Source organism: Solanum verrucosum, unplaced genomic scaffold, assembly GCF_900185275.1.
Source record: "Solanum verrucosum unplaced genomic scaffold, falcon-dt-bn FXZP01000235.1, whole genome shotgun sequence".
Taxonomy (NCBI): domain Eukaryota; kingdom Viridiplantae; phylum Streptophyta; class Magnoliopsida; order Solanales; family Solanaceae; genus Solanum; species Solanum verrucosum.
Window position 1 is genome coordinate 2,291,471 of NW_026019948.1, and position 72,089 is coordinate 2,363,559.

At 31.6% G+C, this 72,089-nt stretch overlaps 5 protein-coding genes across 5 annotated transcripts; 2 read left to right on the plus strand and 3 right to left on the minus strand.

The window, feature by feature from the left end:
* Nucleotides 1-11,221: 11,221 nt before the first annotated feature.
* On the plus strand, nt 11,222-12,870 carry LOC125810956 (premnaspirodiene oxygenase-like). The gene is made up of 2 exons (XM_049490459.1): nt 11,222-12,118; nt 12,253-12,870. The coding sequence occupies exons 1-2, from the start codon at nt 11,222-11,224 to the stop codon at nt 12,868-12,870; spliced, it is 1,515 nt and encodes a 504-aa protein (XP_049346416.1).
* Nucleotides 12,871-21,268: 8,398 nt separating this feature from the next.
* Nucleotides 21,269-21,945, minus strand: LOC125811146 (ethylene-response factor C3). Its single transcript, XM_049490654.1, has one exon. The coding sequence runs from the start codon at nt 21,928-21,930 to the stop codon at nt 21,340-21,342; it is 591 nt and encodes a 196-aa protein (XP_049346611.1). The 5' UTR covers nt 21,931-21,945; the 3' UTR covers nt 21,269-21,339.
* Nucleotides 21,946-31,187: 9,242 nt separating this feature from the next.
* On the plus strand, nt 31,188-31,665 carry LOC125811158 (ethylene-responsive transcription factor ERF098-like). The gene has a single exon (XM_049490679.1). The coding sequence runs from the start codon at nt 31,198-31,200 to the stop codon at nt 31,663-31,665; it is 468 nt and encodes a 155-aa protein (XP_049346636.1). The 5' UTR covers nt 31,188-31,197.
* A 35,956-nt stretch (nt 31,666-67,621) lies between these two features.
* Nucleotides 67,622-68,064, minus strand: LOC125811192 (ethylene-responsive transcription factor ERF096-like). The gene has a single exon (XM_049490722.1). The coding sequence runs from the start codon at nt 68,045-68,047 to the stop codon at nt 67,622-67,624; it is 426 nt and encodes a 141-aa protein (XP_049346679.1). The 5' UTR covers nt 68,048-68,064.
* Nucleotides 68,065-69,040: 976 nt separating this feature from the next.
* Nucleotides 69,041-70,448, minus strand: LOC125813622 (hyoscyamine 6-dioxygenase-like). Its single transcript, XM_049493095.1, has 5 exons — nt 70,239-70,448; nt 69,891-70,135; nt 69,509-69,671; nt 69,366-69,461; nt 69,041-69,283 (listed from the first exon to the last, which is right to left on the minus strand). Exons 1-5 carry the CDS (start codon nt 70,446-70,448, stop codon nt 69,041-69,043), a joined length of 957 nt encoding a protein of 318 aa, XP_049349052.1.
* Nucleotides 70,449-72,089: the final 1,641 nt, after the last annotated feature.

Consider the following 72,089-nt stretch of genomic DNA (forward strand, 5'->3'; position numbering starts at 1 on the left):
TGGGTCCATTGTTCCTGAAGGATGTTTGGGTCAGGTTCAATGGTTTTATTTACCTTAAGCATTCCAATCAACCAGGACAGATTTTCCTTGGGAGCCTCCATTTCACTTGCAGTAGGGCTACCTGGAATATCTTGGTAAAATACTTTAGGTATGTTACTTGAAAAGTCTACTCCTGTGACTTTACCTTTACTGTTGTCAGCAACAGAAATGATCTCATCATCATCTGCTTCTGCTTCCTCCTAGGTTTTTGAATCATCACTGGCTGTCTAAACTTTTTCACTTGGAAAATTCGTGGTCACATTGTATATTGACAAAGGTGTGGTTATTTAAATCTAGCTTCTCTAACTTTATTTCGTTTGTTAATGTTTCTCCTTCTAAATCCGATGAGTCTTGTCTTTCTCCTTCTTAGGCATTTATGCTTATTACTGAATATATACTTTCGTTATCTGACATATATTCTTCTACATTTATCAGGGTTTCTTGGAAATCTTCTATAAGCTGGGCATTTCTTGTCCTATTGTTGTTTCTTCCTGGACAAGTATTAGCCAGATGTTCTTCACTTCCGCATGTGGAACAAGCTAGTCTATTTTTATAAATCTTGTTATTACTATGTTTCTTACATGTCTGTCTTTATTTAGATAGGGTTTTCTTGCAGTTGATTTCCTTAAATAGTATTTTCTCTTAGGTTTGTATTCATGTTTACTTTGATATGGCTTTTTATACTTTCTTTGTGGTTTACTTTGATTGTAATTTTGCGTTGTATATATATTTTTACAGAAATCAGTCTCACTTTGTTTCAATTGTTTTTGTATTTGTATGTTTGTACATTTTTCTTGTAGTATCTCCATTACATGTTGTACTTTATGTCCTATGGACCAATTTGCTGTTGGATTTTGTATTACTCCTTCTCTTTTATTCCATCTTTCTTCTATTTCTCTTCCTAGGGCTCCAGGGAGCTTATTAAAAAGTTTCTTTCCTAAACTTTGGTCAAACGTGTTACCACTTATGCCGCAATAATAGAAGAAGTCTTTTAGGAAGTTCTTTATATGGCACCAATTATTTATGCTAAGTTGTTCTAGTTTTATTAACGCATTCTTTTGTAATACTATTAATCCACTATTTGGGTCTTCTCCTATTACTAGGCTGTATATTTTACTAGTAAAGTTGTACGGGTTTGGTCCCATGTTTACCAATTCTTGGAACTTTTGAGGGTAAGCTACTTTATATGCTTCACAGACTCCTTTAATTGATTCTCCTGAAAAGGTCTCCATATACCTATGCATGATTTATGCATCTGTTTCACTATAATGATGTATGTAGTCTGCTACCACTATACCTTTCCATATGTCTATTACTGAATTCCATAATTGGAGGTCATGTGCTGCTATATTTAGTATTTTTCCTCTATCTCCCCCTTCTTGAAGTTTGATAGGAGCTTCTATTGGCATTTTTATTCCTATTGGTTTAACCATTTTTGGTTCCGTAGCTAGGTCTTGTCTAAAGACTCTATGCCGTGGTAAGTTACTTATGGTATATTCTACCGGTGGTACATGTGTGGTTTTTTGGAAGGGACTTGAACTAGTCGAGGCAGTTTCCATAAATTCTTTTAAACTATGTGTTGTCTCGTCATCACTTTCTTCTTGTGTGTCTTCCTCCAGTCTATACCCGTAGTTTAGTCTAAAGAAATTTTAGTAAGAACTGATTGCGAAGCTATTGTAAAATTTCATCAAAAGATAGATGGAAAAGGTAGTAGTAAAAGAAGATGGTTAAATTTTTTTGATGTCACATCAATATATAATATATCCCTGGAACATATCAAAGGGAAAAATAATTCGTTAGCAAATCAGCTTAGCAGACTCATGAAGACTAGCTGTTTATTTTCAGCATGAGTACAGGGAAAGACAAAGCCAGGGCCTCCAGCTCAAGCAGCACTACAGATGAAATAGACAAAGACTTATATCTACAGACTTTACTAAAGAATACCTTGGTCAAACCACAGACAAAATTAAATGAAGCAAGATTGAACACCCCAAGCATTGAAAGACTGCATTTCGGAAGACAAAATTTAATATTTTACCCCCATCCAACTTACGTTTCAGAATAAAGCCAGAATCAAAGATAGATAGACCACAGAGATGTTTGATAGACAATCTATGGATAGCATATAACAAAGTGCCACGAGACAATAGTTACTTCATTTCGGTAATGAATTCGCTAAGCCATTATTTTACAGAAAAAAATGAAGACAAAAAATTCAAGTTTTATGTGGTAGTCCAAGGAAGACTGGCCGGAATTTTTCAGACATGGACGGAAGTAATAGACTCAATAAAAGACTTCCCCACTCCCTTCTTCAAAGGATTCAATGACCTAAACGAAGCTTTAGATTACGCATGAGGAACTCTTGGACCAAATTATTTTCTAAGTCCAACCTTAAGACAAATCACAAATCCTTTCCCACAATATAATAACCAGAAAGACACAGACAAAATAATATTTTGCGACCACTGCTCTTTAATGACAGAAGGCTTCAAAAGACAAACCAGACCATCGAGAGGCTCAAAAAAGAAAAAGAAAAAGAAAAAATGACGCAACACATCTACCTTTTACAAGAAAGAATCAAAATTTTACATTTCGAAATCAATCAGACCCAACCATTACAAACATAAGATCATCCAAAAGAACAAGGAGTTCTCCATCTCGATCTAAAATGGATAAGAAGGGTGTACATTCCCCCAAATAATGTAGAATAAGCAATTGTACCAGCTAAAGGTACAACTAGTCCCGTTCAAACGGAAGCGGGTAAAGACTTATCAAATCCGTTGATGGCTGACACTTTGCCAAAAAGTGTAAGAATATTACCAGCTAGTTTTAATACAACAAGGACTACAGAATAGGGAAAAAAGACTAAAGGATTCTTGTTAGTTTATCTAGAATCAGAATTACTTCTTCTAGATCCTTTTGATTTTTTATTACTCCTATGTGTTGTAATCCCTTTTTTAAAGTTGTAAAGCTCTGTATTTATTTATTAAGGTGATATTCTTCTCTACATCGTCTGTATATGAAACGTTGAGTTCTAATAGTTCAATTTCTTCTTTTTCATATGTAATATGTATCTTGGTACAAGTGCACTCTTCTCCTTTGTCACATTTTTGTGAGTATTTGGGCTAAGTTCACCGGTGTCTGTAAGATATCTAGATTTTGTTGGAATAGATTCGGTTGCTATTGTGGTTTGAGTAGTGTTTTTTGAGAATATTATTCCATCTCTGGTAAGGAGACAACTTCCATTATTATGTAGTAAGAAATTTAATCCTAAAACAAAGTCTACCCTAATATTTAGATCTCTTACCCAGATTTTTTCTAACTTATAGGTAGGTTTATAAAAGTCTGCACAAGTGTTTAAAAAACTTATTTTTGCATTACTAACGTAATGCTCATATATATTAGAGGATCCATCCATTTGCATGGCATTTTGTGGCTCTGGGAAATCTTTTATTACTTCTGGGGGAAAGATGCATCTATTTATTATACTCTTCGTACATCTTGAATCTACTTGAGTGAGGGTTTCTATCTCATAGTCTTGAATTTTTATTCTAGTCAAGATTTTTATGGTATTAATCTTTTTGTCTTCGTTACAAATTAATCCTTCAAATGACGTGGCCTCTTCCTTTTTATTTAAGAGAAAATAAAATTCCTGAAGAAAAAATAAAACAGGATAAAAATATACAAGACCTGATAGAACAACTAAAGAAAATAGAATAATGCCCCAAAAGGATAGACCTAAGGTCACAAAAAAGGACAAGGCATGGACCTTTTTTCAAACAGGAGTAGAGCCCCCAAGAAAGACAAAGGGTCAGTTTCTCTCAAGATAGATTAGGAAATAATATGTTAGCCAGGATAATGAACTCGTCCAGACCTAGAGCAGTAACAATCAGATGAAATAATATATATAGACAAAGATATAGAAATTTTCCAGCAAAATAGATTAATCACCACCTTATTATCGCAAACTTTTTTTCTTAATTCCAATTTTCTTCAACAAAGAAAGTCGATTTCTGATATAATAATCAATAGGAAAAAAGTAACTCATGAAGAAGATGACTTACAGTTAGTTAACAAGTGAAACCAACTTGTAATTTTCTTACGCCTGTTTAGTATCTTCAATTTCCTGATTCAATTATAATTAAAATTGAAAGCAGATTTCATCCAGAAGAAAAAAACAAACAATATGGGGTAATAATTTTCAGATTCGGATTCCAACAAATATATATTTCCGAGTTTATGTAATAGGTGAAATTAGAAAAAAGTTCATGGAAATGAAATAGATGAAGGTTTAAATGTTGAAAGAAAAAGGAAGAATCTCTATCTCTAGTAATCTAACTAGAGTTGAATTGGAGTAGTAAGTTGCTTTAGGTGGTAGCTGTAAAGTGGCTCAATAATACAACTATGTTATTTGCTTTTTTTCTTTTGGAAAATACACTCATAAAATCACTTAAACTTATATCTGATTTGCTAGTTTTATACTTGACTATATTCTTCTTTGACACTTGCTTAGCATATAAAGGAATTTTACGATGGGACATGATGTTTTTGGTTAAAATGGATTGACATCTCAAATGACCTTATTCCCTTATTTTTTCAATAGTTCAACAACCGTTTAAACGATGAAGTTTTTATTCAATCTAACTATTCATTTAACGTATAGAGCTCGATCCATTTTGCTGATCTTTCATTATTATTGCAGAGAAAAGGAGAAAGCAGAGAGCACTAAGGGAAAAGGTGAAAACACACTATCAACTTTACCAATACACTTTTTTTTTACCTCAAGTCTTTTCCATGGGCCCGACCGATGTCTGATTAAATTAGAATATAGAAAGATATTCAAAAAATTTAAGACACATGTAAATCTAGTAAAGAATGCGAAGATGTCATTGCTAAGACGAAGGGAACAATAGGTTTGGAGTTGATAGTCAAAAACACATATGTATATTTGGTAGCGCAAAGGATAAGTGTGAACATCTGTTATGTTTTTTTTAACGGCTCTTGAAATTTGGATCGTAACACAATCTAGTCTCCTACTGTCAAGCAAATGAAAGAAGAAAAAGGACAATACGCGGGGCAGTAGTGAAAAAGAATACTTCAATAGCTGCCATAAAATACAATAATTCAACGATAACAAACCTCAAAATTTTAAGTGCATGGTGAAGTATTATATATGTCGATGAGCTTAAATCTAAGACTATCGAAACTACTTTCAAATGGCCTTAGTTTTCTATGCTGCAAAAAATTGTAAATTTGTTGGTTGGTGATCGGGAGGTGTACTTATATTCAACAAGAAAAAACTTTTGTAGTTGTGTTAATTTTGCAACTCTAACTTGTCATGTCAAAGAGACAGCCTCAGTTATGAGACAACGACTAATGAAAGCAATAATAACGAAAAGAAAAGAGTCAATTTCAATGATCTTCAGGTTTCCTTTGAGTTTTTCCTGACCATTTGGGTTAACGTAGGCCCGTAATACAAACTAAAGGGGCCGGGTCTTTCTTAGTATTCTAAAAGAGTTCAAGAAAATAACTAACAACAGAAAATCAAGACATGGAAGTGAAGGAATTGCCAAAGATAGTGTGTTAATCCATTGACAAAGAAGACAAATGTTTCATTGTGCTGGATGATGTGTGGACGCCAACCGTTGTTGGAAAACAGAGTTTTTGGCAGTAACATCCAAAGGTATCCTGAAGAGTTAGTAGCACTGGCACATGGATAGAGGCGTATCCAGGATTTTGACATGATGAGTGCACTATTATGATATATATATTTCGCGTTGGAGGCATTGAGATCGATTGAACCATTGATTGTATGTTATATCATCCCGTATTTCTAGTTTTAATATGCACATTCGGTTTAATTATATAAATAAATTACAGTGCTAAAAAAAATTAGGAATTTTCAATGTTGACAAACTTGAAAATTTTGAATTATTAAAACTATATATATAAAGTGCTATCAATCACCACGTAGAGAGGTGTTACCTAATTTTAGAAAGAAAAATACAACAAGATAGATGCAAGATTCAAATTTCTAAACTCACCCAGAAAGGTGCACCAAATCATCATTGCATTATTTCATACGTCTAGTGTGGGTTCACACATTTATATTTAAATATTTTAAAAAAAATATAACACTACTATTACTATATATGATTTCACGTGAACCCCTCCTGCATACGCCTGTGATGGGAACACACAAGACAAAGCGAGTGGAAAATTGACTATGGAACTTGAAAGAGCTCGAGTTTTATGCCTCTGTTGAGGTTGTCAAAGGTAAGAGACAAGTGCACATGTCGTCAACTTGGATAAAATTCAGGGACTCCGCCATTGTCCTCCTGGGAAGCTGATTATGAGTTTGAGAGATGGTATCTATCTAGCTTCCTATGATGCTCAAACTCCCCAAATATATTGATCCACTCATGTCAGAACTTCCAAAAATGCACTATGTGAAATCCAACACGGAAGGGACAACATTTTTGAAGAGTTCGAACAACATAGATGGCTTTTATACATATCAGCGAATACTCATCTTTCAATATTCTAATTGATTGATGATAAGGAGGTATACTTGTATTCAACCAGCTTTCAATTGTATCCTTAGTTGAATTTTGCAAGTGCTGCAGCATATATAGAAGGTGTAAGATGAAGGGAAACAACTACTAAATTACGAAAAAACAAACAAGAAACAATGTTGTAAAATACTAAAGCTGCATAACAAAGGCATGATTTTACAACAAGAAATCACAGTGAAAGACCATCTGATATATATTGGTCATCAATCACCTAAAACATACAGAAAAAGGACAGGCAATCCGGCTCTAGGCGCACAATATACTTGAGCATGAGCATGAGCATGGTTGCAACAATTAGCTAAGAAAGAATTCCATTCTCTTTGTCTGTGCTTTTGCTGGCAAGCATCAAATTAGAAAAAGGAACAAGAAGATTATACATATTTTTATCAAGTTAGATACTCAATCAGCACAGAGGAGATTGTTTCTACTTACTTAGATAGTGATGAGGTCTATACGGTTGTTTTCTTCATTCTCTTCGACTTCTTGCTTAAACCCTCCAGAGATTTGTTCTCGCACCTAATCAACTTAATCTGTTTCAGTGTTGGAATATCTGCAAAGCTAAGGGGATCTCCTCGAGCATGTCACACCATTTTATAACAAGTGTATCAAGCAGGGGAAAGGATTCCTCTGGGGCATCCCACCTTGAGATACCTAAGCGCCTCACTTAAGTTTATGGAACGTGATATGTCCAAGGCACCACTCTTCTGATTGAGGAAAATACAGATCTTGTAATTGAAGATACTCTAGCTAGGCTTGATAGTCCCGCAATGAAGGAAATCAAGTTTTCTATGTATTGTAACCCAGATACAATGTGGGGCCCCTGCTTATCCTCGTCAAAATCAAATTCAGCTTCAATGATCTCAACATGCCTTAATTATTCCATTTCCCAAAAAGATGCTTGTAACAATACTATATTTGTCCCATCATATTCACTATTAATGATAATTATAAGGGTAATATATATTGTTCATGTAAAATGACTATCTTATACTATAGACATATATATAATTCTCATGTACCACATACCATATGCATATTTTGTTATATCCTATTTACACCTTACTTTGTATACAATGTATACCTCTTCATTCAATAAATAATTTTGACACCTTTTTTAATCTCACTTCATTAAATAACTTTCTTTTTTCACCTTTCAAGTAAAATAGAAATTGATAAACCCTCGTCTTGTTAATTGTCAAGAAACTAGCTTCCAATAGATTCTAAGGGATCAGATCTCTAACACCCTTTTTTTTTAGAATAAGTAAAATCCTTACCTAGAATCTCATCACCGATTTTCTAATATAACATTAGATTTATACTACTCTTTCTATTGTTATATGTTAGCCTACTTTCATTTATAATTTGAACTAAACTTAGGAAATAATATATATACAGTAAAACCTCTATAAATTAATACTCGGTAATTAATAATCTCTCTAAAATAATATTTTCCTCCGGTCTCGACTTGGGCTGAAAGAAAATATCATCAATTTCGATAAGATAATATTTTTTCAGAAGACCACTATATAAATATATGGTCTCATTAATATCATAAATTAATAATTCTTTAAAAGTACAAATATATCTAAGACAATTTAGTGAAATATGATTCTATTGTGTTCTATTTTTTCTTAAAATTTAAATCTAGTTGAAGCTCATTTCTAACTTTTCTTATTGCATCCAAGAGCTCCGGTGTTGTCTTTTCGAATTGCATCATAAATATTGAGAAGAGTTCTAGATGCGATAAGTGCTTCCTTATGTGTAATTGGTTCCAAAGGTATAGTATCATCTTCAACTTCATCGTCAACATTGCTTTTTCCGATGGACATCTGAACATGCATCACTTTCACCAGGATAATCCAACAGGTTATTGGCATCCATTTTATTGTGGTAACCGAGATCATTAATCATGACCTCAAGTTCATGAATGACGTTTTCACAAGTGGGTTCATTCAAATTCTTTGAGATTGCATCCCCCGAACGAATTTTACAGTGTCGAAAACAATTTGCTATTGTCTCTTGCTGAACATTTGTTGTCCAAGCAGGGATTGCAAAATTGACAGCATCCAAAACATTAATCTTTGCTTGATCAGTTTGTCCGACTTCATAGCTTTCTAATATCCTATGATAAAATCTGTTACGATAATACATCTTGAAAGCTCTTATTATCCCAGCATCACAAGGTTGAACTTTGGATGTCATGTTCGGTGGCAAGAAAAACAATTCAACATTTTGTAGTCCTTCAATATTTCTATTATGGGCTGGACAATTATCTACCATAAGCAAAACTCGTCTACCATGCATTTTGTGGTCAAACCAACGAATATATTCATCAAAAAGCACACTTGTCATCCATGCTCTTTTGTTTGAATGATAGTGACAATTCAATAAATATGATACATAAATTAGAAAGATACAATGATTTTGATATAGTAAAAATTAACCTTCATTAAACCTCAAACCATTCTTTAAATTAATAAATATTAATTTATTGATTAAATAATATATTTATAAAATAATAAAATTTCACGGTTTCACCTATATTAATTTATAGAGATTTTAGTATATATATATATATATATATGGGACACATTGCAAACGCATCCGTTAGAAGAATTTTTTTTATACTAATATATAAAGCCGTAATGAGAATATTACATTGCTTAAACTCTCTTTTATTACGTGCAAAAATATAAGTCTTCAACTTCATTTTTTCTAGTAGAGTCCTGAACGGTCTGCTACTACTTTGAATGAAAACCTTTTATGAAATGTATTATTTAAACTGATTAATGTTTGGGCTCAATCCGATTTAAAAAAGTTCCATTTAGAGTAAAGTGCACTAAATATAATTTAATATACAAAATTAGAAAGTGTACATAATTGACCCTATGTTTTCTCTCCACCACAAATTGGAATTTCTCGTTTTATTTGACGTTATAGCATAAATAGTCAATTAAAAATCACAATTAATTTCATTTTATCATTCAACCTCGTGGGTATTTTTTTTTCTTTGGATCAATTTTACCGATGGAAAAATACAAATCGACAGTGTGAGGGAAGCTATCTTTGTTTTTTTTGGAAAAAAGAAGAAGAAGAAAGATAGCGTACTGGACAATAGATAGTTCTGATCAGTGGTACATTCAGAATTTTCAATAACAAAGTTCAAAATATTAAAATATAGTTCATGGAATTTTAACTTGGAACCTCAAGGTGAATTTTGAACTCTTAAATCACTAAGTGTTTGCCTCTAGTCCTGTATTCAAGTGATTCAAAATCTATTAAAAAATTATCTTATATTTGCCGAATGCTCACTCTCACATATTTCAAAACACTATGATAATCTATCTTGCTAAGACAATTAATACGTTGTTTGCAAATATGTGATATGTATTCACAATATATAACTATACTTTAAAAAAATTATGATTGATAATTTTTGTTAGGATTTTATAGCAAAATTTGCTCTCCTTTTTCGCTTCTCTCTCCGTCTTCTCTTGCTTGCCCCTCTCTCTCTCTAATTGACAGAATACAATTGTATTATATGTGTATTTATTTAGAGTATATAAATACAGATCATGTGGCAATGATATAAATACAAATGTTAGAATCAAGGATATCAATATAAATGGTTGTTTTTTTTAAGGCAATAGATGGTATATAGCATATACAAATATAAATACAAACACACAAAGTAAGAAATACACATGGTAACACATAAATATAAATACACAAAACAATAGACGAATACAAATGCACAATGAATTTAAATATACTTTGTTAAGAAATACCACATTGAGTATACGATGATATACAAGTTATATTCGTTAATACAATTGAACTTGATACAAATTAAATTCGTTAATACAATTGAACTTGATACAAATTGTATTAGTTGATACAAATTATATTCGTTAATACACTTGTACAATGATTTGTATCAACAAATACGATAGTTTTTTTTATACAATTGTATTCATGATACATCAATGAATACAACATGTATTCAACCTTTCTCTCACCTCTCACCTCTCACCTCTCCCCCAGATCTCATTCGCCTCTCTCTTACCTCTCACCTCTCTCCCAGATCTCATTCGCCTCTCTCTTACCTCTCAATTTCGCCCGCCTCTCTCTTCCTTCTAGCAAATAATTATGAGTCATAATCAAGTAAACTATACTTATAAATCTCTAAGTAAGCCCAAACTATAATCATTTTCGAAATTTCCTCTTTATATCTACTATAATCACGTCCACTTAGCTATATTATTTCCAACAAAAAATTTGATAAATACTTTTTGTACTCAAATAATTAGCATGCCTTAATTCCCTAGAGAAACTTCCCTTTTGTTTTGGTCGGTTATTCAATTTACTTGTTAGACTCCCTTTTGTGAGTTAGAGTAATCAAGTTCCTTAGTGAAGCCTAAAATTCCACGTGAGGCTGGCCGCATACAAGGTTCGACATGAGGGCCTCTTAAATTATTAAAAAAAAAAAAACTTAATTCATACACAATGATTTAATTCAATTGTATAAATAGGTGACCAATTCTTTTTTATATACAATAAACATAGCCAATTTCAGCTAAGATTAATTTTTTCACTACACAATAGAAATGGAGCTAACTATTCTTCTTTGTGCTCTATTTCTAGTTTTGCCTTTACTTGTTACTAAATGGTACAAAGAGTGTAATAGTAATAAAAAATTACCTCCAGGCCCTTGGAAACTCCCATTCATTGGAAACTTACACCATCTTGTTGATTGGCAATCATCTGAGTTACTACCTCATCGCACTCTTGCTAAATTAGCCTCAAAATATGGAGATTTAATGCACATGAAACTCGGCGAACGCGAAGCCATTGTTGTGTCCTCGCCTCAAATGGTTAGAGAAGTGATGAGAAAACATGATCTCAACTTCTCTAATCGACCAACGCTTTTGGTTGGAACAGAGATGCTTTATGACCATGCGGATATAGGATTTTGTAACTACGGTGATTTCTGGAAACAAATGCGTAAAATTTGTATTCAGGAATTACTTAGTCATAAAAATATTCAGTCATTTTATCCCAATATGCTCAATGAGATAACTAATCTTGTTACCTCAATTAAAAGTTCTGCTTCTGAGGGTAGTACTAGTAGTCCAATAAACATGACGGAAACGTTGTCTTTGTACACGAATTCGATCATTTGCAAAGCAAGTGTAGGCAGGGCTTGTAAAAATCAGGGGTCTTTGATTGAAATCATAAGAACAGTGGCTGCTTCAGCTGGAGTGTTTGATCTCGCGGATCTTTTTCCATCGATGAAGATGATTCATTTCATTAGTGGATTAAAATACAAATTACGGAAAATGCATGATGAGGTTGATGTTCTTTTAGAAGAAATTATCAATGAACATGAATTCCAAAATAGTGAGACCTCAGAAGAAGATATAGTTGATGTTCTATTAAGGCTTCAAAAGAGCCAAGATTTTTCAATTCCTATCACAAGGGATAATATCAAGGCTATAATCATTGTAAGTTGAATGACGCAACTTACATACACCTCGATTATTTCACTAGATACTTGTTATATCCAACCAACACATGATTTTCCTCTTTCTTGAGAAATAATTTTGCGCGGTACTAATTAGTTTTGTTGGATATGCAGGACTTGTTTGTAGGAGGATCTACAACTTCAGCATCAACAATGGAATGGGCTTTCTCAGAACTAATGAAAAATCCCGAAATAATGAAGAAAGCACAGGATGAAGTTAGAGAAGTATTCAAAGGAAAGGAAACTACAATCAATCAAGCCGATGTTCAGAAACTCAAATACATAAAAATGGTTGTTAAGGAGACAGTAAGGTTTCACCCTTTAGCTCCATTATTAGCTCCAAGAGAATCCAGGGAAGAGTGTGAGATTAATGGCTATGTTATACCTAAAGGCACAATGGCTCTTGTCAATTTTTGGGCAATTTCAAGGGATCCAAACTATTGGCAAAATCCTGAAATATTTGATCCAGAGAGATTTAATGATAGTCACCTTGATTTTATTGGAGCACATTTCGAGTTTACGCCTTTTGGCACAGGAAGGAGAATTTGTCCAGGGTTATCATTTTCAATGGCTACTGTTGAGCTTAGTATAGCTCTATTACTATACCATTTTGATTGGAAACTTCCAAATGGAATGAACCCTCATGAACTAGACATGACTGAGAAATTTGGCAATACTCTTGAAAGGAAAAACAACTTGTTCTTGATTCCTTCGCCCTATGTTCGCGCCTAATGCAGACACAAGATTCCTACATATATATATATATATATATAATCTTACTCATAAGAATAAAGTTGTATCAAGATTCCCTTTTGTCTTTACATTATACTGTAAAAGATACGTATTTCTATCGTTTTAGTATATGCTACAAGAACATCTTACAGTAGAAATTCAAGTCCCATATCTTCTTAATTTTCTTTTATTTCAAAGTTTGATTCACTATTTATGCTCCTTGAGTTTATTTTGTCATGAACTAACTAGAAGATTGATAAAACCTATGTAGCTCAGACTCTTCAAAAACGCCACAAGGTGTGTGTCAGATGCTCCAAAAGTAATGCATTTTTGGAGTATACAACATGGGTGAGACTTCATTTTTGGATAGTCCGAGCAACAGGATAAAACTGTTAAAGAGAAATATGAAAGCAACAGTACATACCTAGTCCATAACCAAAAAGGAGTCTTTTGTCTTTCATAGATTTTTCAAACAGGACATAGCCATCTAAGTGTCAATTTTTTGTGCAAAACATCAACTAAAGGCTAAAAAAAGAACAAAAATCAACAAGACACAAGAAAGACAACACAAAACATGAGCAAGATAAGCAAATCCTTCAGCTGAGCCACTTGACTATACTCAACCATGGTGCTTCCTCCACTGCAAAAGAAGCCGATACGCTGGACCATAACATTGAATTTGAGCATCAAGTAGAAGAAATAAGCAGCCATCATGACAATCAACCAGCCATAACCTTTAACTTCATTTGCCTCTCCTACTCGGTATGCTATTACTGCACAATTCACCATCATAATAATCGAATCAACTCCGTTAATCGTCAACCTCGCCCACTCATTCCTGTTTACACATACACACGCAAAAACTAATAAGTACCATAAATTTTAAATAACTTAGAAGAAGAAAAAAAAACAGAACAAGCTAAACCATACATTGGTGGTATAGTATTTTCAAGATCATCTTCCACTTCTGGCCATGCCAATAGATTTGGTGAAGGAATCAATGTGAAATTTTCTTTCTCAACCACAATCATGGAGTTCTTATTCTCCTCCATTACTCTACGAAAACCCGAACTTTCAACACGCAGCCAAGGACCAAACTTTCCATTCCCAGGTGGGAATTTACATGTGTTTTGATGATTTCCAATACGACCACATTTGTAACAAAACAATCCCAAATTTTCATATTTGAAAGGAATCCAAATATTGGGCATCACCCAAAATCCAGTAACCAGTGAATTTTTAATATCCAATCTGACCCGAATCCTCATAAACTTACCCCAAACAGTTTTGTCAACACACAAATACTCTCCTAAAAAATGACCAATCATGAATGCATTTTGTTGGGTGAAAGAGAAATTTGGTAATCCATGGACTTGAACCCAAAAATGTAAGTAAAAGGGTAACTCTTTTCTTGCTAGCTCCATAGTGTTGAGAAAATGCAAGAATTGTTAGTATATTGATTTCTTGGAAACCAACATATATATATTCAAAATTCTTTTTGTTTGTCATTTTAAAAGTTCTGGGGAATGTGGCAGTGCTGCAGGTCCTTTTTTGTCTGTCTGAGTTAGCAGGTATTGCTGTATTGGTGAAAGATGTATGTACAAATTTGTCTTGCTTTCTGAACAGAGCACACAGCAAGCCGCCATATTTGTACACTCCTTATAAAAAAAAAATTATGGTTCTTAGGCTGAGTTTTTGGTTTTTTCGTGTTGTCAACGAGTTAAATAATGATTTTTTCCGATTTGATCGTAAATTTTTCATATATCTTTTAAACATTTTGAATTATCAATTTTGTAACTTATATTACTTTTTATGTAGTTTACAAATATATAAATTTCATTTCAAAAAATTGAAGATTCCATATGCAAATTTCCCGTCAAACTCAAGTTGTTTGACTCTTGAAAAAACGAAAAATGTCACCTAAATTGAAACAAAGAAAGTAATAAACAATATAGAAACCCAAATAGGTCCATGAAAGTCCAGCCTACTCTACCAGCATAAATGAACAAAACAAAGACATAACATTGAGTTTTTTTAGATATAATCAACGATTTTCCATGTAATGTATTTGTGAAGTATATAAAAATGTGAGTGTGAAAGGTATTTCCCAATAGTCAAAGAGATCACAATTCATACTATTTTGATGAAAAAAAAAAAAGATTTAGTTCTAACCCTAGTGGCCTTCTGAAATTAGACCTTCCTCATTAAGAAAAAGAAACAGAGGGTTACTTACTAGGGGACAAAAGCTTACTACTAGTTCCTCAGTTCTAATTTATGTATATGTTGATCAAAAAAAAATAAAATTATGTATATTGATTGAATGGAAGTTTTAAAATGAACTTCTTTTCTTTGAAATTCATAATTTAAAATAAGTTAAAGATATTTATATAAATATAATTTTTTTTGGGAAATTCCAGGATAATAAAGTGCGTATTGGGTAATAGTCTGCGAACCACCAGAGAATGTAAATTGCACTTGGTAAGCCTTATGCAACAAGTTCGACTCAGAAGGCATTGAGAGAGGATCGATCCCGCATCGTCCACATAGATGACCACCCTCTAAATCAACTGAGTCATCCCGAAGGACTATTATTCAATAGTACTACTCTTTTAATGTCAACCTAGATTGAACTTTGACCTCTAGGAGAACTGCTATTGGAACTAGAGGAATTTTAAGAAATTATTTTTCAACTTTTCATGTTTGGTCGGTGAAATTGTTTTGAAAAATATAATTTCTAGAAAAATAAAGAAAATGATTTTCATAATGAAAGAAAGTAAATCAGGTTCCATATGAATATTTCAAATTCATTATCTCTTCTCAGTCCACCCTAACTCTATCGCCAGGGGCGGAGCTATAGTGTCTTGAGTACACCTAAGTAAAATCTTGTTCAAAATTGTTAAATTTAATACTTTGAACACCCTTGTCATAATAAGCTACGGTGGCTCAGCGATTGGAGTGTTGTGCCGTAATTTAACTATTTCTAGAAAAATTACTTTTTTTTGAAATGTTCTAAGTATAAAACAATTCGAGAAAAATACTTAGAAAGAGTCGCCACTTAATTTTTAAAGAAATTAAGAAAACTTTAATTTTCAAAGATTTAAACAGAAAAAATCATTTGAAAATACCAAAGAAGGTTCGGGGTTCAATTTACACTTCGAGAAGGGTTTAAGCATTCGAAGTGCCCGCTAACATGCGGTTGACCTGCGACTTGACTAAAATATACTTTGACTATTAATAATGATTTTACATAAAAATAATACCTTACGATATTAACTTTGAGAAAATGATTAAATAAATGACACATCTTATTTTATTTTATTTTTTATTTTTTAGAAAGGAACCTTAAAACGAAACATTTGGATTAAAATGCAAGTGAATAAAATTTTACAAAGAAGCTAGATTGACTAGAATTTATTTAATTCATTTTGAAATAATATGAGAATCATTTTAAATTAATTGACTAACCTTTTTGAGAAATTGACTAAGTAAGTAAATTTTATTTATTTACACTATTAGATTAACTTTGAGAAAATAGTTAAACAAATAGCAAATTTTTATTTTTTAAGAAAAATGGGACCTTAATTGAAATATTTGAATTAGAGACAAGTAATAAGAATTTTAACGAAAACTTAAATTAGTTGGTTTTTTATTTGAGTCAGTTTTTGGTTTATGAAAAAAACTATTTTAAACTAATAATTTTTTTTTTTTTTTTTTTTTTGACTAAAGATTACAAATGAAAATACAAAAGTTGATAAAATAAGTTTTGTTAGAAACAAAACAACTCAGATGAATAGTTTGTCTTTTGGGGAATTCAACTAAGTTAATTAAAAATTCTAAAGTTAGAGTTAAACAACAAATAATAAGTAATCGCAATTAAATAATTAAAGCGTAAGGGAGAAATTGAATTTGGGCCTTTCTTGGGGCAAATTCGCTACTCTTTTTGGGGTTTAAACAAAACCCGTTTTTGGTATACAGCTCATGTATATTAGTGTATATAAGCGTGTGCATAGGCTCTTTTCATGTATCTCTTCCTTCCGAACACTTATATTTCACCTTAGCCCTGTATTTTTGCGTTTTTGACCTGTATATAAGTGTATACAGCTGCATATAGCGTATATTGAATGTATATTGTCCATCTTAGGACTTTTGGAGGCTTGTATCTGGGTTTCCAGTCCTTTGAGGCTGCTGCAATTTAGCATTGTGTGACTTGGGTTTTAACCCAAATATTTGCTTCCCTTTTAACGACTTGATGAAGATTGACTCGAAGATGAAGGAAAGGGTGAAGACGGAGTCCATTGGACTCGTTCAAAGGGAGTTCATGCATAAGAGAAGTAAGAAATTAGTGGCGAGAATGAACTAACAAAACAAGATAAAATAAATGTTTTCCTCATATACAATAAAATCAACAGTCACTTCTAAACAAAATAGTGGATACATCACTGTGATAAATGCATCAGTAATGATTTAATCATATTAAAATACTAAGGATAATAACACTAATCCCTTAAGGCTATCTAAACAAAGTCAGTGCCATATGGAGATTTCAAAACAGTAGGAGAACACAGAGGAAGTACATAAATATTTTAGGATCTTTAAGCTAAAAATAAAAATACATCTCAATAAATAACCTTTACCATTCTTAAAGTCTTTTAGGGGGTCAAATGGTGACTAAGAAGTCTAACCCAACACTCTACAATCACGGATCATGGTCTATATATCTCTGTAGAATAGAGCTAATGGTGCAAAGCGAGCTAGTAACGATATATTTTTGACAATTTAGGGATCATTAAGGATGGATCACAAAGAAGACATGCATTAGATAATTATTAGACATACTTGAAAGATCCATGGTAATGTTAAAGTCCTAATCACACAGATTTGAATAGCTACTGGATTCTTTAAATCAATTAACAAGCTAGTCAACCACACCTATAAAGAGATTCTACAATATCATGAAGTATTTAAATAGGAAATCTAAACTACTGTTTTGGAAATAAACAACTAATGAAGTACATGGTTAATAATGAAAGACATGACACTTCAGTTCGATCCTAGAAATAACCCGAGGACATACCAATTAATTTTAGATCAGTTTATTTATTGGTGACGTAGAATAGTGAGAAGCTCTAGGCAAAATGTTATAGGCAGTAGCTAAATACAGACCAAGATAAAACCAAGATTGTGGAAGAAAACCAATGGAAATAACTTGAATTCACTACCAAAATCAGCAGATTCAGAGATATAAACAGGAGTTAACCCGTCGGCAGTAGGAGAACAGATTTTAAGCAAAAAGTCTTAAGATTCCTACTAGTTTTACTTCTTAAAATTGAAACCAAAGTCGTCCATTGGAAAACAAAGAGATGTTTTATGTTTGGACATGAAAACAACCTCTAAACAGTGCCTGATTAACATTTTCAAATATATTCGAGTTGGAATGAAAATCAACTAATGGTAAGAAACAAACGTTTAAATTCTCTCAATTATGTGGAAAATAAAGCCAGCAAAACTTCAAAATTAAGCTAATTTCTTCCATGATACCAATATTTAAATGTATACAACTATATGACATGTACCCATTAATCTACATATTAAGCAGTGACTAAATCAAAACAACTAAAATACTTAAACAAACACAATGCAAAATCGGGAATTTAAAGAGATAGCAGAAGCAGATTACCTGGTTATGGGCAACGAACTTGAGACGACGAGTTGAAACGAACTATTTCACCACCACGTGAAAAAGAACTCCGACGAAAGCTTCCAATGACAAAGAACAAAGAGCTTTAAGACGAAAACCCGAGATTCGAAATTCTTAATTTATCAACTAATGAAATCAAAATTTCTTCTTATGAATCTATATCACTGTGATTTTCCTCCTCTTTCCATGTATCTTTAAATGGCACTATTTATAGCAAAAAAAAAGAGATTTGAATTCAAAATAGCCGTTTTTTCGGGAGATGAGAGATTGATTGGAGATAATGGAAGGGAAAACCAGCAAGAGGAGAACATACCCCTGAAAATCTGGGTTCGATGTGATATTTCTTGATCCACATCAGATTTAGGTGAGATTTCTCTCAGCCAAAGTCAATAAATCTTGTTCCGAGGTCTGTAGCCTTTGAAAATAAGGAGAGGAACTGACAAGGTGATGGGCGGATGAAGAAATTAGGGCTTTTACTATTGACCTTTGCGATTTTGGGAAGAAGAAAGGGATGGGAGGCGTCTGAAAAAAGGAGAAAGAGATCGTGAAAGCGTGGATATGTGTACCGGTTTTAAGACAAAAGGATGACCCCTTTTTTATTTAAAATTTGGCCACTTTAATTGTTGTTCTAATCATATGAATTTAGATGTAGCCAAATTGAGTCAGATAACCAATTCGGCAAAAAATTAAAATAAGATGAATAACTATCGATTAATTATTTGAGCTTCTTAATTTAAACAAGACAAAATAATTATCAAAACTTATTTATTGCTTTGAAATATAGAACTAATTATTCAAAATTATAAAATTCACTAATTCAAAGAAATAAATGTGTAATTACGTTAAACATTATTTTAGGCTATTTATTAAATATTTATATAAAAGATGAGACTTATATAAACCAACATGTAAAATTATATAATTTATTTCTGAAAAATAGTAACCAAAACTAATTAGAAAGAGATTTTTTTTTAAAATATATATATATATTTTTTAGGATTTTTTTCAAAGACAATTATTTCAAATTGTTTGAAATTGAAGAATCTCGATAATTAATTCGAATTGCATAGGGTCAAAATTGGGTGTCAACATGGAGGCTCTCTTGTAGAGCTTTGACACACAGGTTTGAATCCCTGCAGTAACTTATCTTTTATAGTCATTTTTTAAAGAGCTCATATTTCATTATTCCTTTAATTGTCTAAGGTAATAGTTAGTAAATTTCTTATAAATCTATAATTTAAAAATCTAATAAAGCTTATTGAATTTTCAATGAAGTTGACTTTTTATTTCTTTTCATTAAAATTTGAAATAAAATTCTAATATTTGTATAACGCTGTTAAAAGCAAGTCATTTTTTTAAAGAGCTCATATTTTATTATTCCTTTAATTGTCTAAGAGTTAGTAAATTTCTTATAAATCTTTAACTTAAAAATCTAATAAAGCTAATTGAATTTTCAATGAATTTGATTTTTTATTTCTTTTCATTAAAGTTTGAAATAAAATTCTAATATTTGTACAACAATGTTAAAAGCAAACAAAAGAAGGCCTCATTTGTTTCTACTTCCATTTTTCGTGTCTCGATATTGTTGTTGTCACTAGAGATTAGTGTAAGTTTGAAACTTAAAAATGATTAAGCTACATATCATGCGATTTGATTTTTAAAATTTTAGAACATTTATTCATAAAAAAATATTAATAGTACATAGTTCGATTTTGAATTTTTTAGTGCATCCATTTATCAAAAAAAAAAATTTGCTTATATAATTCTTGGACATCTTTCATGAAATTTCTAGCTACGCCACTGCCTATCGCCCCCAACTCCCAACCCTAGCCACCCTTGAATTCACACTTTCCACTGCTTTCCCATTTTTTTCTAGATTACATATAAATGTAGATGTTCGAAGTAATTTCTTTTATCTATTTAACAAATATTAGAAAATAAGTAAAAATAACCATATATTTTCCAAAGAAACATTTTGATGAAAAATAGCACTCCTAGCTCTTTTGCTGATCTGATCATGTCTCAATTTTTTTATGGACTGTAACATTGTGCAGACACACAACTTTTTGTACGGTCTTCGCCAGAAATCCATCAGATCTCAGTGCTTTTCGTGTCTGGTAATAGGCTGCAATATTACTTAATTTGCAAGTTTTCTTCTTCTCCTGTTGCCAAACAATATCAAATTTTGCTAAAATTGAGCTTATGCTAATTAATGATCAAGATTTAATGATAGAACATTTAAGATAGATTTGTATATGTCACGTTGGACTATGAATATGTGTTACTTGTTCAATTTTATACAAATTTATATGCCCGAATAATTAAGAATTTAACATCTTCTACCTTAATCACATAAATTAAAACTTTTAAAGACATCCTCTGTTTTCAATTTTAATCCTCCTCTTCTCCTTTATTTGCATTTTGGATATAGTAAAATTAAATCAATTGAAAGTCGATTATTATACTTTGTTTTTTTTTTAATTATTAATATGGAGACCATGTCAAATGCTAGCACAGATTCAACATTTCTGGTGAAATAAACATTCTTCATCATGTCTTTACATTTAGATTTTATCAAAAACATAATTAGTCATAAATTAATAAAGTCATCAATGAATTCACAAAATGCAGTTGAAAAGCGGAATCTGAACTTTCACGTTGTTGGTGAGAGACGTTCCCCATTTTCCCTCTCTTAAAAAAAACAATCAAACAAATGAAGTCCTAATTCAATATTATATAAACAGAGCAAGCTGAGAAACAGGGGAAAGAAATCACCAATTTGTGATACTTTCTGAAGAAATCAACAATTCCTCTAAATACTCAGCACCCAAATCTTCAAAAACCACAACATCTTTTCTTGCTCTGTTTCTTCTACTCACACTCTTTCTCCTCATTGAATATCTCTTCTTCAATTCAATCACCGGCGAACAATTCTCATCAAATCTACACTTCATTTCACTTAATGACTCCTTAACTATCTCCACAGGAAAATTAAGTATAGCCATCGAACCTCTCATAGCAAATGCAGCTTGATCATACGCTAACGCAGCTTCTTCAGCATTATCAAATGTACCTAGCCATACACGAACACCATTCCTCGTAGAATCACGAATTTCAGCAGCAAATTTCCCCCATGGCCTCTTTCTAACACCTCTGTAATTCTTTTCCTTTTCACGTTCTGTTTCTTCTTCATATGAGGTCACTTCCTCTTCCTTTATTCCATAGCTAGACGACGAGTTCACTGTTTCTTGCGATGATCCTTCAGCAACAAGATTAAAAAGGAACATGTCTTCTGTATCGTTAACGTTAAATGGAAGTGAATTATACTGAAAAAGAAGATCATCCCATGATGAATAATCCATTTGTTCAGAATTTGAATGGAGTTATATGATTTTTTATTATTGTTGGACTATTCTTATTTGGAAGTTTGAAGCTTAATTGATGACTAAAAGCCTTATATATACGTGAGATTGAGGAAACTTCTTACTTAATAGGGGATGATATTTTATTATTAGTGATATAGATTATTTAAATTAATCCAAAATGATGAATTTAAATAAGTAATAATTAGGAAGGGAATTTGGGGAAAAGGGAGTGTTCAAGCACGTGAGTCAAATATAACAAGGCGGCATTTTTTTTTCTATTTTCTGTTCATCAATATCAGCTTGATGTGAATGCGACTTGTTTTAGGGTTCACTAATACTTTGTTGCTATTTTATATGATAGTAACCTCTTCATGAGGTAGTAGGAAGTAGAAATTAGTATTTTCTATGTCTCGATTTATATGACATAATTTGAATTTCGCATCGAAAGTAATTTTAGGCTTGCGTCTCCTATTCCACATTAAAGTGTAATTTCATGGAAAATGTTACGTCTTCATGTTCATGTAGAACATTTTCTGTCTTTACTACGACACATTTTGAACAATTTCATCGTTTTTAAGTTGAAATAATAAGTCTAATAAGGGGTTTTCAGTGCAAGTTTGTGAATGCTTATATATACAAACAATCCACTAGTTTCATATTTATCTGCAAGTTTAAATTACATCAATTTTTATAACTTGATTATTATAAGTGCAATAATGTTGTGTCGTCTAATTTAATTTGTTCCTTCTCATGAATCACATGGATTATATCAAATGTGCAATGAACACAATCAAGTTTTCTAATTCCTAGACTTATGTAATACTGTTCCTGGATGAGTTGCAACCTGCATAAGATGTCCAATCATGTTGCAAAAATTAGTGCTAACATTATATATTGTTTGGATTGCTACATGCTTTAGTAATAGGTCTAAAATTGGAATTGAAGTAACATAAATTTATTTTAGTTCATCAGGTAGTATTGAGTAGCCCATCGATTCGTTAGCTGGTATTTGTTTTAATCATTCAAATAATGATTGATATTTTTTCAGCTATATATTACACACCTCATGTCTTTCCCATGCCTCTTATATAACACCAAATTTATGCAGGAAACTTTTGTTGCTCTTTCCAACACGACATTCTATCTAATTTTTGGTTAATAAGGGTGATGAATGACGATGGTTGTTAGCAGTATATAATATTGACAGATAGTGGTAATTATCGATAGTGATTAATGGATGTAATAAAATAATGATTGGTGATGGTGATTGCAAATGATGACTAATGGTGATAACGACTGATTTTAGTGATTGACGGTAGTGGTGATTGTGGATGGTAGGTGGTGGTGATTGACGGTGGTGATAGTTGTGGCCTGTGGGTGGTAAGTGAATAAAAATAGATGGAGTAGCAGTGACCTGTCATCTTTGTGTAAATTCTTTAATAGACATCTTAATATGATATTAAGACTTTATAATAGATCTTAATCATTCAAACATATTCTAACTCATAAAGTGATTGTAAAATAAAAATAAAAAAACGCACTTAATGATTAAGATTCAAAATTTAAAACAAATAAATTTAATGATTAAGATCTAAATAATTAAGATTAAAACTTTCATAGAGGCAAAAAAAAAAAAAAGAGAGGCTTTAGTGGCCTTATCTTTAATTTGAACCGACCTGAATTAAATCTTTTAAAATGGAATGAAGAAATAATGTCTATACTACTTAAATTTCTAATTCAATCAAACTAAGACACTTAAATTATCGGACAAGAGTAACATTTACCTTAAAACAAAAATAGTTCACTCTTGTGCTCATTGTCATGGTGGCTGGCTTTTATGGTCTACATACAAAAAGCCAAAAGTCATCCCATGAACTTTAAAGAATCAATAGGGTATTGTATAACAGTTTACATTCTTGAAAACTCTTTGACAATTTTCATATTTTCTACACTTCTAGACATATAGTGCATAGTACTTTTTCATTTTTCTTGTTATTTTAGTATAGTTGTACATTTTAAATTGAGCACATGTACTTATTCACAATGACTGCCCTCTAATTTGAACAAGGAATTCATATTTGATAGATTATATATATATAGTCTAAAAGCATAGGTATTCACTTGGTTTTGCCACTTGAGTACATTGTTTCTGAATTTTTGCACATTAGTTTTATTATATACTTGTGTAATTTGTTGATAATAAACCACGATATTCTTATGGGAAGCTTGAGGTTGCATTATTGGGGAATAAATGGAGTAGTGTAAAATACTCAATAATACTTTCTCTGTTTAATTTATATGACTCACTTTTTTTTTTAATCAGTTTTAAAAATAATGACACATTTATAATGTCAATTTTACCCTTACTAAAACACTATATAACTGCACAAATATCTATGACTTATTTTATATAATATATTTTAAGAGTTTTTCTTTCTTATTTAAATTTCGTATCAAATCAAATAACATTAGATACCGTTTGAATCTAATTTTATTACTCCCTCTGTCCCAATTTATATGACTCACTTTCCTTTTTAGTCAATCCCAAAAAGAATGACACATTTCTATATAAAGTAACAATTTAACTATAAAATATTTATTTTACTCTTAATGAAATGATTTACAGCCACACAAATTTCTATCATTTATTTTGGATCACAAGTTTTAAAAGTCTTCCTTTCTTTCTTAAATTCTGTGCCGAGTCAAAGTACCTCATATAAAATGGGACGGAGGGAGTAGTAGGTTAGGGACCATTCTAAGAGGATAAAGAAATGAAATGACTAGATTCAGGCCTTCAATCCTGTGTATGTTTGTTTGTACCAGTCAAATCCAAGTCCCATATATAAAATTCTCTAATCAAAAAGATATATAATCTTGAATAGAGTATAAAGCATAGACAAAGACAACTCGTCCATTTTGGCCAAATATGTTGACATTTTGATTTCTTGTTGTAATGTATCAATCTCTAAATACCACACATCCTAAATACATTCCTAATAAATTTGTGAGGAATAACTTATCAATCTAAGTAGGAAAAATTTAATAATTCAGTTAATTGATTATCTGAATTTTTATCTTGTTAGTGAAGGGTTTGATTCTCCTACTGTGTAATCTTCTCGCCCGACCCATTTCTGATTTCCCCTTTCTCTACCCCATTCTTTTATTAAAAAAAAAAAGAATAAATCAATCAACTATGTTTTTGTTAAAATAAAAATAAAAATAGAAGAAGTTGATTTAGTATTTAACCTCTCCCCATGAGCTTTAACTTTTTTGCGTAATTAGTGATTCGAATAGAAATCCTTAAAGTTAGAGGTGGGGAGTACTTATCATCCACACCCAATTTCAAATTTGTGGAAATAGTTTTATATTTATCAATCAATACCTTTACTTTTGGTCGAAGAAACATGAATATTTTATTGATAAACAACTTGAATACAATTCTGTTCCTACCTTGATTCTTCTCTTTAATTTTTTTTTTCCTGTGATTCGAAAGCTCTTAGTAGCATATTTCTTGACAGTCTTGAAATTTATATAATCTCCACGTTAGGAGGATTACTTCAATTTCTTAGTTGAAATCAGTCATATAATTCCTCTATCAAAAAGGGTAGATGAATAATATTTTGGATTAATTAGTTAGTTAATTTGACATACTCAAAAAATTTACTTCTACCTTTTTAACCTCACTTTGTCTTATTCACAAGAAATATGTCTTGGTCCTCCATATTGACCTGTACCAAATTTAGTCTTAAATAATAAAATTCAAATTTAGTGCTTTCTATACATTAGAGAACAAACAAATTGAACAATGGATAGGGGCATAGGCCATAGGACCATATTCTAAAAAAAAATAAAAATGAGTAAATAGGCAGTTGCCTCGTGTGCAAAATCCAAGTAGGCTACTATTATTATTGTATTTAATCAGTTACTTATCTAGAATGATATATTATTGGCCATTTCATTGACCTTACTATGAATTGCATTAATCACTAAGAAAGTCATTAGGTTCATGGTATTTGGTCACACAATGTAATTAAGTTTACTAATTCCTTAGATTAAATTTAAACACTACTTGATTATTCTATTTATTACAATTTTGTATAACTAATTTTACTTCACTCTATTAGGGCCTACTCCAATGGATAAAAACATAAGTTCTTGCTCCTACGTATCACCATTTGCCGCCGAATAATTCTATAGCTTAGCCCTCGTATATTACGATCATCGTCTCAATTTATATGACATCATTTAGTTAGATATACAAAAAATATTCTAAAGCTTAGCCCACATATATAACGATCTTCGTCTCAATTTATATGACATCATTTAATTAGATATAAATTTACAAAAGAAAGAAGAATTTTAGAAATTATAATTTAAAACAAACCTTAGAATCGTCATTTAATTAATAGGACTATAGATTAGTCTTGTTGGTATACTTGTGTCATTTAATTGGACTATATATTAGTCAAGTTGGTATACTTAAATATTTCATCTCATGTTGGTATACTTGCACTATTCTTTAATTTTATTTATATGATATGAGGTTCATGTTAACCGGTGATAAAAATTAATTTATTTTTCCATGACAAAATAAATTAATGGTAAATTTAGTGAGTGATTTTGAAAGATAAAAGTAAGTGATTTTATTGATACAAAATAAAATTTAATAACTTTGCTACATAAATTTGGATAGTTAAGTAATCTTTTGAGATATTAGCTTCATTAAGGGGGGAATTTAATCGTGAAAATTGTGAGTGTTTGAATTTTTTTTAATACAAAGTAAGAAATGATATGTGAAAAAGAAAAAGGCCATTCCTTCCCGAAATATGTGAAAAAGAAGTAGGGGTCAGATAAACTAAAATAATGAAAGTACTTTGGGATTTGAAATTTGAAATTGTGATTTAATATTTTCTAAATATAAAACATGACCCACAATTTTTTATTTTTTATTTTTTTAAAACACCATATTCTAAACTTTTTGCACACATCATAGAAATAGTTATTAATTTTTTTCTGTATCTCCCTTTAAACATTTTACTTTAACTAATATTTTACTAATTGAATAATAAGAACAGAAAGAAGTAACTCTAATGACTCTTTATTGTTCAAGACATCAAATATTTTGAACAAAATTAATTTGTCAAAACAATTAATATTTGAAATCAATCATAATATACTATATTGCTCACCCTATATGACCAAAGAGGAAAGAAAACAAATAATGAAGGTCCTCAATTATGTATATATGGTCCACAAATTTAATTTACGTTATAATGATAATGATAATAATAATAACTGAAAAGAAGTGAAATGAAAAGTGAATAGAGGGCCATAGATGGTGAAATGAAATTGGATATGGTGCATGAACCACTACAATCATTTTCCTCAAAATTCATATGACAAATATTCTGATTATTTGTATGTAAAACATGTTAAATAAATCTAGAAGCGTTAACGAAACTTAACTAAGGGCTTCTTAGCAAAGGTGTCATCGTCTTAAAATCGAAAAACTAATATGAGCCAAACTATTAATGAAAAATATTGATGTATCATTTTGCATGATTAGTGTCTACTTGAACCTTTTTCAATCAACAATAAATTTTGGAAAAATTACTTAAATACACAATACTTCTTTACCTATTCTCAATATTTCCCTACTCTTTTACTAAAACACAAAAATCCCTTATTTTCCCCCAATTCAACTTAATCGGATACTTTATTAGTTTAAGTATCCGCCCATTATTAATTAAAGTATCCGCGCTGCTATATTATGCATCCGCCCGTTAATTAAGTATCCGTGCTGCTAACAACTTAATAATTTAAGTATCCACCCGTTATTAATTAAAGTATCCGCGCTGCTATATTATGTATCCGAAAAAACTAAAAAAAGGGATTTTTGGTAATTAATGAAAGAGTAGGAAAAGGAAGTAATTTCTTTCTTACACTATGTCATTTGCCTAATTTTTACATAAATTTTAGCTGCATCTTGCTCAACTCAATTAAGGGCTTTTTAGGAAGGGTGTCATCTGGGCCGAACAGGCCCATTAAGATGTGGCCCTGGACCACACTAGTTTTGGGCTAATGTTAGGTCTGGACGGGGATGGGCTTGGGTAAGGGAAAGGATGTTCGGCCCAACCTCCTACTCGGTTTAAGATGTTTAGTTTTTAATCGGATCGTACCAGGTTGGTGGGGCGGTTTTTGACTTTAAAAAAATAAATATATATATAAAAAGATAATCTAATAATACAATTAATATATGCATTTAATAGATTCGATCGTTGGAAAATTTTAAAATTAGTCATTGCCAAATTTATCGTTTTTAATAACTAGTCATTTCCAATTTAAAAAACTAGTCATTGCGAACTTTATTTTAACCTCTATATTTATTAAATTAGATTTTGGCCATGTATTAAAATTATAAATATCACTTCATTCTTTTTCGATTTTCACACAATTCGCTCTATCTATTTTGCTACTTTGCTATTCTACGTCAAAGTTTCAAGTTTCATGGATAATCCTCCTCCTTCTCGTCCTTAAAGATCAAGTGTGGTGTGGACATATTTTGAGCGATAGACAAAGAACATGTTAAATTTCAATTATGTGGTACAATTTCAATAGGTAAGCATAAGTCCAACTCTGAGTTAGGACCCTTGTACAATATGTAAGCATAAGTCCAACTCTGGTTTTAAAATATTGTGTTTCAGTGAGTTTAAGAGTTCAGTAGGAAAAGTTGTAAGTACAAGGGTCCAACTTACAAACGGAGTCAAGTATAAGGGTCTCCCAGGTCATTCCGTCATAATTTATGAATTAGGCACTTGGTGAAAAGGTACAAAGTCAAGAAGTTGAACTTTGAAGTTCAAAGTTTATATTTTGATTTGCAATGTACTAGTCATTTAAGTTTGTATCTTTCAAATTTGTAATGTTATCAATTTAAATTTGAAATTTTATGTTAATTATTTATATAACACTGTATCACTCTATGGATTTTTTAGAAATATATTTTTTAGGTTAGGTTTGTGGCATTTTCATTCCAAACTTCCAACAAGATATAAACAAATATAGAAATAGACACACAGATCTGAATATCAAGATGTTGCATTAAGATTTGAATACTAAATAGTTTAGACTATTTGTTTTCTCAACATCTAGTTGTATATATAAAAAAAAATAAAAAAAAATACTAAATTGATCTAATATATATTAATAAAATATTATAAAATATTATAAGACAATAGTGGTTGATAGTAGTGATTAATCGTAATTGTTGTTGGTGACAATTGATAATTAATAGTGAAATGATAATGATAACTAAAGACGGCGCTTAATGATGATGGCGGTTAGCGGTATATAGTGTTGACTAATGATGGTAAATTGGTAATTATCAATAGTGATTAGTGGATGTAATAATGATTAGTGGTGATAAATACAAATGTGGCTAATGGTGATGACAATTGATTTTGGTGATTGACGGTATTGGTGGTTGTGGTTGGGCAGATGATGGTGATTGTGGAAAGTAGGTGGTGGTGACTGATGATGGTGATAATTGGGGTTGAAATGGTGATTGTAGATGGTGGATGAAAGTAGATACAGTAGCAATGAAATGACATCTTTATACAAATTTTTAATCATTCGGGCATATTCAGATTTATTAGTGATTGTAAAACAAGAAAAACAAATGCACTTAATTACGATTCTGACCTCGAAAATAAACATATTTAATGACTAAGATTTGAATAATTAAAACAGGTATATTGTTGGTTCTTGGAAGCTTCATATATTCTTCAAAATAATTTGTTATTGGAACACTAATTGGCTTCAATCTCTGAAAAGAATATTAGGCCAATCATCCCACTGGGCGGACTACCAAATTGGACCTTGACAATCATCAAACTTGGAACTTTCATTTATTATTATTATCAATAACGAAAAATTAGTTATAATTTACTTTGTAAATATTAAATTCAATGAAACCATTATCCCATAAGGTTTCCCTTTGTCCATGTAGAAATCTATTCATTTTTAATTAAATATTTTTTTTTATACAAAGTTTATCAAGTTAGAAAGTGCTCAACTTCTAAGAGTTGAAGCTCTCAATATATGATATGTTTTTTTGTCTTTATTATAATGTTATTGAACTGGATAAGTATAATTGTGTAAAATGACGTTTATATTATATATTTCACATAAAACAAATTGTTGTCAGATGTTTATATCGAGACATGGAAAGATTCGAGAATAAAAATGAAAATTTGACTTTTTTTTTTTTTTAATTTGATTTGATTTGATAACAGAGAATTCAAATCAACCCGGTACATGTATATCCGTATAAGTGAGAGAGAACCTTATGAATGAATAACTAAATATTAAATCCTTCTTTTATTGAGACGTTTAAGCAACATCGACTAATCTATAGGCCATTATTGAATTTACCATAATACATATATTAATTGGTATATAATCTCAATGAACTTGAGGAAATGATTATTTAATGTTAAAAGTGAACATAACTTTTTTTTTTTTTAATCTTTATCTTAAAATGTGCTAAAGTAGATAAATAAAAATAAAAAATTATTTATAATATAATAGATAAATAAAAGTAAATAGAGAAAAGTAATTAAATTTGCAGTACAAATTCTAAACATTTTCCCTTCAACTTTAATGTTTATGGGGTAATTGATCTCAAGTATTAGAGTTGACAATTGGTGGGTTTGGTCAAATTTGATCGGATCAAAATGGATCAAAGTTCAATCCAATCTAATTAAAATTTGCTTGGATCAAAACTGGTCATAATTCAATCCATTCATATTTTACAAAATTTTAATTGCTTTATTTATTTTTTCGTAAATTTCCAATACCTAATTTTTTAAAAAAAATTATGATTAATATCGTGTGAGTCACTTTTGAACTACATATCAATCTAATTTTAAATAAGTTAAAATAAATTAAACGAATCAATAACTTATCGAAACTTAAACGAATTAGATTTGATTTTGCCACCCCAAAATATAAACCCGATTTATGACCAGTCAAATCTTTGATGTAAATTTAGGAAAGCCACCATCAGCCTCGTTGCCACCCATGACTCTAACCCCAACCTTTATGCGGAAGAAGTCAAAATTGGTCAATGGTCAAATATGACTACGACATCTATCTATTTATTGAAAATAAATAATAGTCATATCCATGCATATATACTTAAACACTTTAGCACGTTATATTATATCCCCTAGATATTAACAAAAACTTAGAAGGGTGACCAAGGTGATGGAGAACGAAGATCAAAGAGGAAGAAGAGAGAACAAATATCGAGGCATACGACGAAGACCATGGGGAAAATATGCAGCGGAGATACGTGATCCTAATAGGAATGGTGCACGTCTATGGTTAGGTACTTTTGAAACAGCTGAAGAAGCGGCTAGAGCTTATGATAGAGCTGCCTTTTCTTTAAGGGGCCATCAAGCCATTCTCAACTTCCCTAATGATGGACATTATCATATCAATAATAATACTAATGTACCTCTAGGTCTTGGATCGAGCTATAACGTTCCATCTACAATGGTGAACAATATGAACATGTCCTCTTCTTCTGCTTCTGCTTCGGCTTCGGCTTCTTCTAATCATCGACTTGATCATGGAGAGAAGGTTGAATTTGAGTATTTGGATAACAATCTTCTGGACGAGCTTCTTGCTTCACAAGTTCATCGCCATGATAATAAACGTCCTAAGTTTTAGATTGCTTCCAAATGCTTCAAATGTTCTTATTAATTTGTTATTTACTATTTTATTGTCTTGCTATTTCCAATTTATTTAATTTTTTCCACTAAAGTTTATGTCCAACTTGCTAGTATATCTCATGTTATTATTTTCGTCATCATCATTTCTTTAATTTGTTTCTATGTAATCACAAGTTAAGAGGATAACCCCTAACTAATAATTCCTCTTTTTATTGTTCTGATCTTCTCATAATTTAAAAGGAGGTCTACATTTCTCTGTGTCCAAATTAAATAAATGTATTGGCAAGAACAAGATATTAAAATGACAGATTTGTATATGACACTTTAATTTATTAGCCCAAATACTAAATTCTTACATTAGTTCTGCACAATTATAAGCATTTAACCATCTCCAATGAAGTTAATTTGTATAGGTCGCAAGTGAACATTTAAATTAGGAGTTTGAATATAACAAGAAATAACTTATATTTCTAAAACATGGTACATAGATCAGTGACATTACTTTATGTGGCTGTTTTGAAAGTGGGGATTGATATCCAAATCATTTTCAAGGGATGAAGTTTCAAGTATCTGATGAATAATTTAAGAAAATTAAGAGATTGACGAGGAAGTTATAGATAATATTAGAGCGGGGAGACTGAAATAGAATCTTGCATTCAGTATATTGTAAGATGAGAATGTGCCATCAAGCATAAGTTTTATAAAGTGATGGTCAATCATCTATGTTGTATTGGACGGAGTGTTGAGCAGTCAAGAAATCACACGTATGTCCAGAAGATGAAACTAACGAAAATGAGGATGTACTTGTGATGAATGTGTGGTATATTAATTAGGAGAGATATGATTAGAAATGAAGATATCTTTGACAAGGTAAGAGTGACTTCCGTGGTGAGCAAAAGGAGGGAGATGAGATTGTGATATGGTTCGAACATGTGAAAAGAAGATGCATAGACGCACCATTGAGGAAGTATGAGATATTAGTTGGTATGAGGAGAGGTAGAAGTAGACCGAAAAAGTACCAAATAGAGGTGGTTATACCACACATGAGACATCTACAATTTAGTGACGACATATTAGTTTCCTCATCAATATTAGTTTTATGAGTACTCTTTTACTATCTTATTCCTCAATTTTATTGTCTTCGTGACTTCAGTTATCATATTATTTGTTGTTGCTACTGTTCTTTTCTCCATCGATATAAATTTCTTACTGCTATGTTTGCTTTACATACTTGATTTTTTTATATGTTTTATTTGAGCCAATGACCTATCAAAAATCACCTTTCTATCTTTTCAAAATAAGAATAAAACTTTGTATACATCATACTCTCCCAAAGTTCACTCGTAAGGTTACACCGAATATTTATTTTCGTAAGGTGAAGAGATCACGAGCCGTTGTTCGAATCTTTTATTAATTCGGATTATTCCTGTTGAAGCTAGAATTGGGTGCAATTGTAAATTTGATATAAGTAAAAATTAAAAGAAACAAACGAAAGAATTGATTTACAAAGAGTGGCACATATGTTTATGCATGTCCTTATTCCTTAATTATTGTTAGGGACATACGAAGAATATAAAAATAATAATAAACAAACATAAAAATAATAGAAAAATAATACACATCACTACATCAGTGTAGAACTTCAAATAGGAACCCAACAAGTGAGATTAGCTCTAGTAGTTGAGCATCTAATTGATCAGTGGATTAAAGATTTGAGTCACTCTAAAGAGCAATGTGTATTGGTTCTCCTTTGAAAGAAAAGAAAAGTAGGAAATTTTCTTCTTTGGAAGATAATTTCCTTTTTGGGACACCCTATAAAATGCAGCTAACAAATATATATGTTTTGTATATTAAATATGAATAATATATAAATAATATACATATAGTATACAGTAATATACATAATATATATAATAATCATTGCATATTTTGTAAATCTTAGTAGGTGCCCGTAAGTAGTTTCTTTTTATGGGTCAAAAAAGAAAAAGGTAAAAAACCCTTAAATAATTGATCAAATAGATATTGAGCGTCTTGTTAGATTTAACTTTCTAATTGGACTTCAATAATTAAAGAGTTTATAATTCGAATAAAAAATTACATGTAGCATGAGCAATTTTACATAACCAAAGGTTTGTTGTAAAAATTGTTGGAATAATCCAGAACACAAAATTCTTCGAAGCTTGAGGTATATCAAAAGTCTGGAATCAAAACATTCTCAATCGATGTGGGAGGAATAATTGAGTACGAATCGCAACAAGGGATGTCTATATCAACCACAACAGCTAACACAATCTAATAAGAATACAAGTAACTTGACCACAATAATTAGTCATATGGGATAATCTTAATCAACAAATAAGAATAAAAATCACTATGATAATTCGATAATCGATACGGATAGAAAAAGGGAGAGTGTTAAAGATAATGATCAAATATGGTAGTTACTCTACATAGTTATAGCATACTAGGAGTGCACAAGCTATGCATAAGTAGAGTTCTGTTGTACCTAGAATTACTTTAACAAAAAACTATAGCCACGTGTTTTTTTTTAATCCTTTTCAGAGTTTCAACCCATATTTTAGCTTTAAATATCTATTTTAAATCTAATTTTTATTTCATTTTTAGTAAATTTTACTTGAAAAAATTGAAAACCACAAAAATAGTCTTTAGATAATACTTTTATTTTCGATTTTTAAGTAAAAGGAAAAATTAGAAAAAAATATTTTTCTTTGATTTTTTCTTATATTTAATATTTCAAGTAGGATTTTTATTGTTGGTTATTTTCAAAATGAAAATAAAAATTGAACTCAATGCCATGTTGTCACGCGGTAAATTTCATCCTAATTTTTATCAAAAACATAACTTCATAGAAGAAAAGAATATTCTATTCTTTCTCCCTAAACTTTTTGATCTTATCCAAAATTCATAAGGATATATTAGGACGATTAGACTCCAAAATATAGACACCAAACCCACTATAAATAAAAACCTATAGAACCTAGAAACTCTCTACTACTCCATGAAAAACCATTCAAAATTTCAATTTTTCTCTAATATAGAACCACCTTAAAACATTGTTATTGCAATTTTAAAATTAGTTGACTCCACCATGTAAACTTCATCTTCTTCTCCATAGTTTTCGTTTTTTTAGGGTTTCGATTCAAGGTTCTTTTTTATTCTTTGGAGTTTCGAAAGATGTCGTCTTGACATGAAAACTCAATTTTTTTTACTTTGTTTGTTGATTAATTGGTCTTTATGTTGTGTAATTATCTGAAGTATGAATACAATTTTATTTTAAATGGTTAAATTGATGAAGTCTGATTATCACATTTATCCTAAGCATGAAAAAATTGGCTGCTAAGCAAGTTAAATAAGAACTTGACTCACTAAACTATCAATTCTTACATGCTTCCTAGGCAGTGGCGAATTCAGGATTTAGAGTTCGTGGGTGTCAAATAGACTTATCGATTAAATTAATTTTATATTTGATTGAATTATTCGTCTTTTCGATATATATCATAAATCAATCAATAAAATATAAATAATAAGATATTACACTTTTATTAAGTATTTAATCAAATAAAAGAAAAGTCAAAAGAGTAATAATGTAATTAATTTAATTTAAGTCAATAACAATTATAAAAAAAATAAAAAATTGTGCCAGCTGTTTTTCCTTAAAAAAACGTGCTTGGAGCTTTTTCTTTTCTTAAAAAATGTATGCAGCAAATTTCTCAAAAAAATAGGTACAAATGGGATTCAAACCCGCAGCATCAGCCTTCTAAAGTTGCCCTCCTACCGTGGCACCACAAGCCAATTTTGTTCTATGAATGACACGCTTTATATTTATATAAATATTATATGTATATACCTATGTATATATAGAGTTTCCGTCGAAGTTCGGGGGTGACATGGCACCCCCACAATCCTTCATAGATCCGCCACTGTTCCTAGGATATATGTGATAATCAAGCTCATTGTGGTAACATAAAAAATAAAATTTCATCCATACTTCAAAAAATTACAATGTAGAAGACAAATTAATAAATAAACAAAGTCAAAATTGTACCTTTATGTTAAGACGATGTGTTTTGAAACACCAAATATAAAAAAAAATTGAACTCTCGACGAATAAAAAATCATGGGGAAGAAGATAGAGTTTACAAGGTAGAGTCAACTGATTTTAGAGCTACAACAACAATGTTTTAAGGTGGTTCTCTTTTTTATTTTGGTGTCACGACTCATCCCTTTTTTTCTAGGTTTTATAGGTTTCTATTTATAGTTTCTACTAGATGTAGGGTTTAGTGTCGATATTTTGGAGTCTAATTTTCCTAATATGTCTTTATGAATTTTGGATAAGATCAAAAAGCTTGTTAAGGAAGAATGAAATATTCTCCTCTCCTATGAAATATGCTTTTGATAAAAATTGAAATGAAATTTACAACGTGACAAGATGTCATTGAGTTCAATCATTTTTATTTTTATTTTTTTGAAAATAACTAACAATAAAAATACTACTTGAATATTAAATATAAGGAAAAAAAATCAAAGAAACATATTTTTAGTAATTTTTAAAAATCGAAATCAAAAGTATTGTTTAAAAAGACTATTTTGAGGTTTTTAAGTTTCTCGAGTAAAATATACTAAAAATGAAATACAAATTAAATATTTAATGTTAAAGAATGGGTTGAAACTCGAAAAGGGTAAAAAATCAAGTGTCTACAAAGACTACTTGTGTACTTGTGTGTATATATACTAGTTACGGTAGCCCGTGCTTTGCACATGCTCAATAACATTAACTTTTATAGCAATTAGTTATATATTTTATAATATGTGGGTAATATTCATATTTGAATACATTGATATTTTAAAAGTGAGCGAGAAAACAAGTTATAAGTTATTTTTCAAAATTGAAATATAATGTAAAATTAAATTTTAAATTTTCACGATCAAACACATATTTTTTTAATTAAAATAAAATCTATTATAAACATAACAGGTGAATCATAATTTTATAACCAGAAGTATAACTTGAATGAAACATCTTTTTCTATTATATGGACCAAGTGAAATGAAAATGAAGTATAGTTTAAAAAATTGTTGAGAAGAAAAATAAGTGTTAGAAAATGTAAAATGAAATGAAGGGCCCAAGTTGCAAGAATTGTGGAGTGATCAATGATGTACCTAAAATACCTTAAAATACAATTGATTAATTCATGGAAAAATTAGAGCAAATGAAAAGTACTAAGGGACAAAGTAAGTAAAGTTGATATACTTAATTAAGAAGTAAAGTCTGGAACTTAGGAAAAATACCACTTGATATACAAATCATTACATCAATAAAATACATTAAATGACCTCCGGATGAAGCAAACATGTTGTGTTAGATCCAAACTCCAAACATGGAAAGTAATATATTATTTTATGGGGAAAAGAAGTGTTGATTACTAGTATTCTACGGAATTTTTGTCAAATTCTTTAGGAGCAATAAAGTTTTAGGAAAGAGTAAACACTGGGATGCTTGAAATAAGATGTGTTTACCTAAACATGAGGGAGGTCTTGAGTTTAGGTCTATATTTAATATGTCTCAACTCAAACATTGTGTTATAAACTTTGGTGAAAGTTTAGAACTCATAATTCATTATGAGCAAACTTCATGTGAAATAAAAATTGCAAAGAATAAATTTCTAATATGGTCCAACGGACTGGAGGATCTCAACTATAGAAAAATATGTTGATGAATAGAAAAACTTGGGAACAGGGAACCTAGAATTGACACATCTTCAATTTGATTTGATAATTGAACGAATTTGATTCCTTTACTTTTAAAGTCAACAGATATTCATACTTGTCACAATCTGACAGACATTAGCAATTTTATGCAAATTCCACAATATGTACGTGGTGGAACATGTGATCAGGGATAATATGAATCAGATTGGACGATCTGATATCACTAACAATTTTTTTTTACAATTTTTACAATAGAGGAAACTAATTATTTTTACAATTTTTTTTTGAATACAAGGTATTCCTTTTAAAATCTGTTTCTTAGCATGAAAAGTGTGGGAAAATATGATTCTAGTTGCTCAGTTAATGACAGTTTGAAATCTCAATATTTCTCCTATATGTGAATGTTGTGAGACATTACTGGTGCTAAAGGAGTAAGAATCCATAACACATCTAATGTAGTGGCTGAAGCTAGAGTTTTGATAATGGAATCAAATTCTTTGTCTATGGTTAATATTTTAAATGAAGTATCTTGAAATGTAACCTTAGAGGTCAAGGCATTTAGCAGGATGAAGACCTTGGTGACAACAAGAGTACACACTCCTTAAGGGAGGGAACTACTCTTGCAGATTATTGTACTAACGTTTTTTTTTATTATGTAGGTATTATTGAATATAAGCAGCTAAAATCAGTCTTTACTAAGTGATAGACTTATAGAATCGACTGAATTAGATTCGTTTGGTTAAGTATCATGCACTTGTTGAGAGTTTAAGGTGTTATAATAAATCAGGGCGAGTGAATTTTTATTTATCTCTGTAACATCTAGATTTTATTACATATCGAAAAGTTCTTAAAAGTAAAGAATGATACCTGATTGCCAGATATACAAGTCCGTAGTTGATGGAGTTCAAGCGTTGAAGTGCAAAGAGACAACCTGAAAAAACAATTGATTAGTGCTGAAACTGTAAAGCAGAGGAACAAAAACACACCTAAAATGGTGGATACTACTGAACCTCCATTAATGGAGCAAGAGAAATCTAGAGAGAATTGAGAGGAGAAAGCTTCTATGATATTATTGACAAAATGCAAAGTGGTTCTGATTACAATGAACAAACAACTATTTATACAACTAATCAACTAAGTGATTCTAACTGATTAACAATATACAACTGCAATCTATGAGCTAAACTAACTAACTGAAATCCTAATTAACTTGATGCTGACGTGTACAATAAATATCTCAATACCCCCCCTCAAGTTGGAGGTGCGACTAGGACATCCAAGTTGTCTAGGACTGCAGCATGTTTGACTCCAGTGAGTGCTTTGGTGAGAATGTCATCAAGTTGATCACCAGTGCCAATATGATGTAATGAAATCAACCCTTCTTGAAGCTTGGCTCGCACAAAGTGACAGTCAATTTCAATATTCTTGGTTCTTTCGTGGAATACAGGATTTTTGGCAATTTGTAAGGCTGACTGGCTATCACAGTATACAGGAAAAGGACCATCACATGGTATAGTCAGTTCTTCAAATAATCTACTTAACCACACCAACTCTCCAACCACTTCCTAATAGACATGTACTCAGCCTCAGCTGAAGAAAGGGAAATAGTTTCTTGTTTCTTCGACTTCCAACTTATAGGACTTGATCCCAATAACACAATATAACCAGTAACAGACTTCCTTGAATCAGGACATGATGCCCAGTCTAAGTCACAAAAAGCTTGGACTTTGTAATCATTAGTAGAGGACATAAGCAAACCCAGGGTTGGATCCTTTTTAAGGTACCGAAGCAAGTGATATGCTGCCTGCATATGAGGTTCTCTAGGATCCTGCATAAACTGACTGAGATGTTGTACCCCATATGCAATATCTATTCTGGTGTTGGTGAGAAAATTTAACTTTCCAATCAACTTTCTGTATGAGCTGGGATCTGCTATAGGTTTCCCTTCATGAGCTTTGAGTTTGATTGACGAATCAAGGGGTGAAGCAAGACTAGAGTACTCTGTACAGTGATATTCTTTGAGAAGATCAAGTACAAACTTCCTCTGTGATATAAACATCCTAGTTTCTGTATAGAGGATTTCCAAACCTAAGAAATAGTGCAGCTTCCCTAGGTCTTTGATTTTGAACTGGTTATGAAGAAAAGCCTTTAGTTGACCAATCTCTTCAAGATCAGTTCCAGTTAGTAGAATATTATCTACATAGACAACTATAAACACAGTAGAAAGACCCTGTTTTCTATAGAACAAAGAATAATCATTTAGGGAATGACTGTAGCCTCTGGACTTTAAGGCATCATATAGTTTGGCATACCATTGCCTGCTTGCCTGCTTTAGGCCATAAAAGGATTTCTTGAGTTTACAGACCATACGTTTGGTGTGAATATCCAACCCTTGTGGAATGTCCATATATACTTCTTCATGTAACTCTACATGAAGGAAGGCATTGTTTACATCCAATTGATATATATTCCAGCACTTCTTCACAGCAGTAGCTATTAAAGCTCTCACAGTTGTCATTTTGATGACTGAAGAAAAAGTTTTTGTATAATCTATCCCATAGTGTTGAGTGTAACCTTTCACAACTAGCCTTGCTTTGTACCTCTCTATGCTCCCATCAGCCTTATGTTTTATCTTATTAACCCATTTACACCCAATGGCCTTCTTACCAACAGGAAGATACATAAGATCCCAAGTGTCATTATCATGAAGGGTAGTCAACTCTTGTGCCATTGCAGCTTGCCAAGCAGGATTCATTGCTGCCTCATTAAATGATGATGGTTCACAATCATGTGACACACTCAATATGAGTGACTGACTATCAGGATACAATGATGCAAAAGCTATGTGATGGTGATTAGAAAATGAGGCATGTAAAGAAGTCTGTGTAGGTTGGTGTCCAGTATAGAGATAATCTTTAAGATAAACAGGAGGTTTATGGGTTCTAGTAGATTTCCTGATGGGAGGAGTAGGTTCAGAGGGCAAAAAGCTTGGTAAGGGAGGTGAAGTTAAGGTGGAAGAATATACAGGATCACACTGTCCAGTTTCTGAAGAAACATAATCAAAATTATCATTATCAAAAACATCAGTATCAAATGTAGAACTGGAAGAAGGATTGTTGACGGAAAAATTAGAGATATTGGAAAAAGGAAATACTGATTCATGAAACACAACATCCCTAGAAATGTGTATTTTCTTGCTACTCAGACTTAGCACGTTGTAGCCTTTGATACCATAGGGATGTCCTATGAATACATGGGGTGTAGCTCTTGGTTCAAATTTGGTTCTGTGATGTTTAGGTGTAGTGGGAAAGCAAAGACATCCAAAACTTCTCATGTGAGAATATTGGGGTGCTTGATTATATAATATGGTGAATGGACATTTATTTTGAAGTAGGGCAGAAGGAAGTCTATTTATGATGTATGTAGCTGTAAGTATGCACTCTCCTCAATATTTGGTTGGTAATTTGGAATGGAAAAGAAGGGCTCTGGCTGTTTCTAGGAGGTACTTATGCTTTCTTTCTACCACACCATTTTGTTGTGGTGTATAAGGACATGATTTTTGGTGCAGTATTCCTTTGGACTGAAAGTAAATAATAGATTCTTGGTTTACAAATTCAAGGCCATTGTCTGATCTTATGATTTGGACTTTGATTTTAAACTGGTTTTCTACCATGTTGACAAATGACTTTATGATATGTAAAGCATTGCTTTTGCAGCTCAATAAATGTGTCCATGTAGTTCTGCTAAAGTTATCAACTAGGGTGATGAAATACTTGAAGTTGTCATGGGTGGGTATATGGTAAGGTCCCCATAAGTCAACATGAAGTAGTTCAAATATTTTTGATGTGGTGTGAGTTTTAGGTGGAAAAGGGAGTCTGGTTTGCCTTGTCATAGGACATATGTTGCAAGTAAAAGGTTGTTTGGGGGAAAAGGTTACAGGAATGGATGAAATTCCTTTCATTCTTACAAAGGGTGCATGGCCAAGTCTATAGTGCCACAACAAGTCATTACTAGATTCATGATGTAAACGAGGCATAAAATCAGAAAGTACATTATTTGCATTACTAGGAATGATGTTCATTGAAACTTCTTACATTGAGTGAAGGATTACAGGAATGAGAAATGGAACTACAAGAATGAGAAAAACATTGACATTGAGAGACTATCTTATTGTTATGGAAAAGACACTCTATTGAAGATGAACTGTGTGACTGAGTTGAACTTTGTTGTGAGATGAATGGACTGCTCTTTTTCAGGCAATCTGAGCAAAGGAAATATAACCCATCTTGTTCTCTACCAATCTCCAGAGGCCTCTTCATTGAAGGGCCCTGCAGGACACAAGATGAGTTAGAAAATGAGGCAATGCAATTGAGATGTAGAGCCAAGAAACTGATAGAGATTAAGTTGTACTTGAAGGAAGGAATGAAAAGAACTCTAAACAGTGTGATCATGTCATTAAGCCTGATATTTCCAACTTTAGTCACCTTAACTTTGTATCCATTTGGTAACTTAACTAAGAGAGGATATGGCAGGTTAGTAATGTTTGAGAGGTGATTGATGTTAAAAGTCATGTGGTGTGTAGCTCCTGAATCCAGTATCCATAAGTTATTTTTTTATTTGAGACAGCCACATGAAAGTTTATCAAAATCAATAGATGAGTTAAAAGCTATGATACCTGCAAAGTTTGCAGCTCCACAAAATATCTGCTCCTCAGAATTAGCATCTCCTGATTTTCCCAATTGGAAGTGCTGCAACAGATTAATAAGTTGGCTATATTATTCACTGGTCAGGTTAGCATTGCAAGTTGGATGAGGTTCATCAGTATCTCCCATGTTTGGATCTGCAAAAACATTAGTTGCCACCCCTTTACCTTTAGCATACCTATGATTTGCATTATAATTGGCTGGTGCCCTCTGGTTCTGAGCATTGTTGCATCTTTGCTGATTGAAATTCTGTCCATTAGAAGTGTTCCTTTGGTTGGGATAACCATGTATCTTATAACACTTGTCAACAGTGTGCCCTAGTCTCATGCAATGTTCACAAAAAGGTCTAGACCTATTATTTGCAGGGTAATTGTTAGATGAATAGTTTGTCCTGAACATCCTTCCTCCTAAACTCGATGAGCCAGTATTGGTAGAAGCCAACCTTCCACCTGATGAACTTGATGAACCAACATTCATAGAAGAATTCATTGAACTACCTTCAACAAACATCTGCCTGTGTGGCTTAAATTCCCTTTGTTTCTCTTCCTGAACAAGTAATGCAAAGGCCTGGGCCATGGAAGGCAATGGATTCATCATCAGAATGCTACCTCTAATAATAGTATAAACCTCATTAAGACCCATTAGAAATTGAATTAGTCTCTTATCTTCTACCTTATGCATAGTTTCTTTTCCCCCACAACGACAAACACAATTGCACTGGTTCTTAATAATCAAATTACTCAATTCTTCCCAGAGTTTCTTCATCCTAGTGTAATACAAAGTAACATCAAGTACTCCTTGACTTAGATCATTAATATCCTTTTGGATTTGAAACAATTTAGCACCATTCGTTTGATCATATCGATCTTCTAACTCTTTCCACAATTCTACAGCATCAGAAACGTATTCTACACTATCTGCAATATCTTTGCTAAGAGAGTTAAGAATCCATGATGTGACCATGTTATCACACCTCTCCCATTGGCGATAGTGAGGTGAGGTTAAAGAAGGTCGTCTAAGCTCTCCAGTGATAAATCCTAACTTGTTTTTCACAGATAATGACCTCATTACACCTTGTCGCCATGATCGATAACCGACTCCTTCAAAATTGACTGGAACCAAAATCAAACTTGGATTATCAGATGGATGGATGTAAAGAGGATTACTTACATCAATTGTGTTTTCTCCTGTTGCAGTGGAGCTCTGGCATGTGATTTCGACCATGATGAACTCGATTCACGAATACGATGGTAGGAAATGAAGAACAAGAAGAACTGGGACGAACACTGGAATTCGACGACGAGAAGAACAACGATCTACACTAGCTCTGATACCATGTTGAAACTGTAAAGCAGAGGAACAAAAACACACCTAAAAATGGTGGATACTACTGAACCTCCATTAATGGAGCAAGAGAAATCTAGAGAGAATTGAGAGGAGAAAGCTTCTCTGATATTATTGACAGAATGCAAAGTGGTTCTGATTACAATGAACAAACAACTATTTATACAACTAAGCAACTAAATGATTCTAACTGATTAACAATATACAGTTGCAATCTATGAGTTAAACTAACTAACTGAAATCCTAACTAACTTGATGCTGACATGTACAATAAATATCTCAATAATTAGGGATATGAATTTAGATCTAGATCTAGATTGTGGTATTATTCCCCTTTATGGATTTCAATTCATCAGATTTAGATTCAAGAAAAAGAAAGCTAACATTACCTAGGTTGTTTGAACAATGATCCAAATTAAATCCGTTGTTTCCATTTAAATGGTTTCATCATCTGATCTAATAAGAAGGTTAGCTCGTTGTTCCCTCAGAGATCCTAGCAATTGACCTTATCATCAATCATGGTTAAAAGCAAAATCAGCTAGATGAAAGAAGAACATAGGCGTAGCTAGATGATTTATACAGTTCTTCAACGAAGAGTGAGAATGAATCATGAAGAGCTTTTATAGGGCAAAATAAGTGGAAATGAAAATATTAGGTCAACTTTCTCTGAGAAGCTTCAAGATTAATTTGGAATTTGTCTAATGCTGGCCAGATCATATCCTTTTCATAGTTTATTATTACTTTATTTTAATTATGTTGATATCACGACCTCGACCGTCGTGATTGACACCCACACTAACCCTCCAGTGGGAGAACCATTACTACAACTCAACCAAAAACTAAAGCATTTAAAGATACGGAAGCAGGTTTAAATGCCGAAATAATAGAGTTCTCTTAAACTCCAAAGTTTTAAATAAACTAGCCAAACTAATACGGAAGAACAACCCCTAGAACGTGAAAGTCAATGTACCAAAACTCTACTAACGACAAGTCTAAGAACAAGGGGTACAACCCCGAAACTAAACAAACACCTTAAACAAATAGTCTGAGTCCGAAAAGAGTGAACTTAAACAAGAAAGATCCATGACAGCCTGAAAGAACTAGCTCACTCTTGAATCCGATCACGCTCAATAGTCACCTAGCTGAGGTCTATCAATAGCCGCCTGAAGATGCCCTGTACTCAACAAAGAACAAGCAAGTGCAGTATCAGTACACAACCACAGTGTACTGATAGGGATCACACGACTATCCCAATAAGTGAAACACATGCAAGTAACCACAACATTATAAAACAGACATATACCAAACATATACAATATATATTAGTCATCTTTTCAGGATCAACGTAGCATTTCATGTTCTCAATAATACATATTGGTTATCATTGTTGACACCCAATTTTGGCCCTCCACAATATGAATTAATCATCGAGCTTCTTAAATTCCAAACGATTTGAAATAATTGACTTTATAAAATTCAAAAAAAAAAATTCATTTATTATCTTAAATAGTTTAGTCAGTTTTTATACTTTTTAAATAATATATATGCTTACATAATTATGTGTCTAATTAGTGTATTTTATGAATGTTCGAAAATTGTCTCAAAAGGATTTTAGTTTTATTTAAATATTTGATCATTTAGTTTAAATTAATTAATAGCTTATATTTTGAGTTAATTATTTTAGAATTAAGTTAATTATTATATAATTATGCATTTAATTAGTGTATTTTATGAATGTTCGAAAATTGTCTCAAAAGGATTTTAGCTTTATTTAAATATTTGGTTATTTAGTCGTTTATATTGTTAAATTAATTAGTTTATAATTAAGTTAATTATTTTATCTCGTTAAGATTAAGAAGTTCGTTAATTAATTAATATCAATTTGTCTCATTTAATTACTAGTCGAATCTATTGTAACTAAATCGAATTAACTAAGTTTTTCTAATTCTCTTTCAACCGACCCACCATTTCTATAATTAGAAAATCCAACCCAAAAACATTTTCAGTGGCCCCTGGCAATGCCACATTTTAGCTCACCAATTTTCCAGCTCATTATTCCCTCAATTCTTTTTTCTGATTCAGCCGAAACCGATCCAACACTTTATTTGACCCAGCCCACTCCTTTACTTCCTAACCCGGCCCAATCCCTTCATCAACAAAGAAAGAATCCAGAATATTACACTCCCAACGATACAACAGCAACACAGCATACCCGACCCTTGTACGTCGTTCTCCTTTTTCCTCATCGCGACTCGAACAGAACGAAACCCAGCATCGACCCGAATCCAGCAGCTCACGTGAACCAGACAGTAGTAGTACGCATTTTCTTGGGATAGTGTATTAAAAGTGACAAAGTAGTTTGTTAATTAGGTAGGAGTCTTCCAAGTTTTAAATATTAGGTAGAAGTGACAAATATATAATTAATATTAATGAAATTAAAAAATCTTTCCTCAACAGCCCCAAACTTTTAACTTTTACACTATATTTTTTACCTCAAAATACCTAAAATTTCGGGATAGTGTATTAAAAGTGACAAAGTAGTTTGTTAATTAGGTAGGAGTCCTCCAAGTTTTAAATATTAGGTAGAAGTGACAAATATATAATTAATATTAATGAAATTAAAAAATCTTTCCTCAACATCCCCAAACTTTTAACTTTTACCCTATATTTTTTACCTCAAAATACCTAAAATTTCACTAAAATATATGAGAAGAAAAAAGGCGGTACTTTTTTCTCACCTGCAGCGTCTTCAACAACGAGCCTGAAGGACAACTACCAAGTCTTCAATGAGGCTGAAGTATGCTTCTCAATTCCCTTCTTCTTCTCTTTCTTCATCCTCATCATTCTTAAGTTGTAAGCATATATGTGGTTTACGAGAAGATTTATTAAGAAAATTTTGTGAAAATGGATACCAAAATTTTTTGAACTTTTTGCATTGCATTGGTTCCGTTTGATCTTGAAATTAACTCAAAAGAGCATTATTGATAAATATAAAAATTACTTTTTGTGTCCATTCTTCAGCTGGGTTTAATAATCTAATTTGATTATTTCAACCAACAACTTTCGTAGTTGTGTGGACAACTGCTGAAGTTGTTTGTAGAAATAAATAAACATCTCTGTCAGATATTAAAATTGTCTAACAACAGTCTGTAGCTATCAGACGATTATAGAAGTTGTCCAACAACTGTCTGTAGTTATCGGACGATTATAGAAGTTGTCCCAACAACTACTGCAGTTGTTTGACAGTTGTGTTCAGTTGTTGGTCAACATATTAGTTTTTAGGACAAGTTATATAATTGTGGGCAAAGTATTAATTGTTGAAATAAATAATTGAAGAATTATAGCAGTATCCAAAGCTACTAAACTTTTATGCCAATTGTTGATAGTTGTGAGGTAACTAAATAGATGTAAAACAAATAATCAATGTTCTTTTGCAATTTTACAGTTCTTTGATGAATGTCTTACTTGTGATATATCCAGGTATTGTTTCCCTCTATGGAAGACCATATAATAATAGGAGTTGATTTACATGGTGAATGGGTGGAGAATCCTATTCGTTATACTTGGCGTTCGAAGGGCCGAGAGACAGTACCGACAAAGATAAGCGAGAATGTTACGTACGATGAATTGGTTGACATCATTTTTTCTAGGTTTGAATTAGATTGTGATAAAAATGATCTCTCTATTAGTTACATCCTTGTCTTTATTGAAAAGCAAAAAGGAGCTCCTTCTAGGATAAGAAACAATCTTGATTTGCGATTTTTTTGGATAATCAAAGTAGGCCAATTTTAAGGATATCTGTGGTTGAGAAGATTATAGAGACTACAAATTCAGTTGTAAATGATGAAGAGCATCATGTTACAATGGATATTCCTATAAATGAGGAAGCTTCACTACATCCGATATCAACACAAGGTAGCCGCTACACAGATGATGACGGCACACATTTTTATAAGGGTAAAATTTTCAAGGACAAGCAAGAATTAACTAAATTGTTGAAGCTTGCTTCTGTGAAGAAAGATCAAAGATTCAAATCTGTGAAGAGTTCTAAAGATGTGTATTATGCTCGATGTGTAGATCAGAATTGTGATTGGTGTTTGCGAGCTACAAAACTTAAAAGTTGTAATAGATTTGAAATTACAAAGTATCGCAACATTCACTCATGTGGGGCACAACACCTTACAAGTCATCATCCACATGCCTCAGCAGATTCCATTGCAGAATGCATATAACCTAATTACTTGAATGGAAAAGGACCCTCCACAAAAGACATAAAAAATATAGTGCAAGCAGATTTGGACTGCAAGATTAGTTACTGGAAGTGTTGGAAAAGCAGTGAGATAGCAAAGGCTATGATAAGAGGGACACCGGAGCACGGATATGCAGTTCTAGATGGTTATCGTCATATGCTTATGACTATAAATGAAGGAAGCAAGACATCGTTAAAGCTTGATGACAAGGGAAGGTTCAAATATTTTTTTGCATCTTATGGAGCTTGGATTAGGGGTTTGTGCATATGAGAAAAGTTTTAGCCGTTGATGGAACATTCTTAAGAGGTCGTTACGATAGAGTTTTGTTGTTTGCTATCGCACAGGATACAGAAAATCATGTTTTTCCTATTGCATTTTGTGTAGTAGATAAGGAATGTGATGCCGCATATGAGTACTTTTTTGAGAAATTGTTGGACATAGTCCCTTATACTTCAGAGTTGTGCATTATTTCTGATAGGCATCCAAGCATAGAAAAAACACTATCAAAATTTTACTCTGAAGCATACCATTGATGTTGCACGAGGCATCTTGGTGAAAATGCCCGTAAAATTTTTCATTGTGGAGCTTTTCTTGGACATTATTACCATGCAACAAAAGCATATCGGAGAGATGTGTTCCATGACCATTTTGAACAAATTCGAATTATCAATGCTGAGGTTGCGGATTATCTTGAGAATGTTGGGTTTCACAAATGGAGTAGAGCATATTTTTCAGGAAACAAGTAAATTTTCTTACTAGTTCCAACATAAATATTGCAGGTCTCTAACAATTGTTGTAGTTGTTGGAATAATTATTATAGTCGTTCGAACAATTATTGTAGTTGTTGGGGCAATTATTATAATCGTTGGAACAATTATTATAGTTGTTGGACAACTTTCATAGTTGTTTCAACAGCTGCAGAAGTTGTGGGACATTAAAAACAGTTGTTTTCAAAACTACAATAGTTATTAAAAATCTGCAATAGTTTGTATTTTAATTTTTGATATTTTTGAATTTTTATATTTCAGATATGATGTATTGACCTTAAATATTGTTGAGTCTGTTAATGCAATGTTCAATGAAGCAAGAGAATTTCCCATTATTGCCTTGTTCAATGATATAAGCAAGAGATGGTCAAAAAAATTTCATGAGAAGAATGGCATACGCCAAGTTAAAAACCACCTTCGTTCCTTCAGCTGAAACTAAAATAATGGCTAATAAGAATCTGGGAAATAAATTATTGGTCCATCAAATTGATGAAGACACCTTCAGCGTCACCGCGAACAATGGAATCGCAATGGTCCATCTTCGAAGTAAAATATGTTCGTGTCGAGAGTTTGACTTGGATAAAATACCCTGTCAACATGCTATGGCTGCGCTCAGACACAAATTTGGAGATGAATATGGCAAGATGATTTATGAGTACTCTTCTCCGTATTATAAGGTAGAGTCACATATACTTGCATATGCAGATCCAATCTATCCAGTGCCAACTGAAGAATTTTGGAATCTTTCTCTGAAATTTTAGAGAGAGTAATACCTCCACCTGAAAAGAAAACTAAACTGGGAAGGAAGCGGTTGAAATGAGTACCTACTATAGGAGAAGTGGTTTCAAATAAAAAGAAATAAATACTCTCTATGTAAAAGATTTGGCCACAAAAAAAATTCATGTCCTACGAGATCGAATGAAGTTGCAGGAACAAGTAATGGTGTAGTTTCATGAGTTATTATCGTATGCATAACATGTATTTACAGATGCTATGATTAGTTCAAACAATTATGTAGTTAAGATTTTTATTAGATGTATACCAACAACTTCAAAAGTTGTTGGACAACGGATACAGTTGAAGGGGTCAAGCTTTTCAATTAACTGCACATTATTAAATAACTGCTTTAGTTTTTCCAACAACTTTTTAATTGTCCAACGTCTTGTCACAGTTGTCCAACAACTTCGCATAGTTGTCTAACAACTCTAATAGTTGTTAGGACAATTTTTATAATTATTAAGATTACTTCGCATTGATATTGAAGATCAATAGAGTTATTTTGTAAATTATTAAGTATAAACTAAGTCGTTTAACAATAATTGAAGATCGATCGAGTTATTTTGTGAATTATTAGTATAAACTAAGTCGTTTAGTAAAAATTAGAGATCAATCAAGTTATTTTGTGAATTATTAAGTATAAACTAAGTAATTTAACAATAATTGAAGATCGATCGAGTTATTTTGTGAATTATTAAGTATAAACTAAGTCGTTTAACAATAATTGAAGATCGATTGAGTTATTTTGTGAATTATTAGTATAAACTAAGTCGTTTAGTAAAAATTAAAGATCAATCGAGTTATTTTGTAAATTCTTAAGTATAAACTAAGTTGTTTAGTAAAAATAAATGATTGATCGAGTTATTTTGTGGATTATTAAGTATAAACTAAGTCGTTTAGTAAAAATTAAAGATCGATCGAGTTATTTTGTGGATTATTAAGTATAAACTAAGTCGTTTAGTAAAAATTAAAGATCGATCGAGTTATTTTGTGGATTATTAAGTATAAACTAAGTCATTTAGTAAAAATTAAAGATCGATCGAGTTATTTTGTGAATTATTAAATATAAACTACGTAATTTTGTGCAAAACAACTAAAGAATTGGAGGAACAACTAAACCAGATGCAGGAACAACTAAACTAATTGTAGAAACAATTGAACCAGTTGTACGAACAACTGAAGTAATTGTAGGAACAATTGAACCAGTTGTACGAACAACTGAAGCACTTACAGGAATGATTGAAGCAGTTGTAGAGACAATTAAAGTAGTTGATAAGAAAAACACATACTGAAATAATTACATCAAAAACTAACACAACAATTTCATTGATCCAAATGTTTTGTCAATGAAGTACAAAAATCAACTTTGTACACAACTACTCTCTCAAGGAATTAATTCCTTCTCAGCACAACAACAACATATTTCATCTTAAAATCATCCACCTCATTGTCATTAAGGCATCTCATATCTGTCCCAGTAAGCAAGTGATCAATAAAAACACAGGCATATGTTCCACATGCCGCACGAGAATTGTTACTTGGCACTTTCTTTAGACGCTCATATGACCATGCATCATTCAAAAAAATTTCATACAAATGATTGAACATCCCGCTCTGCTTGAGTAGTTTGAGCCACAATTCGAGAATGGGCTGAATCAATGTAAGAAAAGTTGGCTCATCACACATATGAATATTGCAATCATAAACTTGAATCAAACCCTTCTCCATCAAAAATTCAAGTGCAATAAAGTGTGTATTCTTTATGTTCATCACGGTGTAAATTCTTTTTGCTCCATTCTACTTTCGGCCATATGGATAGGGCATTTCACCCTTACAGTACTTGAGTATGTCACCATCCATCTCAAACGATGTGAGTGCCTCATGTATTGGTGGAGCACCATCCACTAAACTCTTCTCTCTCAAGTTGTTGTACTGATCATACAAGGTGTTGTAGAAATTTAGATCTAAAATAAGATTTGTTTGGTCATAGTGCTTGGGATACCAAATCTGTCTCTTGCGCATATAGGACAAAATCTCATCAACATGCTGCCAAAATAAAGTTGAGAGTCAATTCAATATCAATAAATTATTGTATAAATTAAAAATATAGTAGTATTTACCTTGCATTCGGGAAAAAAATATGGATCAGTCATGCTCACCAAGTCCTGATAATTAAATCTACCATTCAAATACATTTTTCTTTCTTCTTCCTTTTTGCTAATGAAGACACTAAAGATCTCTCTTTTCTCCACATCAAGAGGTTTGTACAAATTCACTTCCAATCTACTCTTCATGGCATTTTTGGCTTTGGAATTCATGGCCAACCTTCTTTTTAAAGCAGGAGTATAAGGAGATTTTTTTGCATAGCTCGGATATATAGTCCTCTTTGATTGCTGCCCATCTAACTTTATTGACAAAGATTTTACTTCATTCAAAAGAGTTTCATACTTATCACAACATGTTTCACATTTACAGCAACAATCAATATTGAAGGCATTCATGTTGTTTTTATCACACCAGGGGTATCTTCTCCCCTACCAAGATCAGCTAAATATAATTCATCTCTTCCTACTCCACCAAAAGATCTACAAGTATCTAAAGCAATCTGGCCATCACCGTCTCTCTCAACTCCATAATTTCTCGCAACACTATTCTTTCCACCAGTTATCTCAAGACCTTCTTCAACAACAGTTATATTCAATTTTATAGTTGTTACAAGTGCCAACTCTTCTTTTAAAGCATCAATTTTTGGATCCGAACTATCTTCATATGACTCAATATCTTGAACATAATTTTGTTCCTTCTCTATGTTTGTTGGAAAAAGAAAAGGGTGAACAACCTGATTTTGCATCTGCATATAAAAAAAAAGTTATTCATAATTTAAAAATAAATGAATCAATTGTCCAATTACAACTTTAGTAATATGTGGTTGTGGAAATCACTTTTATTGTTGTTGGACAACTAAAGTAGTTGTGGAAACAAGTTTAGTTGTCTTATAGTTACAGTAGTATTTCAATATTGCATAACACAATTAATAATATGTAGATATATAATATTTTTGAAATAACTAATTTAGTTGTACAATAACAGCTAAGTTGTATGTTTACAACTTTTACTGTTGTTGGACAACTTGAATAGTTGACGGAACAACAAGTTAGTTGTCCAATAATTACACTACTTGTTTAACTTTTGCATAACACAACTACTAATATTATGTAGATATAATCTTACTTGTTCTTTTGTCTGATAAATAGGATCAATATTTGTCTTGTAAGCAGGTGTTCCAGTCATCCATTTAATCATTCTTGGAATTGTTTTTTCAGGTGAAAAATCCTTGGCCAATCGTTGACGTATCGGAATAGCTTCAAACGCCCAAGCCTACAATATAATATTAAAAATAGCTTAGTATAGATAATAAAGTCAAATAATAATTTAACCAAAAATTATAAAATAAAAACAACAATTTAATTACTTACGGCGAACGCCCACGGACATCCATGAAGATTATACTGAGATTTGGTTGAATCTAGCTCTTTCAAAAGATAGCTAATGGTAAGATCAAAACTAATGTTTTATTTAAAAATATATGTACAAGGAAAAATGACTTAGTTTTCGAAAAATCGATTAAACTTATAGTTTAAGAGAAATCGAATTTTCAAAAGAACAGAGTCGCCACTTAATTTTTTAATAAAAATCAAGAAAAAATACTTGCGATTTTCAAAAAGATTTAAATAGATAAAATCAATTGAAAACGGGTTCGAAGTTCAATGTACATTCCGAGAAGGTGTTAGGCCCTCGAAATGCCCGCTAACTTGCGGTTGACCGGCGATTTGACTAAAAGTGATTTCTGACTAACTTTGAAATTTCAACTAAGTAAATGAATTCCTAATGACTTTGACTAATTTTAAAATTTTAACTAAGTAAAGAACTCAATTTATTTTAACTAATCTTTGAAAATTTTTAACTAAATAAAAGAACTTATTTATTTTAACTTATTTTGGAAATTTTAACTAAGTAAAAACTCATTTTATTTTAAGCTACTTATTTATTACTATTATTATTTTTTATAATTTTATTTATCTAAAGGGAAATGAACTAGAGGGAAATGATTGAGTGTTGATTAGACTAATATTAAAATAAAACTAAGTAATAAAATATATATCTTTAATTCGAAAATAAAATGAAATGACCATTCTTGGAAAATTTAATTAAATTAAATCATAAGATAATCAAAACGTTAGTCAAATATAACAGAATAAATAAGAGTAAGGAGAGGAATATCAAATTTGGGCCTTTGGCCCAAATCTTGGACTTGCTGAAATTCCTTTGGGCTTTTGCCCCATTTTCGCCTCCCTTTTTGCACTTAAAATCTGTGTATACATCAAGTGTATACGGCTGTATACAATACGTATTTCGACTCGTTTTCGTGTATATTGGGTTGTATGCCGAATGTATGCAGCCCGTCTCAAACTTCCAGCACCTGTATCTTGATTTTGTTTGGACTTGTATATCAATATTCGCCATGTATACCTGTGTATACTGCTGGATACAGCATGTATACTGCCTGTTTTTGGACTTTTCTGTACACCTGTTCTCGATTTTCAGCTTGTATAAAATGATTGCTGACTCGATGGAGAAGATGTTGGGTTTTTACCCAACCTACGATGCAAAGAGAGCAACAAAGGGAGTTCGATGGACTCAAACCGAAGGGGTTCATGCAAGAGAAGATGAAAGAAGAGAATTATAATCACATCAACACTTATAGATACTAAACAAAGAATAATAAAATAATTACTCAGAAAGAACAAAACTTCAACAGCCTCACCAAATCTGTTTGAGAATGTTACAATAATATTATGAATAAAGAGCTTAAACCAAGTTTGAATGGGCACTAGGAGAGTCTCAAAATCATTTAAGAGGATTTAAGAAAGAAACCCAATAAGATACATGATGATGGAAGACCAATCCATATTTAACTTGTAACATGCACTTCAAACAAATATGATTACCGAGAATGAAAACTTATAAATGTTTTTTTTTAAAAAAAAAAATTAAAATAAAGAGAGAAAGGAGATAGCTTAATCATTTAGAGAAAACCAATAGATGTAAGTTTTTCACAAAATTGCAATTTGACAACTTATGAGAATAAGAAGATGCATAGTTCAAACTAAAGTGCAGGTACGAGTAGTCTTAATAGTCTCAACAAGTTGAAACTAATCATAATGACAAGATCGATCTAAATTCCCAAGATTAAACTAGCAAGACAACATCTTGGAGATGAAACCAATACAAAGAGGTGAGAACAAGAATCAGATCTAAAACAAGAAAAAAAAAACAAAATTTGAACCTATCTCCGCACCGCACTTTGGACAAAATCGTAGTGATGTAAATGATCATATAAGCATGAACACAATCCGAGCTATTTTTAGCTAGTAACAAAACATGAAACTATAATAGAAGACCAGCTCAAATCAATAAAATTTTATTTACACAAATAAACTAATTATTAGAAAGAGATAGACAATCTTAACTACAAGCAGGAAAAATATCAAAGTTAGACGTGAACAAGATTTAAGCCAACTTGAACGGATGAACAAATCAGTGAATAAATATGGTCTACTTAGATCGTGAATTTAGGCGAGACTCTCGACAACAAGTTCCAACAAAACAAACCAAAGTGCTCTACATTGATATATGAGCCGTATGAATGCCTTCAAACTATTTTAAAACAAAAGCAGAAGAAACAACTGGATACATAAGCGAGGAATAAAGAAGAACTGAATAGCTAGAAGACTACCTTTTCTGGAGCAGGAACTAGGACGAGAAAGAGCTGACCACAAGCTTCCACAACCACAGAGAAACTCCAATGAACTCCGAGGAACGATAAACAGAAATAAGAGAGAGTAAAACTCAGATTTTAGCCTCTCGGACTCAATCTCTCCCCTTATAGGTAAATTGTGTCTACTCTAACTTCTCACTGTATTTTTCCAACTTTTTCCCCATATATTTTCCCCATTTTCCTTTTTTTTAACCAAGAAGAAGAGAGGGGTCTAAATAGGAGGAATTAGGGCACGATTTTGGGGGGAATTCGGGTGAAAACTTCCATTCGAAATTCGAATTCTTTTCACCATTTAGGAGAGACACTCTTTTCTTGAAAATTTCGCCCATTCCGAAAGAGGAAAGGGAAATAGACACCTTGGATCGATCCCAACGTCCTTGGCGAGCTACGTGGCATGATCCCACGGTTGGAAGGACAACCCTTTGGCTGGAAAAGGAGCTGGAACAGCTAGGGTACCATTTTGAGTATTGCTATTTTTGTATGTTGCTGGAAATTGGGAATTGCTGGAAAAATAAAGAGGGTGGGGTTGGTTATGCTGTACGTACGGCTGCTGCATCTGTATTGTATGTGGGCTGTAATTTTGTGTGGGCTGTTTTGGGCTGGGTCGGGTCATTTAGGAGTAGGATTGGGAATTAAGTGGGGCTGGGAATGATTGGAGTTGGGCTGACTGAAGTTGGGCTAAAGGTTGGCCCAACTTTGGTCTTTAAAAGAATTGGATACAAGGTGGGAAATGGGTTAAAATTGTAATAAATGGCTAGGTTTTGAATTAAGGATTTGGCCAAAAAAATTGCAATTATAACCGATTAGGATTTCGAAATTAACCAAATTAGATTTACTTGGAGAATGTGGCTGAAAAATATAAATAAATAAGATGAATTTAATATTAATTAATTAACGAGCTTCTTATTCTTACCGAAATAAAATAATTAACTTGATAATAATATAATTAATTTAAACATGAACTAATTAATTCAAAATCGTAATTATGATTTAAATTAAACTAAGTTAGTAAAACACTTAGCTAAAAAGAAATAAAAATCTTTTGATATGATTTTCAAATATTTATAAAATATACTAATTAGACACATAATTATATGAAAATATCATATTTATTATTTTAAAATTTATAAAAATGACAAAACTACTTGAAATGACTTGAAAATTATTTTGAATTTTAAAAGCTAATTATTTCAAATCGTTTAGAATTTAGGAAGCTCGATGATTAATTTATATTGGGGAAGGTCAAAATTGGGTGTCAACAGCTAACTCGACCCCATGGATATGAATTGAACACACTTTTTTTGGATGTCATCTTTAGCCAATGAGTTTCTATCTTCTTTTCTGCACTTTTTGAACACAATACACAATGCCAAAATCAAACCATACTAATAGCAAGCTTTTGCTTTTTGGTTAAGCATGGATCACTCATCTTTTGTATGAGTACCACAGCATTTGCAGATTGACCCACCAGATCAACCAAAATTTCACCTTATTTTCAATTTTTGCTAATTGTTGACTTAAATAAGGTAGGGAATGACACCGAAGTCTAGTCATAATAGCGAATTCATTAATGCCAAAACAAAGAGGCAAACCATTATAATCAATCCAAACCTCTTTTTTCTTTTCAGAAAATAGACGACGAAGACAAAGGCCATGTACTAACTTCATTGGAAGTTGTACTGCTACAGATTGATCCAACTTCAAAAAGTGACCAAAACAAGATTTTTTAAAATCATTTTCAATTTTTTGTGCTATTAAAATCTTTCTAAACTCAACAAATTGAGCTCCAAAACCAACTCTCGCATTGATTCTTGAATCATAAGACCCAGACACACTCAAGTGGGTCTTAAACTTATACTTATCATTGGAAATGATTTTAACATAATTTGGAGAGGATTCAATACCTTCTTCTTCTTTTTCATCCTATTGTTCACTTTCACTTTCTTCACTTTGTTCCTCTCTACTTGATTCATCTCCATGACTCTCACCATCTTTTTTCTCTTCACTTGAATTTTCGTTGCTATTTTCATCACTTTTTTCTTCACCTGATAGGTCGCTGTTATTTTTACTATTTTTTCCCATTTCACTAGATTGATCGTCGCTACTTTGATCACTTTTTTCTTCTCCAGATGGTTGTCCACCGATACTTTGAAGTGTTGTGGTACCTCTTTTTCTAGCAGCAGTTAAGCTCTCAGCATTTTCTTTAGCTTCTGGATTGGATGAAAATGTTCCAGTTCTCTTCCTCTTATATTGAAGCATTATAACTACACTAAAATAGTTAAAAGTTAGTAAATAGTAAGAAATTAACTGAATAGGATCAACAGAAAAGGAGCAATAGTGGTACATTATAGATCAATAATTAAATTATTTGTCCTACAACTAATTAGTTGACCAACAATTAAATACAATTGTCTAACAACTGCAGTAGTTGTTGGGACAACTTCTGAATCGTCGGATAACTACAGGAAGTTGTTGGACAATTTCTGTATAAACAAAAATATAAAGTTATTTCTATAAACAACTAAATTGAATTCACTAAACCCAAGTGAAGAATGGACACAAAATATTTTTTATACTTATCAAAAATGCTCTTTTGAGTAAATTTCAAGTTCAAACGGAATAAATATAATGTAAAAAAACAAAAAAATATAATAGCAAGATGATGATGATTTTCTTCTTTATTAAACCCTAATCTTATCCTTTGAAATAGAAAAGAGAAGAAAATTTACCTTGTATTAGAAGCTACTGATTGAAAAGAAAAACACAACAAACTTAAAGAAGATTTGATGATTTTGAAGATGAAGAAGAAATTTTTTTTTTTGAAAAAAAAAAGTCCCGTTCTTGGATTCCAACGTTCCCCTATAACTTCAGTTTTAAAAAGAAAATTGAATAAGTTAAAAGGTTTTTTCCATTCTTAATATGCTTCACAATTTAAAATAAAGTTTCCTAAATTTTAAAAATACTAATTTGGTCCAATATATTAATTAAGAGTTAAATTAAATTGAGGAAGAGATGAAGAGGCCCCACTTGTCCCTTTTTTTTAATTGGAGACTTGTGAGGCATTCTTACCTCATTTTTCCCATTTTCTTCTCCCTCACGTGTCAACAAACAGCAGCTCCCACAACTTTCTCTGCAACAGCCGTCCAATCGATCTTTTCATTCGATTTTGGGGAATTTCGTTTGAAATCTTGTACAAGCAGCAGTCCCTTGGTCTTTGGGAAAATAATTTGAATTTAAGATTGGATAGGAATTTTCTTTCAGCCCTTGCCCTCGTCCAATTTTTATCCCCAAAATCCCCCCAAGAACAAACCTTAGAATTTCCTCTATATAAACGTCGCTTCTTATTCATTGTAGAGGGTGTGGGAGGGTAATTTTTTTTTACTAAGGCATCAAAAATAACTAATACTTACTAAATACACTTCAAGGAAAAGAGAGAGGAAGAAAAGTTGGAAAATTTTACAAAGAAAATAAATTCTTAAGCTACAAAGGTCCCTCCGAAATACGCTTAAAAAATCCATTTCTCTTCCTTTGTCTTTGTTTGTTGGTTGCTGGAATTTGCAGAAGTTCACTAGAGTTCTTCCGTGGTGGTGGAAACTCTGCATCTCTAACTCGTTTTTGTCTCGACTCGCTGCTTGGATAAAGGTAATTTTCTTTTTTTCCATGGCCCTGTTTTCTTTTAACATGTAATTTGTATGGTTTATATTTTCTTATGTAGTTAGCCAAGTAATTATGTTTCCAATAGCTTGGATATGAGGTCATATTTCAAATTTATGTGTGTGTCCTTTCCTGTTTTGATCAACATGAATATGTTGTACCCCTTTCCCCTTTGTTATTTTCTTTAAGTCGACATTAAGGTATCCGTTTTGTATGACGTCTTGCCTATGTGATTAAATTTGTCGTAGTTCTTGTCGAGATGTATAAGCTCCCTATATTTATGTTCATATGAGTTTCGTGATAAGTTGTGAAGTGTGCATCTAATGAAATATTTTGGTCGAATGCATTTGTTTAAGAAAGCATGTCATTAAGATGTTCACCTTGATACGTGTTATACGAGTAGGTGTTATCAACAATATAAGTTTTCTCATTAGATGTTTTGAGTGTTTACCTTCAGCATGTCCATTCCATTTTCTTTCTATTTCAAATTATGTGTATGTCTACCGTAGCTGAATTTTTATAGGTGATGACTTGTTCATATGATAGGATTAACCGTTAGTTTCTTCCTCGTCCTAATTTCAGTGTTGTATATTTGTAGTAATTAACCATGCCTTTGAGGGTAGTTTAGTATATTTCAAGGTATTTATTCCATTAAGCTCAAAGGTGCAATGTCTTTTTTTTAAAATAAAATAAAATATGTTGAGGCCAATATTAAGCTTCAAGCTATGTCTTATCTTCGCTACCCTGTCCAGTACCTCAGATTTCTTTTTCTTCATTATGCCCACTGGTAAAGTTGTTTCCTTTTCTTTGTCGGTACATGGTCTATTGTGGTTTCTTGAGATAAATTATTTTTCCCCTTGTTCCTAGTATCCATTTGTTTATCCCTTGAGTGTTAGATATGATAAATATTTAATTTGTTCTCATGTTGTGTGGATTCATGTTTCAAATCTAGTTTTCTTCCTATATTCTACGTGTTGAAATTTCTTAAGATAGCTATGAATGTGTTTGGTAATCTTGTTTCTCTTAGGGGGCTACTTTAACTCTTTCTTAATGATCTCAAGTTTTATGGCTAACATTTAATTGTCCCATTTTCTTATCTATTTTATGATCTTTTGCTTAAATGTGTTATAGTTCCCAAAAACTACTAATCTACCTTGTCTATATGGTGCTAAAGAGTTGATTGTGGTTTAGATGGTGTTTATGAAGTGATTGGTTATTATGAAGTGACCATCTGTTTACCATCTCTTTATTGACCACGAGAAATACATCTTGATCATTGAATATTCTTAATCCTCATTGGTTTCATGTTATAATTTTACTTTAGGATTAATTCTAATTTGTTAACGCAGTAGCTCTTCGACAGTAACGGGTTTGTTAGTTAAACTATGGTGAAGGATAAATTGTTGAATTGGTTATCCTTGAGCTTCATATCTTAGTTTATTAAAGAATTCGTTTGTTTACTAATTTTATCTTATTTTCATTTTTTTTTCTTTGCATGAATTCACCCATTTGAGTCCAATTGGACTCCCTCTCCTATTTGCATTCCACCATGGGGCAAAGCCACTTTTTTGTCCGAGTCAGCCTTCGATTATCAACAATCGGGTCAATAAAACTGACGTACAAGTTCTGGGAGCCCATATACGTTAAATATACGCAATATAGTGCCGCAGATCGGAGAGTTGAAGAAATTGGGCCAAAACGCCCACCCTTTTCATTTCCAAATTGTATTTTGTTATTTTGGGCCTAAGTCTTTGTCATTTTATTTATTATTGTCTTGTTAGAATTTAGGACAGGTGGAGGATGAGCCTAAGGCCCAAAAGAAAGATATTTATTTTTATGTTAGATTAGGACAGGTACCAGTGATTTAAATGGGTCATTTTGGCCCAAAATAAAATTAGGCCCAAGTACTGGTCCAAGTGGACAGAAAACCAGACTTGGACCTAAATTTTTCTCTTTACTTTGTTATTTCATATTTGTTATTAGTCTTAAGGTTATAAAAATTTAATTCCCCATATGATAGTCATTCTGAACCAATCTTCTAAAAGTCGACCATTTAAGAACTCATTTTCCTTTACCTTAAAACTTAATTTTTCAAAGTATTTAATTGATATAATATCTTAATATTTCCCCTTTTCTCCCTTAAAATGGTCCTAACTATAAAATTGCTCAATTCAAGTTAAGTCAAATAAATTTTGGCCGAATAGTTAATTGCCGGATAATCGCGTATTAGCGGGCATTTTGGGTGCTTTCAAACCCTTCCCGAAATGATAATATGAACCCCGAACCCCTTTGAATATTTTCATTAGATTTCTGTTTTAATCTTTTGAAAAAGTAGTTTTCTTGATTTTTCTTAAAAAATTAAGTGGTGACTCTAAACCAGTCTTAAATATATATTTTAAATAAAACAATCATATTAGAGCAACAAATAGTCTTTCAACCTCAATCACCATTAGATATGAACGTAATCATCACAAGTAGATACACAATACAATTCAATGGTCCTCTCACGGAACCCAATTCAATGGTCCTTTCATGGAACCCAAACCCAAACTGTTAGTGTACCGGTTCGTGGTACCCGATCCAATGTTTATGCCGAAACGTGGAAACTAATCCCATATTTATGCCGGAACGTGGCAACTGATCCAAGTTAGTGTGTCGGAACGTACGTAACACCTGATCCATTCAACAAACCACAATCACAATCGCAATGTATATTATCACAATCATATAACTAGAGGTGATTCATGACATACAATTATTCAATTATCCTCATTTACAATTAGGGTGATCAATAATGCAACATTCGCATATATACATGCAGTATAATGAGCAATTACAAACATATATCACACCAACATGAAATCACAATCATTACCTACCTCGAATCCAAGCTTGAATCCCCTAAGGCACATGAATCTTCCATTTTCGGATTCTTTCCGCTTGTTCTAGGTCTACAAACAATTAATATACGCAAGGAGCAACAATCAAAGGTCTAATTATCCGGATTATAACAAACCCAATAACCCTAGACCAAACCCAAGATCCTAATACCTAGATTAGGGCTTTTTCCACCATAATTTCCAGATCAAACCCCCCTCCCCCCCGCCCCAATCGATAATCACCCACGAATTTACATTATACGGATAAAAAAATGGATTCGGTGAGTTAAAACCTTACCTTTAGCCTCAAGAATGGGGGGAAAACTGTCAAGAAAGCACCTGGGGTCGTCTCTTAGCTCTGAAAGTCGAAACTTGAAGAATAAAATGATTTTGGGGTTTATTTTCGACTTAAATCGCAATTGTCCCGCTATGGCGACCCCGCCCTGGCGGGAATAATCCCACCATAGCAGCTTGCACGGAAACATAATGTCGAATTAAGAGCTCCCAACCCCCATTTCACAACACACCTTCACCCCACAACACTTAGAAAACATCCGTTCACGCTAAGATCAATTTCGGGAGTTCTACTCGCCCGAATTCAATTCCGTAAAGTCGTACGGGTTCCTTAATGTCTTAGCTATCCACTCACGCAATCAAAACCATTATTAAATCTCTCATTCATTACTAGATTTCCCTAGACCTTACTAACTCCGATTTCGTCCAAACCTGGACTAGGCAAGAAAATTTCAAGTTACTACCAAAAAGTTTTCCGGCCCAAAATTTTTCTCCGTTGGCTAATAATGGGAACAGGTCGTTACAGTTGATTTGGGCCAGATCTACTTTGGAAAGGCCTTCGTAAACTTTGGATCCGTTTATCTTAATATATGGGCTATATCCCCGATCTTTAATTTAAAAAATAAAAAATTACCTAAATACACAACTTATTTTACCATATTCTCTAAAACTCTCCCCCTTAAAAGTATCACGACCATAAATAGAAGAAAAGGAGATTGCATGTTGATAACAGAAAATGACAATCTGTTGATTAAATACACTGCAGTAGTGAATGCTACAACCCATAGATGCTTTGGTACTCCATTATTTATCATCAAAGTCAAAGCCATTTCAACTATAACTATATGAAAAAATTACAAAAATCTCTACTCTCTCCTATTCTCGGATACATTACTCTACGCGATGTATGGATCATATACATCACTTTATAAGCACTTTACACGATGTATCGGTCTGATACATCACGTATGTATCCGAAACAGAGACGTGATGTATCGATCAGGACGTTGAGGGATGTATCCGAAACCGGGACGCGATGTATCGAGACATTTTGGGATGTATTCGGATTCCATCAAATTTAAGGGATTTTTATAATTTGTAATTTGAAAAAGAAAAGAAAAAAATAAATAAATAAATAAATAAATAATAATAAAAAAAAAAATATATATATATATATATAACTTCATATAAACTTCTTTTTTTTATTTTAATGATAGTTTTTAAAAAATAATAATTTTGTAAAGTTATAACTAAGACATATTTAAAACCACAATTGGGATATCGAATTTTGAATAAAGAGAACTTGCAAAGGACAACAAATTAATAGTAATGCTTATATGAACAAAAATGCGTCATAAGATCATGATGTTTTCAAGCACTATACGTCTTTCACCCCCATTTAACAGAGATTATTTCATTTAATATCGAAAAGCTGATTAATAACAAATAAAAACATCCTTATCACACGTTAATTAAACAGATTTGACAAAAGAATAAAAGAAAATAAGGTATGTGTCCATTAATTTCATGTTTCAACAAGATTATTGATCAGATCATTTAATTTGGATTATGCATTTCTTTATACGTCAAATCTCTTGTATCAGCAACTATGTCACTCCATGACGCAGAAGACAATATATATAAATAATTATATATCCTCCATGATATTCTTTATAGGGAGAACGAATGTGAGTAATTGGCTGATTTATGCAAAAAGTGTAAATGAAAAGTTTCGATTAAAATAAGTTATTTTTTTAATTTCAATTTATATGATACACGTTTTCTTTTTATTTCGTACCAAAAGAATGTCGATAGCCCCTGCCCCTCACTGTGGGGACTTAAATCTGGAAATTGTGTACAAAGAAAAGTTTTTCTGATAATTTAATTAATTTGTCCCTATTTTAGGAAGTTGGATTAATAGTACTTAGGAACTTACCCTCTCAGATAATATTAGATTCGTGTTAAATATTTTATTAATGTATTTATCAACCTTAATAAGTCATTAAACTACCGTATAACACTTGTAATAATTTACAAGATATATATCTTAGTCTAACGTTTATTCGTAAGATTTTTAATTTATTCAAAATTGATCACTACTAGACTTACAAAGATTAATAAGTTGTAAGGAAAAAGAAGAAGAAAAGAGGGTCATTTATTGTTAGTAAATCGTTGTAAAAAAACACAATAAATCAATAAAGTTTTATATGTTGGAAATATAGAAACTTTTATTTAGAAAAAATATCCGAGACCATAAAATTGTATCGTTAATTACCTCAATCATTTTCAACTTCATTGAACTCAAACATAGTCTCAAATCACATAAAGACTCAATTTGTGTTTGTAATTTGAATTCTATGTAAATTTTGTGCGGAAAATAATACTTATTAATCAATTAGATCATTTGATTGAAGTCAAAATTGAACGCCAATAACGACGTGAGAGAAGATTTTCTATTTAATTACACTAATCTTCATTTCCCTCGTCAATAAGGGAGAAAATTTCTATTAAAGAAACTTAGCTTCAAAATTTTCGTTTCTCATTCACTTCAACACTTAACTATTAACTCCAATATTTCTAAATAACTATCTTTACAAGAGATACCTGGTGAAAATTTCTGGCTTTGTCTCATAATTCAAACGATCCTATTAAAATTTAAGTTTTATGTTGTGATAATATAAACAATTATTTGTTTCAGTCACATAAGTAAAAAGTTAATAAGCATATTTTAAGGATACACATTATTATATTAATTAGTAATATAATAAATATAACCAAATAAAACATATTTTTAAACTACATAACACTATTAATATGATAGTGACTATGACACAAATTCTATCAAATGTTCTTTTGACAATTCTCAATTGAAGAACTTTGACATTTTCCTTTCTTCAAGTCAAATTTCAAAAGTCAGCCAGAGTAGAATCGTGAAAAGTCAAATATAGGATAACTGTGTCAAACACAAATAGTTTTATGAACAAATATAAGGATTTAATTTATATTGGGAAAATTGTATAACATAGTAAATTATTAATTCAAATTAAATACTATAGCCATAGTTTCTTTTATTTGTAATTCACAGCAAACATTTCATGTTTTTTGTCATCCCATTTGTATACCGAAATATACAAATGCAGAATCCATTTATATACCAAAATATACAAATGCAGGTCCCATTTGTATACCAAAATATACAAATGCAGGACCCATTTGTATACCGAAATATACAAATAGACCAAAATATACAAATGCAGGACCCATTTGTATACCGAAATATACTAATAGATCCAAATACATATCTTTTATGTATATGTATACCGAAATATACATATTAATAGCTATAGCATACAAATATGATTTTTATGTTTGCTAAACCTAAAATTTACTCATTTATATTTATATTTATATATAGATGCTGTAAATAATTTTGTACAGTTGCTTTTTGATAAATCAGTTATAACATAGTAATTTTGTTTGAATTTATTTTTTATACCATGTAACTGAATTTTTTCACTATTAATGCAGTATATTTTAAACAAGTAGCAATTTTATATATGGTTATTAATCTCATTTTTATGATTAATTAGTTACCGGTACAAATTAACAAAGAGTTTTAATGCCTTTACCGATATTGGTTAATTGTCATTAGATCCAATGTCACTATAGACTTTAGAGACATTTACAAAGAGTACTGCTAATTGTTGCGAAAAATATATATATTTAACGGCAATTAAGTTATTAATGTTATTAATTAATTATCGCTAAAGATTATTTTGATATAGTATACCAACGTACATACTTATTCCTGTATATAGTACGATGACGATATTAATGAGTAATTAACTTAACTTAGACCTTTTCTGCTTAATGTTTTTTAGAAACTATGCTAGTACGTAATAAAAGCGCAAACATTATTTATAGTGGAGGGGACCTCTTTAAAAAAAAACAACTATTAAAGATTATTGTTATTTAATTAGTACGTGATGGCTTTAATTAATGGACGTTTTCTGTTTGTTTTTTCAAACATATATTCCTTTTCAGTTGTCTTTTAAAAAAAATCAACTTTAGGGATTTATTAATAATCAGATTAATTGTATTTGTTTTCATGAGCAGCCCTTCGATTCTCCTGTATCTTTTGACAATATTCTATATCTACATGTTAATTAGTACTCCATTATAAAGTGATTAGCTAATTAATATAATTATAGAATCTAATAGAGCACTTAGGTATAGAGATGCATGAATCATGGCTATGATGTCGATATATTATATAGCGATTACGATCAAGAAGTTGTCATGGTGATTAGGTATGTATTTAATTTGATAAGTATATATAGTTAGAGACTTTTAAGGGTTAATTTAATATATTGGGGTGAGAAATTCAGTGGCAGAGCTAGGAGTTTGGCAAAGGAAGTTTAAATTTTCTTCAAAATTGCGTTAATTAAATATATACACTCATATTAACTAACATTTAATCTATGTACATTATATAATTTTCTGGCGAATGATATGCACCAGATCACCCTTCGCCTCCGCCCTTTGTGAGAATAGAAAGCAGTGTTAGAATACATAGGTAGATCCCCATATAAGATTCTTAAAGTTAATATATAGGAATATTAGATTTGGTTGGTATACAAGTGGCTTTGTTAATTTAACATGTGTTGGTTGTACTTAAGTGAAAAGAATGAGATCATGCGCACCAAGTAAGCATAATGTATTCATAGAATGAGAAGCTAGGTGGTGCATCCATTTGCACATGGGGAAACTAACACCGGACGGGACTGGACGAGATGAGATGAGACGGGAGAAAGTTGAAGCAAGATGGCGGTGGGCCAGGATGAACCGAGTCAGAATGAATCAGGACGAACTGATAATCCCATTCCACTATAAAACAGGATGGAACGGGATGGGTGGGATGAGATAATTGGGATCGTGGCTTCTTATTTATTTATTTTTTAAAATCACCTATAATAAACTTATTTTGATTTGTTAAAATAAAATAATAAAGTTAAAAATTAATAATTACTAAAACACGACTAAACTCAAAATTAAATTCCCGAAAGCACACACATTGATAGACACGTGTGTGCTTATTCCTTTACCTTATTTTGTATGTCATCAATTATATTTTTAACAGATAATCTACCTTAATTTGGATGTCATAAATTATATTTTTAGAAATATTACGTATAATTATCTTTTAATTAATGATTTAAATATAAAATCATTTTACCCAACATGAGCATATAAAAGTAAACTAAAAAGTGAGACACATACTAATGAAGAAACCTAATTCAGTCGCAATTTTCCCCAAAAGCTAATTAATGACTACGTCAAAATCATTTGAATTTTTCGAGTCAATAGACATTTGACTTTTTCTCTTTCTCAAAATAACCTATTCAAAGTCAAAACCAACAGAACAGTACCGTTGAAAGTCAAGATTACATTTCCTTCTTGTTGTTTTTTCAGTATTGGAATCAAGTGACTCCCTCCGTTTAATTTACGTGATATTATTTGATTTTATAATTAAGTTATTTCTGATTATAGAAAGATAACATATTTTTTGCAATAAACTTATAAGAAAAAAAATGTTTATATTAAAAGGAAAGCATAGATTGCCCATTAATTTAACAGGTGAATAAAGTACAACTGTGTGTCTTTCTTTATTAGACATGCATATGCAAAAGAAGTAAAATAACTCAAAATAGGCATAGCTACTTATTATACTGATCATGAGATTTGTCAGATTCGAAGCCAAGAAGCTCCTCCAATAACTTATCATCCAAGTACTCAAGTTCAATAACTTCTTTGATCACTTCATTCCCATTGTGAACTGATGAACACGACGTTGATGAAGATGACATTGAATATGATGAAGAAGACGAAGAATGATGATCAGATGGATACTCATGAGGAAAATTAAGTACTGCAAAACGACCTCTCATTTCAAATGCAGCTTTATCATAAGCTCTAGCAGCTTCTTCCGCAGTAACATAAGTTCCTAGCCATACCCTCGCTCCATTCTTATTAGTATCTCTTATCTCCGCCGCGTATTTTCCCCATGGCCTCTTTCTTACTCCTCTATATTTTACTTCTACGCATGATTCTTTGTTCTTAATATTTGAATTATCTTCATTCATATTGTTTTTATTGAATGTTTGTGGTTTGAATATATGTTACGATTAATAATGTGCTGTGCTATTTATACTAGAGGGAACGTACGGGAAAAAAACATTTAAGAATATATAGTACTATTAGAATCTTTAATGGGAGTATGTTTCTTTTTTCAGATGGCTAGGAAAAAGTCAAACTTAGGTTTACTATTTATTTAAAACACAACTATGATTTACTATTCAATATTAAAATATTATCTACAATAATTAATCGATTAATTAGAATCTATAGATGTTAATTAATTAATAGGTTGCTAGATACCAAGATGGTCCCTAGAGGTGATGTCCATAAGCATGACGTTCTTGATGAAGTGGTCACGTTAAATACGTATTGAGTTAATAGGGATTAATTGATTTTAATATTATTATATATACATATATATTGGAGAAAATAAAAGTATAATTACGATATATATATATATATATATATATATATATATAAAGGTACAGATAGATAAATCCCCTAAATGATTCTTTAAAAAATGAATTTTAGCGACCATTAATTAATAGTAATAGTTTCTGCTGAATATGTATTTTTAGATGCCGTTAACACTTTTTGTAAATGTGACAATATTGATCTAATGATAATTAACTAATGTCGGTAAAAAATTTAACACTCTTTATTAATGTGTAAATCATAGTCTCAAATATGTTATTTGATTACATTAATGATGATGTAAGTCATAGTCTAAAATATGTTATTTGGTTACATTAATGATGATGTAAGGCACAGTATGTATACATAGAATGAGGAAGTCATAGATGTTACGTTAAGCTTAGATATCAATTGACTCAATATACTACTCAATGATTAAATTATTATGGTAAGGTCTTACTCACAATATTAACATTATGATCAAGCAGTTGCAAGAAGGCTTATCCGATCAGAATTAACATTATGATCCGGCAATTAACATTATTAAAGCTTATATCGACATTATATATTAGATCCAATGTCAATTAACTAATGTTGTCTAGTGTCAATGTCTTATGTGGTTCCTTTCCGGCCATAAAGTCATTTATGAACTCCTCATATTTGAAGGGGCGATAGAGTGCAGGACTGTCACCATTGACAAGAGCCTTTGCTGGTTCCACTACACAATCTCCAGCAGGAGAAACAAAGGTCCCTAGTGTTATTCGACCACTTTCTGAATTTGTAACTGCACGGTGTTCACAAGCTACTAGCTTATTGTTGCTGATAATCTGCATTTAAATTCATATCACAAATATACATTGATAATAGTATTAATTAGAAATTTAACTTGTGATGCACGAGTTAAAGTACCTGCATCTGGTAACCAATGATGACAACGAATGCATAGGGAAGTGGATGAACACCAATCCAGTGACCATCTTTGAAAATTTGAAGTCCATAAACTTGCTGTTGAAGGAAGGTAATGATGTTGGGATCGCAATGAGGAGGCGAACCCATGGCTGAACTTGGGTCTGGACAAGTTGGGTAATAGTTCGCCCCCAGGGCTTGGCTTTGATCAATTCCTCCCCTAATTCTACTCCCAGTCCTTCACCTAGCAGCTCCACTATCATCGTGCATGACTTCCTCACTTCAGTTGAATATGCTTCAACCAGTTCCCTATACATCGAACATGATCAACAAGGATTCATAAAACCGACCCCTAACTAGTTGCTTGGGACAATGGAAAAAAAGTACTTTTGTCTCATTTTTGTACCTTATGACATGACATGTAGATTACTACAAAGACACCAGGAGTGAAAAATGTTTATTTTTTTCACCTTAAACTCTGTATACAGTCAAATTCAAATACGAGACATGTTCATTATAATAACGTACCTATATCTAGCTGGATTTTCGAGCCAATGTTGTGTGTCTTCTTGAATGGGAAACACAGGTTGTATGAGAAGATCTCTCCAGTAACGAATCTCTCCATTGATATATCGATTTCCAAACACTTTACAACTCTTATTTGAATCCTCAGAGAATAACTTATCCTTCATCTCGACAGACATGTCGAATAACTCCTTGAATAAATCCATCACATCATCCATCAGTTTCTCAGATACTCCATGGTTTATGATCTATAAATTCATAATTAAAGCCAGAATTAATCTTCATTAGTACTCATTCATTTAATATATAAAGGAAAAAAGCGAATTAATTAGTAATAGAAACTTTACTAACCTGAAATAAACCAAATTCTTGACTAGCTTTTAGTATTTCTTGGACTAATTCAGCATGATTAACTGTGTTTGATGATGCTTTTGCTAGATCAATTACTGGAATATTGTTACCAATTGAGACATGTTCATTAGGCCTTTTATCAGGTGGCATTACATAATTTTCAGGCAGGGTGACAATGTTTTTAGCCCAACTTGATACAAAGTTTGACATTTTTACTCTGTAAGGAGGATGTTGTTATTGTACTTGGCAAACACTCTATATATAGGGGTATTGGTAGCTGGTTAGAAGGTAAGTTATTTTTGGATAAAAATAACATATTATTTGGTTTGTAATTTAGAAATTTGCATAACTAATATATATGTATAAGTTATGACGGAATATGTGTATTATTTTACGTAGGATCGATAGAAGATGAAATAACAATGTATACATGAATAACTAATACGCGAATAACTAGGTCATGCATGAAATAATATATAGATTTCCTCATAACTAATCCATGTGTTACCAATATCTACATAACTCTCACCAGCTAAACAACCCCTAAACAATGAGGAATTGATTTTTTTTCAAATGATCACTTAATTAATTAATAGTTATTAGTTATATCAGAAAATCACTTTTTTTTATACACTTCACATATAGCAAAAATAAAAATCATATTTGGATGTTATAACTATAGTTTGCATAATTGCTCTCCATAGCAAATTTTATGTTTGCTATAGAGCTTTTGATTTGTATAATTCGCTAGATACATCCAATTTTATACAAAATTGTTCAGTTTTGTATAAAACTCATTTATACATTGTAATTTGTATAATAATATATGTATTTGTATAATTATAAGTGTATAGGACGAAAATATATATATTTGTATAATTATAAGTGTATAGGACGAAAATATATGTATTTGTATTTGTATATACACTTTTCTCTCACTTTATACAAACACAAATGCATTTTATACATTTGTATACCGAATGGATAATTGCATACCGAAAATGACTAATTGTATACCGAATCAGATGGCAAAATAATGGATGTTTGCCGCGAATTACAAATAAAATAAATTATGGCTATAGCATTTAATTTGAATTAATAATTTGCTATCTCATACAATTTTCCTAAAATTTAAATCAATAAAAAATATGACTTTATAAATAGAATATATTTTACTTGAGTTATCGACGTGTTCGCGCTTTGCGACTACATTTCCCATTTGAAAATTACCCTTTTCTCATTTATGTGGTATTATCTTTCCAATTTTTAAAGTCAAATTTGTTAATTTTGATCCTGGTTTTGAACATAAAATTTTTAACTTTTGAAAATATAAAATTACATATCTGAAAATTACATAAAACATATTATAAATCATAAGAGTAATAATTAATGATTTGATCAACATGGATTGTGGTACAGTGATATTCGAGCCCTAGATTAAAAAAAAACTTGTTTGGAAGCGCAACCTCATATAACCTATAAGTCCTGCAGTGCATCCGGTGAGAAACAATAAAAAATCAATAATTTAAAATACATATAAGAATATTACAATAAAAAGAAACGTTTCATACTCAAAATCCTACCACATAAATTAAAAAGGGCAAAAAGTGGCAAATTACATATAAGATGCAAGACCAACTCTATCTAACTATTTCTGAACAAGAAATTAAAGTAGGAAAAATATAAATATAACGTAATTTCTTCAAAAACTAAGAAAAAAAAAAAGAAGCAAAAAGTGGCAAATTTACCTATATAAAGGAGCAAGACCAACTCAATCTATATTCTAGTTATTTCTGAACAAAAAATTCAAGAGAGAAAAATACAAATATAACGTAATTTCTTCTCTTGGTT

What these genes read in the sequence shown, in the direction of transcription:
- LOC125810956 (XM_049490459.1), top strand. Translation starts at nt 11,222, where the DNA reads ATGGAGCTAACTATTCTTCTTTGTGCTCTATTTCTAGTTTTGCCTTTA. An exon ending in ATATCAAGGCTATAATCATT is followed by an intron (nt 12,119 to 12,252) that starts GTAAGTTGAATG and finishes TTGGATATGCAG; the next exon opens with GACTTGTTTGTAGGAGGATC.
- LOC125811146 (XM_049490654.1), bottom strand. Translation starts at nt 21,930, where the DNA reads ATGGATTATTCATCATGGGATGATCTTCTTTTTCAGTATAATTCACTT.
- LOC125811158 (XM_049490679.1), top strand. Translation starts at nt 31,198, where the DNA reads ATGGAGAACGAAGATCAAAGAGGAAGAAGAGAGAACAAATATCGAGGC.
- LOC125811192 (XM_049490722.1), bottom strand. Translation starts at nt 68,047, where the DNA reads ATGAATGAAGATAATTCAAATATTAAGAACAAAGAATCATGCGTAGAA.
- LOC125813622 (XM_049493095.1), bottom strand. Translation starts at nt 70,448, where the DNA reads ATGTCAAACTTTGTATCAAGTTGGGCTAAAAACATTGTCACCCTGCCT. An exon ending in AAGAATTTGGTTTATTTCAG is followed by an intron (nt 70,136 to 70,238) that starts GTTAGTAAAGTT and finishes ATGAATTTATAG; the next exon opens with ATCATAAACCATGGAGTATC. An exon ending in AGACCCAAGTTCAGCCATGG is followed by an intron (nt 69,462 to 69,508) that starts GTTCGCCTCCTC and finishes TTCCTTCAACAG; the next exon opens with CAAGTTTATGGACTTCAAAT.